Raw genomic sequence first — 72,089 nt, 5'->3', positions numbered from 1 at the left:
TGTTTTTGGTTCTTGAAATGATGGTAGCAGATGCTGTTGTGTATGCATGGAGAAAAATCAAGAGAATGCCTTTGTGGGTCTTGTTCCAGGACACAAGGTATCATGCTTTTGCTACAAAAGTTAGGATTTTTCAATTGGGGTTTATGAATTTTGTATTTTTTTGGTACAAAAGTTAGGATTTTTCAATTGGGGTTTATGAATTTTTTTTTTTTTTTTTGGGTACAAAAGTTAGGATTTTTCAATTGGGGTTTATAAATTTTGGTTTAAAATGTTTTCTTTCAGGAGTATTTTTAGCAAAGATGAGTTGAATTCGGAGATCGCGAAGATCGCAATCCCTGCAACATTTGGTTTGATGGCAGACCCTATTGCTTCTTTGGTTGACACAGCCTTCATTGGCCATTTGGGTTAGGAGCTATAATTAGTTAATTACTATGTTTAATATATCAACTTTGGCTAATGTAAGAGTAATGGGCTGTTTGTTTAGCTCTTAATGGTTGAGACCTCTTACTGGTTCAGCACTTAATGGTTAAGACCTCTTATCTGAATTGGTCAGACATTTGCCACTGAACGGTTAAGCATTATACTGACTCTTAATTGTTCAGACCTCTTACCGGTTCAGCACTTAATGGTTCAAACTGTTTGTTTCGCGAGCAGATATCTGTCTGAATGATTCAGACATTTGCCTCTGAATGGTTAAGACCTCTTATCTGAACTGGTCAGACATTTGCCACTGAACGGTTAAGCATTATACTGGCTCTTAACGGTTCAGGCCTCTTACTGGTTCAGCACTTATCCATTCAGAAGTTGCAAAACAGCCCCGGCAATAAAGCTTTGTGATTTTTTGTTGGTTTAAAACACCATAGGACCAGTGGAGCTTGCTGCTGTTGGGGTTGCTATAGCTGTTTTCAACCAGGCATCAAAGATTGCGATATTTCCACTTGTGAGTGTCACAACTTCGTTTGTAGCCGAAGAAGATAGCGCCACAAGTTCAAGTTCAATTCTTGATGATATTGAGTTACAACCGAGGTCAAAATCAGATAATGAGAAAATGTTATTGCTACCAAAACATGGTATGATTTGTTTCTAAACTTTGACTTTTTTTAAATCGTTGTATTTCGTAGCCCTTTCTTACTTAAACGGGCACTTGAATGATGATTTGTCTGTAAGGCTGGAGGGCATGTGGTATAAAGCCCCTAGGGGCTTTATCACGCCACCTCAGCGCCACGTCAACGCCATGTCACACCACACAGGGGGCTTTTTCCTTTAACTTGCAGGGTGTGGTATAAAGCCCCCCTTTACACTATAGCGCCCCCCCCCCCCCTTTAAAGACCATCAACTTCGAAAATGCCAAAATTGCTTCGTTAACGTGCTGGTGAGAGGAGGATGCCCCCCCCCCCCCCCCTCTTTCAATCCAGCGGTGTGGACGATGGCGCCCCGGGGGCGCTATGGAGGGTGAGGTGGCGGGGTGGTGTTAAGCCACACCCACCGGCCTAACTAAACACCAAGTATGCTGACTCAGAAGTATGTTTTTAAATTTATATGAATTATTTACTTAAAAAATGTTTTTTGGGATAGGACCAGAGAATACGAACAAGAGAAGACATGTCTCGTCGGCTTCTTCGGCTTTGTTGATAGGTGCCATGCTTGGACTAATCCAAGCTTTTTTGCTCATTGTCTCTGCAAAACCATTGTTAAGTTATATGGGTATTAAATCTGTAAGTTTTAGGTTTATTCAAAGTCAAAATTATTTAATTGCCCCTTTATGATATCATTGATTTAAGATATTTGACTGATATTGATGGGTCCAAATGTTCATCTAATGAAGCAAATTAGTTATGCAAACGAGCCAAGCCGAGCCCGTGCTCGATTAACTTATGAGAGCTCGAGCTCGGCTCATTGGTAGTTTCTCAAGATCGGGCTCGGTTCGTTTATTATCTATTAATTAATATATTAAATAAAAATAATATAAATAATAGACTCGTTTAGGCTCGCACGCTCAATAAGTGAAGCTCAGGCTCGTTTACAAAACAAGCTTATTTTTTGGTTTGGGCTCGGCTCGTAAACAAGTTTAAATACGCCCGGCTCGGTTCGTTTACTAGACAACTTTTAATAAGGGTAAATGTTACTAAATATTAATCATCATCATCATCATACTCAGTAAATCCCACCAATAGCAAAGCTAAGGTAGGGTCTGAGGAGGGTAGATGTAGACAGTCTTACCTTTACCCCGTAGGAATAGAGAGGCTGCTTCCAGTGAGACCCCCAGCTCGATTGTAGTTTTGTATCAAGCCTTGGATCTAAGACAAATAACACTCAAACAATCGGGACCAAGACTGATTGGTGCATGTACCCCCGTGTCTTTCAGCTATCAACGTCATCACATGATGCATGATTAACCATCCGCCGCTTTTAACGTTATTTTCACGAAATTAGTAAAATAACGTTAAAGTTAGTACCATTTCACTTTTGCTCCCCGAGCGCCCACACATATATACATTACTAAATATTAATAAAAACTAATATTACACTAAGGCTCGGCGAACCTGACGAGCTTCACATGCGGTATGCCAGGCTCGAGCTCGGGCTCGATGAATAAAAGAGCTTTATTTTAGGCTCAAGCTCGGCTCGGGCTTGAAAAGGCTCGACTCGTTTCCAATTTTTTATTGAGCCGATCTCGAGCAGCTCGCGAGCTGCTGGGCTCGTTTGCACCCCTAGTTATATTCATGCTGCGAATTAATTTTATTTATTGTTCAGGATTCTCCAATGCTAAGCCCAGCCTACAAATATCTGACCCTAAGATCCCTTGGTGCGCCAGCTGTTCTACTGTCATTGGCTATGCAAGGAGTTTTTCGAGGGTTTAAGGATACAAAAACTCCGTTGTATGCGATCGGTATGCTTGCATGGGAAAATGGGCGGGTCAAGTTGGGCAATGAGTTAAAAAGATTGAACTTTATATAATTGATTAGCGTGTCAAATATGGTTATGGAAGTTATATGATTTCAGTCATAATATGTTATTTTGAATAGGCAAATTGGAAAATAATAATCCCAGCATTTTGAAATTGGCCAATAATAATCCCAAGTCAGGAAATAGCCAATAATAATCCCACCTCGTCCATTTTTGGAAAATAATACTCCAAATGCTGACGTGGCACTTTTGTCGTTTAGTGACTGTGGAGTATTATTTTCCAAAAATGGACGAGGTGGGATTATTATTGGTTATTTCCTGACTTGGGATTATTATTGGCCAATTTCAAAATGCTGGGATTATTATTTTCCAAGAGTTAATTACTGTTTACGTCCCTGTGGTTTGTCAAAAATCACTATTTCAGTCCATTAGTTTAAAAATTGCGAATTCAGTCCCTGTGGTTTCACTTTTGTAACCATTTCAGTCCACCTCGTAACCATTTCAGTCCCTGTACTAACAGAATAAATGGATTGAAATGGTTACGAAAGTGAAACCACAGGGACTGAAATGGTTACGAAAGTGAAACCACAGGGACTGAAATCGCAATTTTTAAACTAATGGACTGAAATAGTGATTTTTGACAAACCACGGGGACGTAAACAGTAATTAACTCATTTTCCAATTTACCTGCATTACTTTTGAGTTTAGACCCGTTTGACCTACCATGTTTTGAGCTATCTTTTTCTTAAATTTACCTGTTTGATCTATTAGAAGTAGGACATAACCCGAAACTACCATTCATAAGTAAAACGGTCAATGATAGGAGACCCAGAGAAACCTGGGTTGGATCCTTGAGCCAAACGGGCTTTACCAGTAATTTCACCGTCGTGCCTACGGGCGGGTGGGTTACCGGGTTTTCCCCGGAATTGGTGGTGGACTCGGGTTACCCTCGGAGTACTCCGTTTGTCCAGTAGGTGCCCCGAGAGTGCTCAGGATTGATTCTGTTGGCCGTTCAAAAAAAAAAAAAAAGTAAAACGGTCAAAATATGATCATGGGTAATATTCATGAGACGTTTAATGCTTCAAATATGTATATTGCGTAATGAAGTAAACCATTTTTGCATTTAGTGATGGGAGGCGTAGTGAATATCGTCTTGGACCCGATATTGATATTTGTATTCAAGATGAGGGTTACGGGTGCAGCCATTGCTCATGTTTGCTCTCAGTAAGCTTTATACTTTTAGTTGATCTATCATATATGATTTTGCATTATTTTTGTGCTCTCTGTTTTGTTTCTTACATATCGTATTTGAAGGTACTTGATCTCGGTGGTTCTCCTTTGGAAACTAATAGAACAGGTTGACCTGTTACCACCTAATATCAACGATTTGCAGCTTGGTCGGTTTTTGAAAAATGGTAATTCAACAACTTTTGATAATCCCATTTGTTCCATTATAAATACATACATTTTGACTTTTGAAGTCAACCTTGTTAGATTGATTTTCAAATTCTGGTGATGCTTTGGGTTTCTTGAATTCAGGATTTCTTTTACTAGTTAGAGTGATTGCCGCCACATTTTGTGTGACCTTGGCGGCATCGTTGTCAGCGAGGCTAGGATCAACCGAAATGGCCGCCTTCCAAGTATGCTTGCAGGTTTGGTTAGCAGCCTCTTTGCTCACTGATGGTTTGGCTGTAGCTGGTCAGGTAACGTAAACGTTGACTTTTGAAGTCAAACTTTGTATTTGTCAAATTCTGAAATTTTGAGGTTCTTTGATTACTTTTAGGGCTGCAAACGAACCAAACAGTCAGCAAATAGTTCGTGAACCGTTTGGCGGGAAGTTCGTTTGTGTTGGTTCGTTTATTAAACAAACGAGAACACGAACAAAAAATTCCGTTCTTTTAAATGAACGAACATGAACAGAGGTTGCGTTCGTTCATTTATATTCGTGAACGTTCGGTAACGTGTTCCTTTATGTTCGACAATTCATTGGTGTTTTTAATTTATATATTTATATTGAAGTACTTCAAAATTCCGAAAAATAAAATATTTTATAAGTATGAACGTTTGTTTGTGTTCGTTTGTTTCCGTTTGTGTTCATCAACGTTCGTTGCCTAAAATTAACAAACGAACACTAACACGTTCATTACCTTAACAAACAAACACGAACATAAAATCTTGTTCGGTAAGTGTTCATGAACAGTTCGTGAAAACATATATTTCTTAACAAACAAACACGAACAGAGAGAACTATAGTTCATGCAGTTTCAAGCTCTAGCTTATGATTTTGTGTCATTTATGCAGGCAATTCTTGCAGGAGCGTTTGCAAGACAAGATTATGAGAGCGCCAAGGAAACTGCCGGGCGTGTACTTCAAGTGAGTTTGACTTTGACTTTGACCCGACTCACCTTACCTTTGCTCGTTTTAGCCTTTTTGTAGTAAACGTTCTTTTATTTCTCACATTAGCGTTCTGTTTTCACTTTCTGCAGCTAAGTTTGGCTCTGGGACTCGTTCTCGCATTTATCGTTGGTGTCGGACTAACTTTTTCATCAGGACTGTTCACAAAAGACGTTAAAGTTTTGCAGATTTTGAGTTTAGGCATCCCGGTATCTTTATATCCACCCTTTTTCTATTAGTTTTCATGTAACTTATAATTTTCCAACTTATATTTATGAGTAAAATGCACGGATAGTCCCTGTGGTTTGGTGAAATTTCACCTTTAGTCCCCAACTTTTTAAAATTACACTCTTAGTCCCTGTGGTTTGACAAGTTGTTACTCGGATAGTCCCCAAAGCGGATGGAGGTTAGTTTTTCTGGTTAAGTGGGTGTGAAATGACAAGGACTATCCGAGTAACAACTTGTCAAACCACAGGGACTATCCGAGTAACAACTTGTCAAACCACAGGGACGATCCGAGTAACCTTCATCCGCTTTGGGGACTATCTGAGTAACAACTTGTCAAACCACAGGGACTAAGAGTGTAATTTTAAAAAGTTGGGGACTAAAGGTGAAATTTCACCAAACCACAGGGACTATCCGTGCATTTTACTCTATATTTATTTAACAAAATTTGGCTCGTTAGTTTGTTGCAGCAACTCAACCGATAAATTCATTAGCATTTGTTTTTGATGGAATCAATTATGGCGCGTCTGATTTTCGTTACTCCGCCTTCTCAATGGCAAGTGTGTGTGTGTGTGTTTTTTTTTTTTTTTTTCTGGCGGGTCTACGAGTCTACCTAACAACTTGCATCTCATTTCCAAATATGTAAATAAAATAAAGAGTTAAATGTCATTTTTGTCCCTGTGGTTTGGACCATTTTGCCAGTTTAGTCCAAAGGTTCCATTTTTAACCTGTGGGTCCAAAAAAGTTTCACAGTCGCCATTTTAGTCCACTGTGTTAACTTCATCAATTTTTTCTGTTAACGAGAAGGCCAATTCGGTCATTTTATATGGCTGAATTGCCCTTTTAGTTAACAGAATTACATACAAAATGACCAAATTGGCCTTCTCGTTAACAGAAAAAATGGATGAAGTTAACCAAGTGGACTAAAATGGCAACTGTGAAACCTTTTTGGACCCACAGGTTAAAAATGAAACCTTTGGACTAAACTGGCAAAATGACCCAAACTACAGGGACTAAAATGGCATTTAACTCTAAAATAAAATATTTATTTGTTTTTCAGGTTTTGGTAGCTTTTGCTAGTGTCGCGTGCTTGTTGTTGCTGTCTTCCTATTATGGGTTTGTGGGCATATGGGTTGCATTATCTATTTTCATGAGTTTACGAGCGATTGCCGGTGTTTGGAGGTAACCATTTGATATGAAATGATTATAACACAGTCTTGGTTTACATTTTTCATAAGTTGAAGCTATATACTTGGTTTATGATTTGCAGGATCGGAACTGCGAGCGGACCATGGAGTTTTCTTAACATATATTAGGTTCTTTACATCATATAAAAGAAATAAATTGTTTTGAGATTTATGCAAAGTTATGTTTTTGTATGTATATATAGGAACAATTGGTTTCATTCAGGGGCGAAGTATAGAAGGGGCAGCAGGGGGCGCCTGACCCCCCGAACTTTTCGCTCAGTAGTGTTATATATGTAGCTTTCGTATATAAATTTTTGGGTATGTACGTTTTCGACCCCCCGGTTCTATAGAAATTTTTGGGTATATACGTTTTCAATCCCCCCCCGGGTCATTCGGGTCAAGCTTCGCCACTGGTTTCATTTGTTAAGAAAATATCAAATACAAGTTTTATATTATGTTGTTTTTGCGATTGTAAAGTAACAAATATTTCCATTCTATAAGTGGGGAACCATCACAATCTTTAGTTGAAGCAACATAATGTTTTGTGAAAGAGTGTATCAGTTGGCAGTTATTTCGGTTAGTGACGGTAGGAACTCTATTAGTAGGACCCGCCAACGGTAACTTAGTTATTGAAGATGGTTGGCTTATGCTAGTATACATTAGGTATTGCTCGCCATGTTACTAAGTTACTATGATCGCTCGATTGCTTCTGATTACCTAGTTGCTAGTGATCCTCCAATTGTTGTTTATCGCTCAGTTGTTAGTTACATGTTACTGTGAATCATGCAATTACTATTGGTAATTGGTGGGTAAAAAGTAGAAACTGATAAATCATTGCCTATTAAAGGACCCTGCCCATTGGCAGTGTTGTCTTGGACCACTGGCCAAGATTGGGCAGGGTGTCTCCATCAGGGGCTCAACCCCTTGGACCCTCCCATGGGCGCTGCCAAAATCCATAAAACATCAGTTTGTAATTTGGAAAAAAAAAGAAACTTATCTCCGTTAAGTTATTTTTAATGGCGGACTATTATCGGCCAAAAGTGGACCAGTTCGGATTATTATCGGCCAATAACTTAGTTGGGATTATTATTGGCCAAATTGAGAAAACTGAGATTATTTAAATCCAATTTGCCTAAGAATTATTAAAAAGCCCAATTTATTGTACAATTAGATTTTCTGTCTATTCTTAATTTTAATTTATCTTTTAAATATTATCTTCTTCTTTGATTTAATTCCATTCCATTGCCCCTCATCTTTCTTTTAATATATTAATTTTAATAAGTAGATTTGGATGTCTTTATGTTTGAGAAAGTCGATTCACATCCTTATGCAATCATCTCAATTTTCCTAAAAGATGATGTATAGCTTAAATCATTTTGAAGCATGCAATCCTCTACTTATAATATGGAGTATCTTTAATGGTGCTTTTCATTTAGATATCTTTTATGTTTATTTCTTGGCTTTCTAGTTTGGACGAGGCGTCCGAGGCAGAGGCGTCTCTTAGAATTCACGTACACTGTTCGATCTTGAAAAAATGTGTCCTTCCGTTATGTTTTGTTATTATTTAAAAAAATCAAATCAGTATTGGTCTCAATAAACCTAACTCCAAGTGGGCTAAATTCTAAACCATAAAAATGATTTGTAAATGGGCCTATATTGGAAGTGGTATGTGTTTACTATTTAAAAAATAATAACATATACGTATCGGATTTTTTTAAATCGCATGCCCCTCAGAATCACGGGCCTTGTGCGGATGTTCTCCACGCACACCATCAAAGCCTCCCATGGTCCGAGGGATGAAGTTGTGGGTTCACCCGAGCGGGTACCACAGGAACACCGCTGCAACCATCATGGGTTCGGCCAGTGGGATCAATTACGGGTTCGTAAATCTGTGCTAGATAGACGGTGGGTTTCAAGATGGTGTGTATTAGATGTTTGTAGAGTTATTAAAGTGTTAAAAAGTTTTTAACAATTGTACAACAATCATATGATCCAGTATCCAAAATATAGGTTAAACGTGTTGAATTTGTGAAATCGTGTAGAAAATAAGTATTGATATAATATTAAGGTTTTTTTTTTTTTTTTTTTTTTGAAGCCACTTTTTAAAAAGGAAGTACAAATACAATACAATACAAATTTATATATGCTTCACAAACTTTAGAAAAATTATTTTGTAAGAATGGGTGACAAATGCATTGAATCAAATGCCAAGGGGTTTATGATTTAGATCTAAGCTTTATGCAACCCTAATGAGAGAACCAATTCACAAACCCAAATATCTAAAGAAAAAATTCCACACACCAAAAGCATGGGTGGCCATGAGGGTATACGGTGTGGTTGAGAGATGGGGGCGGCAAAGCCGTTTGCCGCGCGGCAAACACCGCCGCCGACCAAGTTTGGTCGCGGCAAAACAACGACATCGGTGACCCTATGCCGACTCGAGAAGAAGAAAGGGAAAAGGGGGGGGGGGGGGGCACTCCAACGGTTATATGACCGTTTGAAATAAAAAAAAAATTATTTTTTTTTAAAATTAAACTCTATATATATATCACAAACCATTTAACCATTTAACCAATTCCTTCTAAAAGTTTATCTTACAAAATGGCGGATGAACTCCCCCCGTTATGGTTCCCACCCATGAGTAGCGACGATTCATCCGATAGTAGCATTCTTTTTTTTCAAAATCTCATCGAAGAAGCCGAACTTCAAGATACCGGCACATCTAACCGAAGGAGATATATTGAACGTCAACGTGAGGAGGGGCATGAGACACTCATGGCGGATTATTTTGTCGAAGACCCGAAGTACAACGAAGATATCTTTCGGCATAGGTTCCGTATGTCGAAACGTTTGTTTCTACAAATTGTGTCCGATGTGGAAGAGAACGACCCGTGGTTTGTAGAGGCCCCCGATGCGCGAGGTAGGAAGGGCTTTACGCCCTTGCAAAAGGTGACATCGGCTATTAAACAGCTCGCAACTGGAAACACTCCAGACGAGAACGACGAGTACTTGCATATGGCCGAAAGAACTTCCCGCGAGTGCCTAGAATATTTTTGTGACACGGTTTGCAAAATATATGGTCCAGAGTTCTTACGTAGACCGACAAGCCACGACATGGCACTTTTATACCAAGCTCATGAGGAAAAACATCACCTTCCAGGTATGTTCGGTAGCCTTGATTGCACACATTTTGTTTGGCGTTTTTGTCCGACAGAGTATCGAGGCCAATACATGCGAGGAGATCATAGATACCCGACTATTATGCTCGAAGCGGTTGCTTCTCAAGACTTATGGTTTTGGCATGCTTTTGCCGGTCCACCGGGTTCTCAAAACGATATCAATGTTCTACAACAATCTCCGTTATTTTTAACGGAACGAAATGGAACCGCGCCAAAATGTCCATTTTACGTTAACAACCATTTATACAAACGTGGTTATTTGCTCGTGGATGGAATCTACCCTTCGTGGTCCGTGTTTGTGAAGTCGATCCCTTACCCTCACGAAGTAAACGAAAAGAAATTCAAGAGGCAACATGAGGCGGCAAGAAAAGACGTCGAACGGGCTTTTGGTGTTTTGAAGGGGAAATGGGGTGTGTTGAGTCGACAGATGCGAGCAAGATCGGTTAAAAAAATTAGGAATGTCGTGTACACGTGTATTATTTTACACAACATGATTTTGAAAGACGATGGAAAGGCGATAGCACCGGTGCACATTCGGGATCCTCCGGTCGAGCCGGCTCTAGACGATACGGTGTTGGGCGAGTTGTTGAATGAAGACACCCATTGGAGACTCAAACACGATCTCATAGATCATCTCGCAAGTCAAGATTTACCCCATCTTTTGGCCGATTCCGACGAAGACTAGTTTAAATTGTTTCATGCTAATGTAATTTTATTGTTTTTTAATTTAGTGTAACTTTGATGTTTTTAATTTAATTTATGAAAGTTTATTGTTTTTAATTTATTTATATTAAATTAATTATTGCAAAAAAAAATAATCATAAAAGTTTACCACTTCAGCAAGTGTTTAAACCAATGCCAACACTTTTCAGCAAAGTTTAAACACTTTTGCCAAATTGACATGGCGCGCTCTGATTGGTCAGTTTTTTCTTTTGCCACTTTATAGTGTTTAACCACTCCTTATACCCTGATAATTAACAGGGAAGGCGAGGGGCCCAATGGTAATTATGCTTTCTCACGGTTTAAAAGCTCAATGTTATTATTTTTTGTTACAAGACGAAAAATAATAAATTAAAATATTTTTTATAACAAATTCTTACTCACCATGATCTAATGGTCTAGTGGTATGTTGTTCCCCCTTACAAATATAAGGTTATGGGTTCAAATCTTTATCGTTTATCCATTGAGACTCGAACTATTTCTTGACAAATATCCTAAATTCATGTATATTGCGTATGCATGTATTTATACGTATAGTATTAAAGCTAAGAATGTGTTAATGAGTACAATCAGATTGAAGGATGTGGACTGGGATGGAAACGCCGAAGCGGCATGGATGAGGTGGCGTTGTGATACCGGTGAAACACCCCTTACCCACATGGTACGGCCCAAAAAGATCCCGATTTAAGGTGTGAGTGCCGAAGATGATGCCCAAAGCTGTGGGGTGAACTTTTGTTTTTTTTATTATTTGCAATATAATTTGATTGTACAATATTAAGATAGACAATAATGTGAACGGTGATGATTCAATTATGTATACTATTCTTTGATCATAGACTTTTGATTACAAAAAAATAAAAAGATAATATGATGTAAGTAACATGATTGAAAAAACCTTATAAACTTAAAAGTAGGTAGGTTCGATTATTAATTTATCTGAAGAGAAATCTAAAGCATTTGGTTTATTAATCTATAATCACTTGCAAACCCATTTGTAGATGAAATGCTATTTTAATTACTATTTATACACACACATATATTATTTTTATATGTTTAATTTTATTTTATATTTTTTATTTATAAAAAAAGTTATTGTATAACAGACTCACAACACCACTAAATCAACGTCTAAATTTTACACAAATGTCCAACACAAAACTAAAATCCGCACCACTTTACGGACAACACTTTACTACACTCATTATTACCACTAGGCATGTTCGTCTCAAGCTTTTTAGGAGCTCAAAGCAGATAATAAAATTTGGGCCATTTTCGTAAAAGAAATTGTTGCGGATCATATGATTTTTATATCATCTACGATTATGCATAATTTTAGATCACAAACTCAGTTGTTAACAATTTTGAAGACTAACTTATCTCCATATAATCTCTTTTTCAATTTTAGAGGCATTTTATTTCACTCCTACTTGAGCCTTCTCTACCACCAGGGGCGCAACATAGTGGGGGTGGGAAGGGGCATCTGACCCCCCGAATTTTTCGCTCAGTAGTGGTGATTATGTAGTTTTCGTATAGAAATTTTTGGGTATATACGTTTTCGCCCCCCGGTTTTATATAAATTTTTGGGTATATACGTTTTCGTCCCCCCGTTTTATAGAAATTTTTGGGTACATACGTTTTCGACTCTCCGGTCAGAAATCTCAAGCTTAGGCACTGTCTACCACCGCCCACCAGGCTAGAAGCCCTAAATCAACTCACAAAGTTTTTATTCATTGTTACAATTTGGAAAAAAAAATGGTTCAACTAATCTATTTTGGATATCTATCATCGAAAATTTATAACTACAAACAAAAATAAAAGCAAATATTCTTTAAAATTTAAATACTTGGTGGTCCTAAAAGACATTCAAAGGTTGCCTCCCAAATCATTTGAATGTGAAGTAACCAAGGATCCAAAGTCACTTTACATATGTATATTTTTTTGACATATATACAATTAAACCGAATTTTAGTTTTCTTTTTCGACACCCACTCCAACGGTTTACTCGATCTTTTCCCGTTTTTCTTTTAATATTCTCGTTTATATTAATGTTAAATAGTTACTTTTCAATAATCATATTTCTATTTTTTGCAAGTGTGGAACTAACTCTGTGTTCCCGAGTTAAGTTAAGGGGAGAAAAGAAATGATTTTCTCATTTTCTTTTCTCTTCTCTCCGTTTCTTTCCAAATTGGAAAGATTAAATTTAGGCAAAAAATCTCTCATTTTCTCTTCTCTTCTCTCCTTTAATGAAACTCTGGAACACAACTAAAAATTATTTCCTTCTAAATCTTTTCTTTTCTCCCATTTAATGAAACTCGGGAACACAGTGTAAGTGTAGAGGTCTAAAGTTATAAAACTAAAGTCAATTGCATGAATGATTTAATTCTTTATCACATCAGGTAGTTTTCTAGTTTTGACTTTATACTAAAAAAACACAGTTTGATCTTTACTAGTCGTCAAACTGTTATGAGTTTCGATCTAATCACTAAAATAAGTTTCAAAAAATTGACAACTAATAACATGTCATTTTTATTCTTATACTTGAAATTTGTTTTATTTATATAAAAAAACCTCGAAGCCTTCCTTTTAATTACTTTGTGTTAGGGATGTGCATTTGAGATTTGGTACTGGTATCGGTACCAAATTTCTCATACCGAATTTTTTCGGTATCGATTACTTTTTGGCGTTTTCGGTACGGTACCGGTATGTTATCGAATTTTACACACAAATACCGGTATCATACTGTACCGAATGTTTTCAGTACCGGTACTCATATTTGGTGAATTTCGATACCGGTATTCTTGAAACCGATCAATATAAGTACCTAGCTCATACCTACATTGTGCCCCCACTCATATCTAAACTCCAACGTATAAATATTATATAGAAAAATATGACACTCGTATTTCATAACACTTGTTTATAATATAAAACAAGTAATAATCTAAATGAATTCCCTAAAAATAGTCCTAATTTTTTTCAAATATTACATTGAGGAAGATCGTAAAATATTTCACGATAACAATTAACAATTAAGACTTATTGCTTCTTTTATCGTGGTATTTTTCAAAGGCAAAGCTTACTCCTATCCTATTACACTAATTATTAAATAACCTTCTTGCTTAGATTTGAACCTAGGATCTTTCCTCTAAGACCATGTGTAGTGGTAAGTTGGTATAATGCCCCCACCATGGGGCATTATCCGACACGTGTCATCCTAGTCAGCGTTGGGGCATTATAGAAAAAGTGGCGTAGTAGGGCATTATGCCAATAACCACATTCAATCAATAAATAATTATTATTTTTTATAAAAAAAAAGAGTTAAAAAAAAAGTAAACTATGTATGTCAGTAGTCAAAGATAGATGGCAGATTCCCATTGGTCTTCATGTGATTACAATCAAACACACCGGCGTTTTAAAAATCACGCCTCATTCCTTTTTCTTTTAAAATAACGCCTTAAAACGCCCCCTGTAATGGGGGGTTGGGCGTTTTCGGGCAATTTTTTTTAAAAAAAACGCCCCACTACGGACGGTCTAACAGAATGGGCCTCTACCAAATGAGATAGCCATACATTAGTTTTTGTTAGCTCATATTCTATATTTTTATCATAAAGTTACTCATGTAACATACGAATACTTAAATTATCTATATATATTAATAAATGAGATGATTTGGGCTATGTGTCATTGAATGGTGGAGCCATTTTGCTGATGTGGCATCCATTGGTTTAGTGAACCTTGATTTTGGGAGGGAATTCATGTAATTCTCTATAAACAAACCAACTTTCACAAAACACAAACCTAAAACCAAAGAAATACGCGGGATCCGAAAAAGTTTCGGCCGGGTTTCGGGTTTTCCAGATTACCCATTTTGAATATGGGTCCTTTAAATTATTTTTACTCAATTATTGTGCATACCAATTCTTAACCGGTGATCTTCATTCTCTCTGTTCTCTCTCTTCTACCTACCTTCTCCGATCACAAGCTTAAATCAAGAAATCCTTCACAAATCAAAGCTAAACTACATGATCCAAGCGAAATAGTCTTTGTTTATGTTCTCCGATCACAATCTTCAACCAAGAATCCGGTTCAAATCAAAGGTAAATAGACCAAATCGAACCAAGATCTGCGTTATTTATGTTATTCGACTTTATACAAAGTTGATTTTATAAAGATTGTTTCGATTGCTAAAAACCATTTTTTTCTGATTTCTGTAGATCCGATCAAAAAAATTAAAGGTATGTTGTTATTTATGTTATTCGATTGTATACAAAGTTGATTTTATAAAAATTGTTTCGATTGCTAATAACGTTTTCTTTGTTCTTATTTATGTAGATTCGATCAAAAATTAAAGTTGATTTTATAAAAATTAAAGGTATGTTGTCATTTCTGTAATTTTTTTGTTGTTGATGATGATTTTAATTCTCCGATTCAAATCTTATGAGTGGATCTATTCTTGATGTCTTCAAAGAGTGATGTTGTTAGTGATTTTTTTATTTTGGTTTTTATTTTTTCTTGATAAACCCTAAATTTTATGCAACTGCCGGACTCTAAATCTTCGTTGAACTGAAGAGGTAAGTTTAATTTTATGGTTGTTTTGGTGTTTTTTGATCCGATAATTGTTATAGGTTAAATCGTTTATGCTAATCTGTATAATTTTTTTAGTTATTTTTATTATTTTTTTATTTTTGAAAATCTAACTATGATATTTTTTAAAATTTGAATGTCTTTGTTTCCTTAGTAACAAATTTTGTATTGTATTAATTGTCAATCCATTAAAGATTTTGTTATTTCCTTTTTTTAGTACGATAATTTTCTGGAATTAAGGATTCTATTTCTATAAATAAATGGTGATTTATTTTTAGTATGATAATTTACGGGATTGGATGTTAGTTATTTAATTTTCAGAACTCAAATTTTAAATTTTAAAATTTGAGGTTTCTATTTTAAATTTTAAATTTAAAATTTTGAGCAATTTTAAATTTCGTTAGTGATTTATTTTTAGTATGATAATTTCCGGAATAAAGGTTTCTATTTCTATAAATAAATGGTGTTACGTTTTTTGAAACTTCAAATTTAAAATTTTAAAGTTTCTATTTCTATTTCCGAAATTCAAATTTTAAATTTAAAATTTTGAGCAATTTTAAATTTCGTTAGTGATTTATTTTTAGTATGATAATTTCCGGAATTAAGGTTTCTATTTCTATTTCTGGAATTCAAAGTTTTAATTTAAAATTTTGAGCAATTTTAAATTTCGTTGTTGATTTATTTTTGAAACCTCAAATTTAAATTTTAGTGATTTATTTTTAGTATGATAATTTTCCGAAATTAAGGTTTCTATTTCTATAAATAAATGGTGATTTATATTTAGTATGATAACTTTTAGTATGATCATTTACGGCATTGGATGTTAGTGATTTAATTTTCAGAATTCAATTTTTAAATTTTAAATTTTGAGGTTTCTATTCTAAATTTTAAATTTTTAAGCAATTTTAAATTTCGTTAGTGATTTATTTTTAGTATGATAATTTTCCGGAATTAAGGTTTCTATATCTATAAATAAATGCTGTTACGTTTTTTAAAACCTCAAATTTAAAATTTTAAGGTTTCTATTTTTATTTCCCGAATTCAAATTTTAAATTCAAATTTTAAATTCAAAATTTCGAGCAATTTTAAATTTCATTAGTGATTTATTTTTAGTATGATAATTTTCGAGAATTAAGGTTTCTATTTCTATTTGAGGAATTCAAATTTTAAATTTAAAATTTTGGGCAATTTTAAATTTCGTTAGTTATTTACTTTTGAAACCTCAAATTTAAATATTCATGATTTATTTTTAGTATGATAGTTTTCCGGAATTAAGGTTTCTATTTCTACAAATAAATGGTGATTTATTTTTAGTATGATAATTTTTAGTATGATAATTTACGGGATTGGATGTTAGTGATTTAATTTTCCGAATTCAAATATTAAATTTTAAATTTTAAATTTTGAGGTTTCTATTTTAAATTTAAAATTTAAAATTTTGAGCAATTTTAAATTTCGTTAGTGATTTATTTTTAGTATGATAATTTTCCGGAATTAAGGTTTCTATTTCTATAAATAAATGGTGTTACGTTTTCTGAAACCTCAAATTTAAAATTTTAAGATTTATATTTCTATTTCCGGAATTCAAATTTTAAATTGAAAATTTTTAGCAATTTTAAATTTCGTTAGTGATTTATTTTTGAAACCACAAATTTAAATTTTAGTGACTTATTTTTAGTATGATAATTTTCTGGAATTAAGGTTTCTATTTCTGTAAATAAATAGTGATTTATTTTTAGCATGATAATTTTTATTATGATAATTTATGGGATTGGATGTTAGTGATTTAATTTTCAGAATTCCAATTTTAAATTTTAAATTTTGAGGTTTCTATTTTAAATTTAAAATTTTGAGCAATTTTAAATTTCGTTAGTGATTTATTTTTAATATGATAATTTTATGGAATTAAGGATTCTATTTCTATAAATAAATGGTGTTACGTTTTCTGAAACCTCAAATTTAAAATTTTAAGGTTTCTATTTCTATTTCCGGAATTCAAATTTTAAATTTAAAATTTCAAGCAATTTTAAATTTTGTTAGTGATTTATTTTTAGTATGATAATTTTCCGGAATTAAGGTTTCTATTTCTATTTCCGGTATTCAAATTTTAAATTTAAAATTTTGAGCAATTTTAAATTTCGTTAGTGATTTAATTTTGAAACCTCAAATGTAAATTTTAGTGATTTATTTTTAGCATGATAATTTTTCGGGATTAAGGTTTCTATTTCTATTTCTATTTCCGGAATCAAATTTTAAATTTAAAATTTTGAGCAATTTTAAATTTCGTTAGTGATTAATTTTTAGTATGATAATTTTCTGGAATTAAGGTTTCTATTTCTATAAATAAATGGTGTTACGTTTTTTGAAACCTTTTTTTGTTTGTTTCGGTTTTATATGTTTTATCGCTATTATGAGTTTATTTCTATAAATAATTTATCGTTCTTACGTGTTTAAAACCGTTCACATTTAATTTGCAGGTATAGATTTGAGTAACAACAGTCCTTGATTGAGGACGGTGATCCTATTTTTTTTTGCTATGTTTATTGGTTTTATGATTACTAAACATATTGTATTTAGACTTATGTATTTAATTTTTTATTTATTTTTTTGTTTTCACTGATAGAAAATACCTAATGAATTTGCTTCATTAATGTGGGGAGAACAACCACCTTACAAGGAATCTAACTATGATTCATTGTTTACTAGGAATTTGCTTTATTTAATTATTTATTTATTTTTTTCGGTATAATTTTAGGTTTCATTGTTTATGCTGATGTGTATAATTTTGTAAAATATTTTTTTTTTGCAAATCTAACTATGATATTTTTTTAAATTTGAATATTTAGGTTGTTTCTAATAAATTTTGTACTGTTTTAATATGTATTAATTATAATCCATCAAAGATTTCGTTATTTCCTTAAATTTTAGTATTATATGGTTTTCCTAAATTAAGGTATCTCTTTCTATAAATAAATGTTGGAGCAATTTTGCTTGGCAAGGTTAGACTTTCCTAATAAGTTTGTTTAGTTTACGGTATTGGATGTTAGTGATTTAATTTTTAGAATTCAAATTTTAAATTTTAAATTTTGAAGTCAATCATTATTTTAAATTTAAATTTTGAAGTCAATCATTATTGTAAATCTTCAATTTTTTTGTTGTTCAAGATGTTTAATTCGGTTAGAATTAAAAGGGTTTGGAAATAAAAGGTTTGGAGTTTAGGTTTTTAGTTTAGATGTACGTTAATTAAAACATTCTACCTTTTTTTTTGCAATAGGTGTTTTGCTTTCTTTAAAGTATGGTTTAAATCAAGATGATAGAACCTACCATAAAGATAAAAAAAAATATAAATACCTCCTCGCGTTTGTGATGCGTGCGTGTTCACCTCTGTTCTCCGTCTCTCGCCTCGGTTCCAAGGACCCTATTTCAGTATGCAGTTTTCTGATCTGATCGGAGGTGCAATTACCGACCAGATCGAGTGTCCATGTAAGCAGTCTCCATCTTAGCTCATTAACTCCATTTGATCTGAAATTTTAGGATTTTGGTGATGTTTAACGATTTAATGTGTATTATTTCTTTGCTCTTTATTTGCCAAGTTTGATTCATGTTTTGAGGATTTTGTGTTTTGATAGCTGCTGACAGCATACGTTGATCTATTTTAGGTATGGGAATGGATCATAACATGTTGAGAGTTCGTCTTTGTCAAGCATGATTTGATGAAGAATCGATTAAACGAAGGGATAATGGTTCATTAATCGCTCATATTGCTAAACTTGAAGCTCATGTTGTTATTCTTTTCCACGTTGTTGACAACTGTATGGTTTTGTTAATTGGATTCAGTTGTTAGGACTCATGATCATTTTTTTCACTTGCTAAAGATTTTATTTTTAAGTAACATACTGACTAAGTAGCTCCTAAAAATGTTGACTGGAGATGGAGATAGAGATGGTCAAATGAATAATTTAGTTTGCTGCTATTATCATTGGAACCGCGATTGGTTTAAACGTGGTAAGTGGAGTTAGTTGAGCCAGTCCTCAGAGTGTTGTCATAACCGAAAGGTAACCTCAAACAGGTACGTTTTATAATCTTTTATGATATTTTTTTGTTGTGAATGTTTCAAATTTTGAAGAAATTGATCGGTAGAATTGATTGATTTACTTCAAATGCTACTCAATTAAGAGCATTAAAAGTCTGACCCAAATTAAGCAGACAACTAATTCTTTTTTTGTTTTTTTTTTTTTTTTTTTGCAGATTACTTCTTTGGTTGTGAAGATCGTGTGATTTTGGAATAAGAAGTCTGGGCTGAGATTCGTTTCGTTTGAGTCTCTCGACTGCGGCTTCTTCTGAGGTTCGTTTCGATTGTAATGGTTACATGCTAATGATGAATTTATGATAAAATTGTTAGGGTTCTATGATGTTTGGTTGAGAGTTTGGATTTGTGCGCACAAATATTTTTATCAAGAAGATTTTACTGTTTTATACCTTCATGGTGTCCCTTTGTTTAGGATATTTTATGTAGTATGATATTTTAGAATAAAAAAGAAATTACAAACAACAAATAGTGGATGAATGCAACTTGGTCGATTTCATTTGGGTTTGATTAAGTTTTTGTCTTGACCTACTTCAATGGTATTCATTCTTGATTTATTTCTGAGTTTCTTTATTTGTTGATAAAATGTTAATCTTCTTCATGAAACAAATTGATAAGGTTCTACTAAATCCAAACATGTATTTTTTGGTTGATGTTTTTTGTTGTAGCTGCTGTGGGTGGGGCAAGGTTCCGTGGCTTGGTTGTAACTCCGTCATTCCATCGCGTCAAGAGGTAGTCGTTTTTACGCGGTCACGGATTTGCAAATGAGTGGGATTTGCCATCTCCGGCGTTAGTTGCAGATCCGTCACACACGTACATACACTGCGTTTCTCCCTGTTATTTTGATCTTAATCGCCGCCTCCCTGTTATTTTGCTCTTAATCGCAAAGGTATGTTTAGAACCATTAAACCTTTTCTGTTATTTTGGATATTTAGACTTTTGATGTGGGCGTGAATGTGTACATTATGTAGGTAGCTCTAATCGATGAGCAGCATGCCAAAATAATCTTTGCAACTCTCCTTTTCCTCATCAGATTTAGCATATTATAGATTTGATTATGTTCTATCAATAGTTATGCTAAAAAAATGAGAGTGGCTAACCACAACATAAATTTTTAAAAAATAATCCATTATTGTCTATACGTGTATATAAATTTTTAAAAAATAATCCGTTATACTAAAAAAAATATACATGATTAATATACATTCTTGCTTTTGTATGTTTTTATGGCTCTTTACAACAAGAAAAAGTTTAAGAAACCTAATTAAAAATTTATGGTGGAGAAAATGGAAAGATAATACTTTAGATGTTAAAAGTGTTATTTTTATACTTTTATTTGTTGTAAATTAAATTTTACTACCCGAAAAATTTCCGGGTTATAACCTAGTTCTCTATATATAATATAACTCCAACTCACTAAATCGTAAAGTTAGGATTAAGAATACGTCTATGTTCTAATATTAAAATGCTCACCCTACCAAGTTAAAGTCCATACAAACAAACACATTTCAATCGAATACATATGAATATACGTAATCAATCTATGGCGTTAGATACACAATAACGATCAATGGTATGCTCCCTAGTCCATGGATCCAGCCTTTAATCCGGAATACGATGTCATTTTGGAGAGTATTAGAGTAATATCTAACAACCAATCACCACCACACAAACGACGGGGCCAAATCCATAGTTTACCAAAGATAGTCTCTGTGTTTTTCCAAAATTTTGGATTTGATCCATAATTTTTCAAAAGTACACGGATGATCCATATGATTTGCACTTCGTAACGCATTTAGTCCCCCAGCCAACAAATCTTAAGGTTTTCAGGAGGTCCAAGTTATTGACTAAATGCGTTACAAAACGCAAACCATAGGGACCATCCATGTTATTTTTAGCAAAAATTGAGGACTAAATGCGTTACAAAGTGCAAACAACATAAACCATCTGTGTACGTTTTAAAAAGTAGGGATTAAATCCATAATTTTGGAAAATCATATGCTGTATCCATGTACCTTACTAAAGAAAAAAATGATGAATTATGCTTATACCACAGAAGTATATAACCATTTATGTCACTAACTTTCTGAAACTATTAATAAAATTGTTGATTTTATATATGGATACGGGGAGACCCCAACCAATCTCTTGTACAACTTTAAACTAATCGTAACATACTTATTTGTTTATGTAGTAAAAAATGTTTTTTTTTTTTTTTTTTTTTTTTTTTTTTTTTGTTTTGTAGTTTATATATCAAATCTTACCATACAATGTTATATATATGATTCATGATTGTGTAGATGCAATATATATTAGAAAAATATGTAGTAATGATGCGTATTTGATTTGTTTTGATCTATAACTATAAGTCCCTTATATTTTACATTTCTAATACTATATGCCCCCGTTAAACAAACTTTGTAGACATGCCATTGTTTATAATTCAAACAATATACTTGTTGGAAAAAAGGTGTTCAAAATAAATGATTTTAACTCTTATATATATGTTTTATTCAAAGCTAGATAAATCAAGAGTTAGTTACTTTTTCAATAACATATATCATTGAGTTTCAGCAAATTCATATATACAATTATATTATATTAACTAACATAAAAAGTCAGAAGATCTTTGACTTCCATTTGCAAAAATGAACTTTAAGACTTTTTTTATTTAATAAAGAGTAAATTACGTTTTTGGCCCCTGTGGTTATATCACTTTTACTATATTAGCCTAAAATAAAGATTTTTTTCATATCTGCCCCCATGGTCTCTATAACTAACCATTTTGGCCCCCATGATCTCTAGACTTAGGAGCCAAAATGGTTAGTTATAGAGACCATGAGGGCAAATATTAAAAATTCTTATTTTGGACTAATATAGTAAAAGTGATATAACCACAGGGGCCAAAAACGTAATTTACTCTCTAATAAATAATTAAACCGATTCTAATAGATAACATCTCAAAATAAATCTTAATTAATCTATACATATAATAAAAGAAACCATGTTAGGGACACATGACGTTCTATGAGGTAGTCTTAATTATTTTTTTAAATATTTATTATGGAAAGTCAATTATTGATTATATTCATTTTAAAATTTGTAGAACATATTTTAATTATAAAGACAAAGATAACTGATAATAATATGTTAATTGTTATAATCATATATTAATTATTAAGGGAAAAGATCAAATAGGAAGTTAATTTTCGCTAGGAATGATAGGAAGCCATAGGATTATGACATGTGGCAAATTTTAAAATAAAGAGAAAGAGTATTTTAGTCAATCCAACTCCTTCTTCTTCCTTTTTCAAAACCCAGTAACTTCAAAACCCACCATTTTCAAAACCTACCATCTTCAACTATTTCTTCACTTTCTATCTCAATAATCACTACATTATAGTGCGATTTTCATCACCAATCAATGATTCAAAACCCGATCAACGTGTTCTTCAGCTTTTTTTTGAAGAAAACCCAGTTTAATTTCATAAAAAAATATCGTTTTTTACGGTGATTTTGGAGATAATCACTCGATTCGTTCGATTCGAGCGTTGATAAGTGTTTTTATCATTCAAATTTCGTCAATTGATGAAGAAATCGGCTTCGATCCATGTAAGAAATTCTTTAATTTCATTTTCACGATCTGGGTTTTTGATTTAGTCATTGCGTTTTACGATCTTTGCGGGGGTCCGGGGGCGGCAGCCCCTGGTAGCGAGGTCCCAGGGGCGGCAGCCCCTGGCGGGGTCCAAGGGGCAGAGCCCCTGGCTGGGGTTGATTTTCCAGAAATTGGCTCATTTCGAAGACAGTAATTCGTAGACAATTCAGACAGTTCACAGTGACAGACAGTTTTATGTGTCCATTGCGTTTTAGAAATAAGAGAGTTTTATGTGGTTTCTAGCTATTGCGTTTTAGAAAAAAACACATTTTTAAGTGTTTTTAGTCATTGCGTTTTAGGTAAAACACATTTTTTAGGTGTTTTCAGTCCATTGCGTTTTAGAATGAGTCATTTTTAAGTGTTTTCTGGCCATTGCGTTTTACATATAAGACATTTCTTTGTGTTTTTTGTGCATTGCGTTTTAGGTAAAACACTTTTTTATGTGTTTTCAGTCCATTGCGTTTTAGAAAACAGACATTTTAAGTGTTTTCTGGCCATTACGTTTTACAAATAAAACATATCTTTGTGTTTTTTGTGCATTGCGTTTTAGGTAAAACACATTTTTATGTGTTTTCTGACTATTGCGTTTAACAAATAAGACATTTCTGTGTGTTTTTTGGCTATTGCGTTTTACAAATAAGTCATTTCTTTGTGTTTTTGGTGCATTGCGTTTTAGAAAAATGTCATTTTTTAGGTTTTTTTTCATTGCGTTTTACGTAACTGGTGGTTTTTCTATTGCGTTTTACGCAACTGGGTTTTAATTTTTTTTTTTAAATACAGCAATAGTATACACGTTTTAAAGATAAAAAACGCTTGTTTTTTTGGTGCAATTTTTATAAAAAAATAATGTCGTATGAAAGAGATATTAACGTTTAAAAAATGGGGGGGAATTGGAGGAGAGAGAAACTATTGGCTTGGATTGACTAGAATGCTCTTGAACAAACTCACGCGCCTCTTTTCTTTCTTTCAATTTCCCTGATTTAATCTTAGCCCTTGATTAACTTAATGGATGGTCAAGATCACTTCCTAGCGAAATAAACTTCCTATTGTATCTACACTCTAATTATAAAAATCTAAAAAAATATGGATAAAGATTTTATTTAATTGGTAGTTATAATTGTTTTTATATTTTGATGATAAGGACAAGGATAACTGATAATCACATATTAAAATAAAAATATTTATTTTAATCTACTGTTTCGTTAAAAGGATTTATTCAATATATGTAGAGCATATATATTTTTTATACATGGTATATTTAGAATCCTATTTCTAATAAAGGAGTCCATTATCCCGTTTTACACTCCAATGAAATAATAATATTAAATCATAATATCGAGCTTATCTCTTGTATATTTAATATTTTTACTAAAATATTTCTTTTCTTTTTTTTCTGCTGATTATCCAACATCAGGTAATACGTAAGTTTCTAACCTAATATGAAATTAAAAAAACAAAGTAAAATGTTATAAACCATGTAATACACAACTCTCTAACCTAATAAAAAATAAAGTGAGATGTTACAATAAGTAAATAGTATTTCAAAGTTCCTTTTGTTAGAAAACACATCTTGATGACTAAATGTTTTAACGGATTACATTATTCGTGTAAGACATGTGTTTTTTCAAATCGTGCAATACACGAGTTTTTAAAAGATATAACTATTTTATTACTTAGTATATAAAATTACATTTATTCAACCCGTGTAATACACGGGGTTCTAACCTAGTAATATATATATTTTATTTAGAATTCTAATAGATAACCACTCAAAATAAATCTTAATTAATAATATATTAGTAACCTATAATCAACTACTTTAAGCATAAGGTGGTTGTAACTTTGGCTTTGGGAGAGTTTAAAAAAAAATGGAATTTTTCATTTTAACCTTCAAGTTTTAATCCTTGACAATTTAAGCTTAAAGTTTTAATCTTTGTTTCCTTTTTAACCCTAGAGTTTTAATCTTTGATAATTTAAGTTTAAAGTTTAATCTTTGGTAATTTAACCCCTTTAACTAATTTGATTTTTCACTTCTAATTCAAAAATTTCAATCTTTTGCGATTTAACCACTTTGATTTTTTTTACTTATGTGTTGTAATCTTGGCTTTTGGGGGGTTTTCAAAGAAAAAATGGTTATTCATATGGTTGTTCCGTTGTTGTAACCTTGACTTTGGGGATTTTTCAAATTTTTTCGCTTTATAGCTCATTCGAAATTTTGTGACTTAACACACGCAACGTGCGTCTTTGGTTTAACGTTTTTACATTTCGTTCTAACGCGAGTTAACATGACACAACGTGCGTGTGTGGGTAAACGTTTTTACATCGTCTATTTTTCCCGTTTGACAGGTTTAATATAACGTGCGTATCCTAAATCGACTTAGTTATAACTAAAGAATTCCCGCCGCATTGCGGCGGGTCGTAATTCTAGTTATATTTTATTTAGAAAACAAATGATAAAATTAAGAAGAAAAAATTCCTTACATTCTAGCAACGGGTACGATGGATTGCCGTCCGTCTAGTGGACTATATGTCTGGTTTTTTGGCACGTGGCAATATACAAGCATGTCGAAATCACATAAAACGAGTTCTTTCAGTTAGGTTATGTCACTTAGGTTATGGGGTGTGGGATAAAGCCTCTAGGGGCTCTATCACGTCACGTCAATTTCACGTCAGATCCACGTCAGTCAGGGGGCTTTATCACGCCTTCTCCTAACTTGCAGGGTGTGAGATAACGCCCCCTATTAAACAAAAGAAAAAAATGTAGGCCTCACCTGCAACTCACCTTCTTCCTCGTGATAATGGTGAAGCCCCATCAATGGCGCCCCTCCTTAAACTCGCCAGTGTGGGTGGTGGCGCCCTCCACACCCTCCGGCCTTATAGTTATTTTCAAAATTATTATCTACAATTGTATATCTTTTAAGAAGGTGACGAGTACAAGAAAAGTAGTATACTTTTTATATTTTAAAATAATCTTCGACTCTTCGTGTAATCGTGTTGCCGGTTAAATAATATAAAGAGTTAATTACTGTTTTCGTCCCCGTGATTTGTCAAAAATCACTATTTCAGTCCATTAGTTTAAAATTTGCGATTTCAGTCCCTGTGGTTTCACTTTCGTAACCATTTTAGTCGATGTGGTTTTACTTTCGTAACCATTTCAATCCATTTATTTTGTTAGTACAGGGACTGAAATGGTTACGAGGTGGACTGAAATGGTTACGAAAGTGAAACCACAGGGACTGAAATCGCAACTTTTAAACTAATGGACTGAAATAGTAATTTTTGACAAACTACAAGGACGAAAACAGTAATTAACTCTAATATAAATCTACTCAAGTTTGCAAAATATTTACAGAAAAAGTTGTAACATTCTAAATTTTAAATAATAATATTAAGAACTTTTAGCAAGGCTGTTTAGCTCTTGGTTAGTTTTTAGCAAGGTTGTTTAGCTCCTCATATGCTGACTTACGACTGAATGCGCGTGTCAAGTCACCCATAAGACGGAGGTCTAAAGGGGCGTACCCACCCTAAGCCAAGGGTGGGCGGGCGTACCCTATGAAAAAATATTTTTTAGTGTTATTTTTCGTCGGAAATCTCGACCGCACCCCTTGGAATTTTTCACCCGCACCCCTTGAAAATTTTCAACCGCCCCACTTAGAAAAAAATATTTAATCACCACTTATTCACTTAATTATTTAATCCAATCAAAGCCCAATCTGCAATCAATTTTTATTAACACAAGCCCAAACCCAACCTAAAGAAATTTGAACTAAATAAAATAACCCAAACCCATCCACCCATTCCATTTCCAAATCCCGTCCAAAAAAAAACTCCCAATGACTTGATGCCACTGTTCACGACCTGGTGTCTTTTTTACCGGAAAACCAAAATTCCGGTTTGACCGACCCATATTACGTCAGAATTCCAATATAGAACTAGTATGGTTTATTTATTTATTTATTTTGTTTTATGTGATGATTATGAGAAAATATAGATGTGTAAGGGTTTAATTTTTTTATAATTTTATTTGATTTTTTTTTTTTTTTGTTGTTCTAGACTTGTAGTAAAAAATTTTGTTGTTTTATTTGTAGCTTTTTTTGTTTCAATGATTAGTTACAAGTAATCAACATTTAATATTAGGGCTTGAATGTTTAAAAATATAATTGAAAGTTATGGGCTATGGTTGAACATGATTGTTCATTTTGTTTAAGTGTTTAGTGTTGTTTTATGAACTTATGGAGCAAATTATATGTGTTAGGAATAATGAGTAAGAATGTAATGAACTTATGGCGTGTTTAGTATCTTCAGATGATATTTTGGATATATTTCAAAAAAAAAAAAAAAACTGTAAGGCACAATTTTAAATACGTTTGTAATTTGTAATGACGTTTGACGTGTTTTTGATGATTTATAAATTTTAGTTTGATGTTCTTTTGTCTTACATGATCCGACCGACCCGTTATGAACTGATATTTTAATACAGATAGGGGCCTAAAATCTTTGAAAATATTCTGCACCCCCAGGAAAAATTTCCTGGGTCCGCCACCGGGTCTAATAACACCTGATGAGTCATTGTATAATACGACGAGTCATTGTATAATACATGCCTCAGTGGATGTCTTCGATGGAGGGTTTGATGCTTTGATCAACAAGTCTTTTTCTTCTTTCTTCATTCTTCACCATACATGTATGTATCAATTTTTTTACATGTGAAATTAAAACACATCAAACTATCATACGTGATCAAGACAGTGGTGTACGATTGTTTCTAGTAAGATCAGTTGTACGTACATATAATATTATTTTTAACAAACTCGTACTTCTTGCCGTTTGATGTAACATCATATTGGTTTTATCATCTAAACCATCACACTAATTTTTTTAAGAATGAGTAAACTGTCATTTTGGTCCCTATGGGTCATTTTTCCACTTTTGTCCAAAACTCAAACCTTTTGCATCTGGATCCCTGTGGTTTCAGTTTCATTGCCATTTTGGTCCAAAAATGAAATCATGTCATATTTGTCTTATAAAATCCTGCTATTTTGTGCTTTTCCTCAGGGGCAAAATGGTCATTTTTTTATAAATAAATACCAGATTTTATAAGACAAATATAACCTGATTTGCCCTTGAGGAAAAGGACAAATTGCAGGATTTTATAAGACAAATATGTCCTGATTTATTTTTGGACCAAAATGGCAATAAAACTGAAACCACAGGGACCCAGATGCAAAATGTTTGAGTTTTGGACTAAAGTGACAAAAATACCAAACCACAGGGACCAAAATGGTAGTTTACTCTTTAAGAATTGTAGGAGTTCTTTTTATCAAATTATATAATATTTCGTTTTCTTTGCGTACCTTCCAATTCTTCCCGAAATCCCTAACTTTTTCCATACTTCCAAAATCAATACACACAACAAACCATAGACCGTCACCTATCCTCCCTGCTCATGCTACCGTCACACCACTTGTATTATGACTTGGTCGCTATAGTTGAGCATTATCATCTCTTTGTGCACATCATCCTTACACCCAGGATGGCTTAACCTTTTCGAGGCCCAAAGCGAACTCTAAAATTAGACTCTTTTGTTAAGTATTAAAGCTTCAAGTCTCATAATTACTTTTTAACTTTTTAGAGCGACCAGATTCATACTTTGAATTTCGAAGTGTCATCAAATTATAATTGTATAACAAACATTAAAAACTGTAAAGATGCCAAAATATAGTTTAAACTTTTCATATAAACTAGTAACACCTGAATATATAACCAACAATTATCACTTACTAGAATTGCTTAATGCACAAACAGTTAACAAGATGCCAAAATAGAGTTAATCAACCATATGGTTAGTTATGTCTTATGGCCGGGTTTAGTTACGATTAGATTAGTTCGATGACTATAAAACATGATTACGAGTTGTTGTTATCACTCTTTTACCATCGATGGGTAATGGTTTTCTTTTTATAAAGCGTGAATAATACGCATAACATTAAGTTAACCTAACTTATCATATACATGTATAATTGCTTATCACTTATAAAATGGGGGGGGGGGGTGTTGAAAATATCACGCCTCCTCATTCCACCTAGCATCTTTAACAAGTTAACACCCACATCACCTATAATTTCTTTCACGCCCCTAAAAGAAATGCCCCCCCTCCACTAATGCCCCTCAAAAATCTAATACTAATAAAAGAATACTTTTAATGCCACATGATATTTTCTCCTTTAATATCACTTCTAAATTATGCCACATGGCATTTTCATATTTAATTCATTAATAATATATAATAATTAATATTTGATTCTAATTTATGATAATTCATTAATAATATATAATAATTAATATCTATTTCTAATTTATGATTAAAAATATACATATATGACCTATAATTTTTAAAACTATGATTTTAGTCCTCTGATTAGGTACTCATATATGTAAAACTCATATATTTATTTTATAGATAATCTCAGATAAGGATAATAATTTTTGTTTTTTTTTCTTTTGTAATTTAAACTTTTTTATTTTAAGCACTAAAATCATAGTTTTAAAAAATTTTAAAACCTATGATTTTATTGTTTCTTAAAATGGATAAGCATATGGTTTAGTTTACGTTATCTGTTTTGCGTAAATCAAGTTTCAGAAAAAATAATTGCTATTATCTAAGAAACATGGTGTTATGTTATTAAAATGTTAATCTTTTATATTGTTACGTTATTAAAAATGTTATTTTTTAAATTATATGCATCAATATTTCATATCAACCCCACAAGAAATATGTAAACAGTGGTGGATCTAGGATTCCGACCAAGCGGGAACGTTTTATAAATAGGCGGTAACGAAATCGAAGAAACGTCAAATTTTTCCAAAATTTACACTAAAAACGTCAAAAATTTTCCGACCAAGCGGTAGCGGAGGCTACCCCTTGGTCCTCTATATGTCCGCCCCTGTATGTAAAGTAATAACACTCGGATTTGAGTTTAGATATTAGAAATAATGTAGTGAAGTGATTATTTCAACTAAATATTTTGTGATGAATTTATCTATTAATTAAAACAAAAATTAATTAATTAATAATATTATTAATGAATTGAAAGAGAGAATATTATATGCTTTATTAGTATTAGATTATTACGTTATTAAAAATGTTATTTTTTTAAATTATATGCATCAGTATTTCATATCAACACCACGAGAAATATGTAAAATAATAACACTCGGATTTGAGTTTAGATATTAGAAATAATGTAGTGAAGTGATTATTTCAACTAAATATTTTGTGATGAATTTATCTATTAATTCAAACAAAAATTAATTAATTAATAATATTATTAATGAATTGAAAGAGAGAATATTATATGCTTTATTAGAATTAGATATACCATTACCCATCACAATCCATCTCCATCACCACCATTTTCAACCACCAACTCTATCTCAATTAACATTTAAGAGCATCATCCCAAAATTTTAAAGAAACCTTTATGTGTTCATCGGTTTTTTTCTACTTCGTCTCATTCCCCAAGATAAGGATAAGATTTAAGAATTTTCTTCACATTCTTTACATATCGTATCATAGCATAATATAGTATCATAACATAATATAGAAATTTATTATTATGTAAATATATATTTTATGTATATCTAATTATGATTACTAAAGTAACAACTAAATATAAAGTATTTGCTTAAGCGCGTCATTTATTGTGAGTAATGTTATATTGTCTTTAACTTGGTATGGATAGTTCATGTTAGGGTAATATGTGTTTATGTCAAAACTTATTTTTAACATGTGTAATATCAAGAATAATACAAATTTTGTAATTTTTATTTTCTTCGAATACAAACAATCTTATCATTCAATCCGTGTAAGACACGGGACTATAAACTAGTAAATAATAAATTGATTATGTGTGCACAGGGACCCACCCAAGTTTCCTTCACGCTTGTTAACCTATAACGAATGGCAACTTTAACTCCCTTAACGACTGGGGAGCTGAGTGGTATTAAACTCTGTTCACGTGTCCATGTCATTGTTGACGCATGAGAAAATATTTTATTCTTATAAAGTAGCTTGATATATATTTGAATGCGTGTCTTTAGCCCGAAGCAATACTAAATGATATCTTGATATGCGTCTAACTAGCCAGACATACTAGCTTTAAAGGTGTGTAATGTATCTATTGTATGAGGAATGGTGACTTTCTGTTGTCTATGATTGTGCCAAGATACAAACACTTTATCGTAGATGCCTATATAATTCTTCCAGGGTCGTCTCCGAAAATTTTCAAAAATCTGTGGGCCCTGTACGAAGATAAAATATGAGCCCCTAAAATATACACTTTTTAAAAAGAATATACAAAAAAGTTTCAAATATATGAAAATGAATTAAAAATTTTTGGAATCACCCGCATGTTGCGGCGGACTACTTTTTTTACATGGAAACGTAGATAAAAAACACATCACACACGTATCTAGACAACGAAACGTAGAAAGAAAACACTTTGTAAGGGTAAATTAAAAAAAAAAACAGAATAGTTACGTCGTGACTTTAAAAATCGTTATTTACAATCATATAAAACATCGTAACATATCCAAATTTATTTAGAAAATACACAGAGTTGAAAGAGAAAAAAAAACAGAATAAGACTTTTTTCATAAAATAAATGGAACAAATAAAATTAATTATAGATTGAATAATATTTTGAGAAATTAACATAAATAATCATTTTTAAACTAGATTTGGGGAGTAACTATGATTCCCATTTTGATTTAATGTAATACAAAATTAGTCAATTAATGTCATTTGAATTTAATGCATAAGTAACAACCATAAAGGAAAAAAACAACTAAAAATGAAGGTACCAAGATTAGAACCCAATGTTTGCTTGCTAATAAAGTGACATGGGAACCACCAAACCATACGTCTCATCATGTCATTTTCCAACTCAGTAAATGTATATTCTAAATTCTACAACGCAACTTTATAAAAAAAAATAAAATTTTAGGCCCCCAGAGGGTTTGGGCCTTGAGTTGTCGCCCACCCCGCACCCGCACCCCCTCCGGGCCGGCCCCGAATCCTTCCAAAGAGACGGTGCTTACCTTCTCCAAGTTATGTGGATAGTCAAGGATTTAAGACACATGTCCAAATAAGTTATGTGGAGAGTTAATGATTATGGAATGTTATTGCGTCGTGGCTAGATCCAGATTAGCTATCCGATCGATCCCATTGCGCTACCATGGATTGGGTTTTCGCCTCCCCCCTTCGAGCCGATAAGAAAATCACATGGGGATATTTGTGTTTGTCACTTGGTGGGTTATTTGGCAATATTGAAACAAGCGGCTTTTCAACGGTGATCATAATCGATCCATTTTTTAAAGAGGTTCTTCATTTTTTTTTGTTAGTACTCGCTTAAAAATAAAAAAATGCGTGTCTAGTTGGGTCGACTAGATAAGGAACCTCATCAGGGGCGGACCTAATGTAGGTTGGGGCGTAGCACGGGCTACGGCTCAACTTTTTCCGGTAGTGTAAAATTTTATTTTTTTTTCGATTTTTATACTAAGGACACCCCTCAACAAGTACTAGGACACCCTTGAAAAAAAAAATTTACAAACTGAAATCAAGCCCAAATAATACTGATTATATTAGCCCAAAAAAACAAATGATAGCTCAATAGTAATTAGCCCAAATAACCAAATAATAACCCAATAGTGTATTAGATTGTTGTGCTAATTGTGATTGTGAGTATTCTTTATTTCTTTTCTTCTTGAGTTCTTATATTGTTTAATTTCGATCTAAAAATTAAAAATAAACCTAGCCCAATCTAATATCTAAAAACTTATTGCCAATATTAATTCATAAAGCCTAGCCCAAATGTGATATGCTCAATATTGATTCGTTAACCTAAATACTAATAACTTAGAAAAAACTACTTTATAAAATTTAATTCGGTAAGACCACCCGTAGTGGGGCATTATTTTTGAAAAAAATCCAAAAAAACGCCCCCTCCCCATTACATAGGGCGTTATGGGGCAGTTTTTTTGGAAAAAAAATTGCTTGGCGTTTTTAAAACCACGCCTAAAAGAGATTGTGATGGGTTGACTGGCCAATGAGAAACTAGCTCGGTTTTTTTTTAATAAAAAAACGCCTAAAAGGGATTATTGGGCATTATTCCCACTACGTCACTTTTGCAGTAACGCCCCATGCTGACTGGACTGCCACGTGTCGGATAATGCCTCATGGTGGAGGCATTATTTTTCTTAACCACCACACATGGTCTAAGGCCTAAAGGCCTTTTTTTGGCTCACCCAGGGCACTTAAATTTTCAGGATCGGTCCCGCCCCGTAATGCAGGTAAAAAAAATTATGTTCTATAAATATATCGTAAAAAAATTTAGGATACCCCTGAATATTTCTTCTAGTTCCGCCACTGAACCTCATTATGTAATTTTGATTTTCTTTTGCCACGTCTAGTTACTTGCTAGACATTTTTTTATTAATAATATGCCGCCCTTAAAAAAATTACTTAAAGTACATTAATTATGTTTCAAAGTATCTAGGCCTTAACATAATAATTTAAAAATAAGAGTCCCTCAACAATTGATGTTACAAACCAATTCATTAACCAATTGATCCAAACTAAATAACTACCCATGTATCCACAACTAAATAACTTCAACACACAAAAATAGAACCCACTACTAATAACTTAACTAAACAATGGCTACGTGGGTATTATGCACGTACACATCACAAATATAACAACCCCTCCCCCCCCCCCCCCCCCACACACACACACACACAAATCAAAATATGTTTATTAATTAATCACTATCTATTTTTGTCAAAGATGAATAATAAATCTAAAAAAAAAAATAGACTCCTCTTTTTCTCTTCTACAACGGTTCCCTTCCCTCTCCTTCAAATATATTCACTCACTTTCCACTTTCTCTTTCACCAAACCATTAAATGAGACTTCATACCTGAATCTGAATCGGTTAAATCCGTTATTCAATTCACTTCAATTCCAAACACGAGCATCTCGTTTCACCTCCCAATTCCTATCCTCACACAATCAAAACTTCAATTCTCAACACTCTCAATTAATCTTCCATTAAAAGTTCCAACTGTTCAGGTGAGGCGTTAACCGAAGAATCGGATCTAATTCAGTATCACTTCTACATTGCCGTTAGAAGATTCTGGTAAGAATATTGTTGAATTTTATTTAGTTATGATATTGTTTAGGTCGGTTTTACTGAATTGATATTCTTCGTTTGTTTCAGCTTCTTGCTGGCCGGTTAAAAAAAATATATATATAATGCCACAGGAAACCGATCATCGTTCGAATTCTGTGATATTAAACACACCTAGCAAGAATTTCAGAGGACTCAAAGCTCTAAATTCATTGACAAATAATGGCAATGAAGAGTTCATTGATGATCGTGAATTAGCACAGCGAAAAGCCGAAGCAGCAGGTACGTTTTTTTTTTTTTTAATTTTTTCTACTTTTTTTTTTATTTTTTTTCATTTACATCTGAAATGCCATTGCCGAAATTAAAATTATGCAGAGCCTGACGAAATGTATTTGTTTATTTATTCGGTAATATTTTAAATCGATGATAACAGGAAACGTATTATTACTATTTTTCTATTTTTTTATCGTTGGTGACGCATCAAATATTAAATTAAATATTAGCCGGTGTTGTTGTTTATATAAAACAAAAATATTGTGGCGGACACAAGGAAATAAATAAAATATATGTATATGTGCAGAAAACATAAATCTTGTCATGTATGAGATTTATTTGTCCTTTTATAAATATGGACAGGAATATATTTATATAGCTATACAAACAATTAAAATTTTACGATTGTTCCGATTTGGATGAAAATTATGATAGGAAATTATGATTTTCTTGACTATATTCATAGTTTTATTAAAAATTATGCAATAATTATTTGTATATTTTTTCCAACAGACGTGACAATAAGGATGAGCAAATGGTACCGGTACGGGTTTGGAACCAGTACCGTTTTTGATACCGGCATTTAGCGTTTTTTGTACCAGTTTTTGGTTTCATATACCGGTCTGTATCACTACTGAACCGGTACCTTACCATACCATGTATTTTCGGTACCGGTACCCATTTTTAGGGATTTTCGATACGGTGACTAGCTCATCTCTGCGTGACAATTCAACCTTTTTTTGGATGTTGTTTAAATAAAAAATTTAATTCGCTTTCATAACTTTTGATGTATAATTTTATATATATATATATATATATATATATTCAAATACATTGTTATAATATGCTTAATTTTATCTATAATTTGGTTTATATAAAAATTTGAACCATATATTAATCCCAATGTAAAATATAAAATTCATATAACAATGGTAAAAGAATAGGGACACATGATGAGTTAGAAGGTGCACTAAGCCCATATTCTTAGTAGTGGGCCCGACCCAGGCCCATCACTAAACACACTTTGTATTAAAGTAACAAAACACACTTGATTAGATGATGCTTAACAGGACCATTTCAGTAATGATCATTGCTTTAATAAAGCCAAAAATTAACATTTAGAGGAAAACACCCGTTAGACCCGGTCTAGAATAAATCTAAAAGAAAAAGTTTGTGGCTCTTTTAATGGACAACCTAATCATTATGATATTAGGTATATATATGTTTAACGTAAATATTTTCAAAAATATATCATAGACAATTTTTTTTTCTGAGTTATATATGTATGTGAATTATTGATTAGATTAAAATTGTGTTCTAATAGAAATTAAGATAGGAAACTTATAATTTGAAAACATAATTTTTATGTTATGAATGTATTTTATATACAACAAAAGATGAAACGTCCAAGCAAGGGCCAGGGGCGGACCTAGGTGAAGCACTGAGTAGGCGGACACGCCCTTTGAAAAAATAAAGTTATTGTATTTTTTAGGCAAAAAAACCGACCGCACCCCGTGAAAATACGCTTGAACTACTCATCTGCACCCCCAGCAAATAATTTCTAGGTACGCCACTAGCAAGGGCGTAGAATAGTGGGGGCGGTTGGGGACGGCCGACCCCCCGAACTTTTCGCTCAGTAGTTGAGAGTATGTAGTTTTTGTATAGAAATTTTTGGGTATGTACGTTTTCGACTCCCCGTTTTATAGAAATTTTGGGTGTGTACGTTTTTGACCCTCGGTCGGAAATCTCAAGTTTCGCCACTGCGTCCAAGAGTTCATGCATGTTTAAATAACTATAATTTTTTTAATGAATCTCGTTTTTAAGATCACATTATTATATTTTGAACTATATTTTCAATGTTTTTCTAGGTATGTTTTATTCATAGATGTTTTAATATCTGACGAACATGACTTATTCAAAACGAGCATGATTTTGAATCAACTTATTGAGAACAATCGTTACGGAGGGTCTGCTACATACATGTGTGTGATGTGAACTCTTGACCATATCATAATAATCCTTGTTGTTAAGTAGAAAATTGTAACAGTGTAACATTGGCTTGTGTTGTAAATGCATCTTATTTTATTTGAAATATAATTTATGGATAAAAATAGTTAAATTAAAAAAAAAACAATTTATAGACATTATTTACAGAAAAAAGTGTCTTTGATAGCGTCACATTCCACTATTTATTTATTTTTTCTCAAAATTTGTGAGCACAACACCACCCATTTTATTGATTTGATTGCTTCTTTAAACAACTTTTGCTGTACAATAACCCAATTATATACAGTAGTAAATTACACCCATGCAATTAACTATTTAATAAATACATTTAAAACTATTTTGATAAATCATGGAATTAACGCAATTAAGTTTTTGACTAAATAATTGATAATTATAAATGACTAAACAGTTTTAGGCCTCCTCAAGACATAAATGATCATCAAATTACAAATACTTATTCTTTTTTTTTTTGGTTCACAATTTCTTTGGAATTATTTTTTTTTTTTTGGTTCACAATTTCTTTGGAAAATCATAGAAGCATAAAGTATGATTGTGGGCCAGGCCCATTTTGTCAACGTAGGGTTTTTGCTATTTAAAAAGTCTTGAATTATTTGTTGCGCTCCCGACACCCCCGCGAGGCCTGGCCCGTTTGATATTTCCATTATCAAGAGGCCCAATACTAGGGTTATCAATCGTAATCAATATTTGCCACTTATTTTGTAATTATATTTTATTAACACTGTAATTTTAAATCGATGAATAATGATATATATTGCAAAAATATTCAAAGTGAGCTAAACAAAAATTGTTTAATGGTAAATTTAGATTAGATTATAAATGTGATTATGTGCAAGAATTTATTAAATGGCAACTTAGTTTATAAATGTTTTATTATTCAGACCATTTAATTTAATGTTTTGAAAAATCAAGATAATAACACAACAATACTAAAATTAAAACTTTATTAAAAAATGAGTTATCTCATTGAACGATTATTATTATTTGATTTTATCTAAGGCTATAAGGTTATATGGACGATTCATACACCTGACATTGTCAGCCAGATCTAAATTTCTCACATCCCCTACACGTCCTACTCCTCCGTCCCTTCACATGTTATCAATCTAATGCCAGCCTCTTCACGCCCCTCCAGCCCCCACCAACATGGTGGCATACCCTAAAAACGCCAACATAGGGATGACAGTGGGGAACTCGAACCTGATGGGTAAACCCGAAACACAACACATTTTGGGCTCGGATAATTGGGTTATGGGAATGGGCTCGGATAAAATTGTCATTTTAGTCCCTGAGTTTTGCTCCAAATTGCCAATTTAGTTCAAATAGTTTTTTTTTCTCCTCTGGGTCACTGACTTTTTCATTTTCTTGTCATTTTGATCACGTTGACTAACTCAGTTTAAAAACCATGTTATAACCAGGGGTATTTTGGCATAACTGTTATGTAGTGATAATCAGGGTAGTTTATAACATAATTTATAAACCTCATAATAATTTAATGCCAAAAATACCCCTGATAATAACCTGGTTTTTAGACTAAGTTAGGCAATGTGATCAAAATGACAATAAAAAGAAAAAGTCAGGGACCCAAAGGAGAAAAAAAAAACTATTTGGACTAAAATGACAACTTGAAAAAAAAAATCAGGGACTAAAATGTCAATTTACCAATTTAATTATATTCGGACCACCAACGGAAATCTCAGTATAGTGCCAAAAACAAGAATCTTGAAATTAACTAACTGTAAATAACTGTTATTGTTACAGCGGCAAGGAGGAACGAGGCGGCGGAATGGCTAAGACAAATGGACCATGGTGCGGCGGAGGCTTTGCCGACCGAACCCTCCGAGGAACATTTCTGTCAGTCCCTTCGCAACGGCCTCATCCTCTGCAATGTTCTCAACAAAGTCAACCCTGGTGCAATCCCAAAGGTACTTTTTTCTCCCCTTATTCTTCACAACAGTAACTTAACATTTATATATAATAATAATATTATTGGAGACATAACTGATGATTTGGAGGGATTTGTTAAGGTGGTGGAAATTCCGATTATTGAGACGGAGGGGGCGGCGCAAACAGCAATTCAGTATTTTGAAAACATGCGGAATTTTTTAGTTGCTGTTGGGCGAATGAAGCTTCTTACGTTTGAGGTTTCTGATCTTGAAAAGGTGGGTTTCTCTTTTAACTCCTTTTTATTTCTGTGTTTATTATTTTTTTGAGTTGTCAAGGACAGAAACTATGTAATTTTAGAGGGTTAATTACACCAAAAAAATGTAATTAAATTTCATATTTTTATCCAACTGCTGAATAGTGGTAAAAAGTTGAGTGTTTGTTAGTTCCTTTTGATGGGTTAAGTTCACTCTACAAAGACATTTTCCAAAATTACCGAAGTCAAAATTACTCTACTAGAGTAATTTGATAATTACCCTACATTTCCCAAAATTACTCTAGATGCTCAAAATTACTCTACTAGAGTAATTTTTGAAGTTGCTGATAATTACCAGATTGCCACCGCCACTTTTTGCCTTTTCCCCAGTAATTTTGAAGTTGCTGATAATTACCAGATTGCCACCGCCACTTTTTGCTTTTTCCCCAGTAATTTTAAAGTTGCTTATAATTACCAGATTGCCACCGCCACTTTTTGCTTTTTCCCCCAATTCGTACGTTTCGTACGTTTATTTTATTTTTATTTGATCTTTAGCCTACTTTTGATATAGGAAAACAACATTTTTTTAAGTATAAAAGATGGAAGTGAGTTATATTTTGGTGTAATTAACTCTTTCTCAAGATATACATCCCAAACAACATTTGATGGTTGAATTATTACTTCTGTATCTTGATATTATTGTATTCTTGGTTACGGATGCATGCATGGGGCGCAGCTTAAGTAGGGCGGGAGGGGGCAGCCGACCCCCCGAACTTTTCGCTCAGTAGTGGAGAGTATGTAGTTTTCGTATAGAAATTTTAGGGTATATACGTTTTCGACCCCCGTTCTATAAACATTTTTGGGTATATACGTTTTCGACCCTCCGTCGGAAATCTCAAGCTTCGCCACTGTGGGTAGTCATTAGTCATAGTAAGTAGTAAGTCGCAGACAATTTATGTAACTTTCAAGTTATGGATGCATGGATAGTCAATAGTCATAGAAATACACGCGGATACTACAACTAATGCTATCAAGTAGTCGTACCCTACAGTCACATACCTGCAACTAAAGGTGGCAATATGGGTTGGTTAATGGGTCAAAATAGGGGTAGAGATAAGGCTACACAGTGTGGGGGTCGTCCAGGCCCGACGACGCCCCCCAACACCATTTCCATAGGGCCCCAAACCCTTTTTGTCCATTTCCCAATATTTTAAAAAATTATTAAAGCTAGATGGCATAAATAGGTCGTCACCATAGTTTTCTATTTGATTTAAGTATTTAACTAACTTTTTTTTTTCTTAATATTTTTAAGGTAACTAACTTTTAGTTTTCATGTTTTGTAAGGTAACCAGCTTTTGAAATAAACTACCCAAAATGGTAAAAATGAATAAAAATAAATGTTGGTCAAAATCAAAATCTTTGTAAAAATATAATTTAGGAGACTGTATGCATTAAATATAAACTTTGGGTGACTTTCAAACAATTCCAACATATTTTCTCTCGGATGCGAACATAGTTGTCAATAGCGAATAGCGGACGATAGCGACAAGCTACCTAAATGCTACGTAGCGATAGCGATCAAATATCGGGCGCTATTTCATGTTTAGCGATACACTAGACGAAATTTTCAGAAAAATTTTGTATGTATATTTTACCAAAAAAAATACAAATAAGCTAAAAATTTTACAAAAATCTCGCTATTTACCGCTATTTGTCGCTACCAGCTATATAGCGACACATGAACGCAACGCTACGCTATTCGCTATATAGCGGGCGCTATGCTCGCTATTAATAACTATGGATACGAAATTTGTTTATTTTTGACCCATTTGAGATATCTTTGTAACTAAATTAACTAACTTTGGTGGTGTTTGCAGGGTGGATCATCCGGCAAAGTCGTAGATTGCATACTATGTTTAAAAGGTTATCACGAGTGGCGGCAATCAGGCGGGGTTGGCGTATGGAAATACGGTGGGACCGTGAGAATCACATCCTTCCCAAAAGGATCACCTTCTTCGTTAATCGGCAGTGAAAGTGCCGATGAATCTTTAGATGAGTCCGAGTCGTCACAATTCGAAGAATTACTAGAGTATTTACATCTATCAAGTGAAGTAGCTCTTGAGGAATCAAAAGCGTTGACTGCACTCACTTTCCTCTTTGACCATTTCGCTATCGGGCTTTTACAAGCTTATCTCACCGAGACTAACGAACTTGATGATTTTCCTTTGAATACAATGGTAGGTAAGCTTCATTATGTATTTGTTTATTCTATGTCTGGCAAATGGGTCGGGTCGGGTGGGTTTGGTTGCGGGTCAGAATGGGTTCGGGTCCAAACAGGTTAGGGTCAAATGGGTCAATTCAAAAAAGAGTTATTTTGGGTTGGATCGGGACTGGTTTGGGTTGACACGGGTTTGGGTCAAAATGGGTTTCGGGCTGGAGCGGGTTCATGTCAGAACAGGTTTCGGGTCAAAACGGGGTGGTTTAAAAAAAACGGTTATTTGACTTTCTGGTTTTCAGCACTAGTTACGCGCGATCTTTTGTCGGTTTTCGCATGTTTAAATGCCGATTACGCGTGCGGAGCCGGTTACAGTGTTACACGTACTGGGGTTCGGAAACGTGCATTGGCGCCACGTTACACGGCCCTGGCACACACTTAACCAAGCGCTCGACACGTAACTAGCGCCACTACGCGTCCAATAACCTGTTACACGTGTACCAACGTTGGGTTACGCGTCCGATTTTGCGTTACGCGCGTACTGACGCTGGGTTATGAGTTTGTTTACGCGTTTCACTCGTACAAACGCAAGGTTACGCGTCCGATTATGCGTTTCATGCGTACCGTCGTTTAAATGTTTCTGTATCTCAAGGATAATGTTTGGTAATCTATGATAGGTTATCGATATAGTACTCAGGAAGGCGGTTAAAGATCTTTCGGGACTGCTGATCTCTCAAGGAAATCAGGTAATATTTAACTAAAACAGCTGATTTGCGATTAATCCAAAATGTTAATTATCAGACATTAATCAGTCACTAAATGAACCATCTTCTATTTTTTCAGCTCGGTATCTTTTTGAAGAACATGTTAAAGGGCAATGGCAAACCGTTACTGAAGCATGAATTCGTACAATCCATTTCAAAATATATAGACCAAAGATCCGGTTTTGTATCGAATGATTTCTCGAAGTTTTGCGTATGTGGTGGCAAGGGTAAAAGCATGTGGAATAATATTAATTACTCATGCGAGAAAACAAATGTGTTCGATTTTCAACAAAAACAACTTGAGGTAAACTTAAACACCAGTCTTTGTATTATTTCCTCAATAGTTTTTCGAGTAAACTTCCGTTTTGCTCCCTGTGGTTTGGTCATTTTAACGGTTTTGCTCCAAACCTTTAAAAATAGCCATTTTACTCCCTGATGTTTCGGTTTTTTTGCCAGTTTGCTCCCCGCCTCTAACTCCATCCAAATTGTTTGTTTTTCCATTTTGCTCCCCGCAGGGAGCAAACTGGCAACAAAACCAAAACATCAGGGAGTAAAATGGCTATTTTTAAAGGTTTGGGGTAAAACCGTTAAAGTGACCAAACCACAGGGATACAATTAAAACTTGTCAGCATTTAATATTTCCTGATTTTCGGTTTTTTTTTCTCCTTTTCTTTTTTAAAGAAACTTTTCTTCAAGAACATGAAAATGACGATGACGAAAATGCCCTTCATTTTAAACACGTTCAATTCGTTAAGCGTACCTAAAATAGTAATAGAATCGTTAATATTAACGAAGGAGGGACTTCATGGTGCGAATGTGCGATCGAAAATATTTTGGGCTAAGATTGTGCAGTTGAAACTAGTTTGGATGAAATTTGTAATTTTCATGTAAGCTCAGGGACTAAAATTGTAATTTGAATTTTGATATGATTTTATGGCATTAAACTTATGACTTGAATGTTTCACAGGAGTTAAAAGCTAGCTTTCATTTAACAAAACTGGAAGTCCAACAAGCTCATTTAGCCTGGGAACAAGAACTTAAGAAAATTGGTGCCTTCTTCAACTAATTCCTACTTTCTACATAGAGTTAATTACTGTTTTCGTCCCTGTGGTTTGTCAAAAATCACTATTTCAGTCCATTAGTTTAAAATTTGTGATTTCAGTCCCTGTGGTTTCACTTTCGTAACCATTTCAGTCCCTGCGGTTTCACTTTCGTAACCATTTCAATCCATTTATTTCGTTAAGTACAGGGACTGAAATGGTTACGAGGTGGACTGAAATGGTTACGAAAGTAAAACCACAGGGACTGAAATCGCAATTTTTAAACTAATGGACTGAAATAATGATTTTTGACAAACCACAGGGACGAAAACAGTAATTAACTCTTCTACATATTATTATTATTATTATTATTAGAGTTAATTACTGTTTTCGTCCGTGTGGTTTGTCAAAAATCACTATTCCAGTCCATTAGTTTAAAAATTGCGATTTCAGTCCCTGTGGTTTCACTTTCGTAACCATTTTAGTCCCTGTGGTTTCACTTTCGTAACCATTTCAATCCATTTATTCTGTTAGTACAGGGACTGAAATGGTTACGAGGTGGACTGAAATGGTTACGAAAGTGAAACCACAGGGACTGAAATCGCAATTTTTAAACTAATGGACTGAAATAGTGATTTTTGACAAACCACAGGGACGAAAAAAGTAATTAACTCTTATTATTATTATTATTATTATTATTATTATTATTATTATTCTTGTTCTTATTACTATTATAGTTATTTTGAATCACATCTTTTATTGTTTAAAATAGAAAAAAAACTAACTTTTTATCTTTCTCAGTGCATCACACTAAGGATCTTGAAGTAGCATCTTCTTCATACCACAAGGTTTTGGAAGAAAACCGACAACTTTACAATCAAGTTCAAGATCTAAAAGGTCAGTATGTTGGTTACAGGTCAAGTAAAATAATAGCTATTTAAGGGACGGGTCAAACGGGTCGAAATTCACCTAAAGTCTTTTGTTAATGCAAACCACTTCTTAAATCAGTTTTCATCAAATATTTAGATTATTATTATTATTATTATTATTATAATAATGTTATAAGCACGTGTTTGTCCCATTCGCTTTCGATACCTTTTGGCGCTCTCGCCCCTGACGCGGTGCGGTTCCTCAAGCGGGTTCAGCAGGTGGTAAGCAGTAACACCGCACATGTTAAGGGGCAGAATTTTGTGTTTAGCAGGGTAGGGTTTGCTATTCAGAAGGGGGTAGCGGCGCAACTTGTTGCTCGTCTACCTGCCATTAGTCTGTAATCAGGGGCGGACCTAGGTGAAGCCCAGGGTAGGCGGGCACACCCCTTGAAAAATAAAATTTAGTGTATTTTTTAGGCAAAAAACCCGATCGCACCCTCTGAAAATATGTTTGAACCATTCATCCGCACCCCCAACAAATAATTCCTGGGTTCGCCACTGTCTGTAATCGTCTCTGTTTTAAATAATTTGAATAAATGTTATTTTTTTCTTTAATATTATTTGATACATTCATGGAGTATTTTTTTTTTTACAGGAGCAATAAGAGTATACTGTAGAGTGAAACCCTTATCGCATGAGCAAACCGATGAACAATCAACGGTTGATTATATAGGAGAAAATGGAAATATTATGATTGTTAATCGTCATAAGCAGGGCAAAGATGCTAGGAAAATGTTCACTTTCAATAAGGTTTTTGGAGGGAACACAACTCAAGGTAAGTTAATCATCATATCCTAATTCCGACGCCCCCCCTTCTCTAATAGTTTGGTTGTAGTTTCAACCCGTTTACTTGTGAATGAGCCGATTTAGGTTGTCTTACCTCTATTGCCATGTTAGAACAAATTCACATGTGACTTTGTAGTCGCATATCTACTTTTACTCGCATGTCATTTTTTTAGTTTGATATTATTTAAAAGAAGATTAGATTATTAATTAAAAAACAGTTTTCTAATTACATTTGGCACACCTAGTTGTTTCTTAAAAGAGTAAACTGCCATTTTGGTCCCTGTGGTTTGGTCATTTTTGCCACTTTAGTCCAAAACTCAAACTTTTTGCATCTGGGTCCTGTGGTTTCAGTTTTATTGCCATTTTGGTCCAAAAATGAAATCAGGTCATATTTGTCTTATAATATCCTGCTATTTTGTCATTTTCCGCAGGTGCAAAATGATCATTTCTTTTTTATAAATAAATACCATATTTTATAAGACAAATATGACCTGATTTGCCCCTGAGGAAAATGACAAAATTGCAGGATTTTATAAGACAAATATGACCTGGTTTCATTTTTGGACCAAAATGGCAATAAAACTAAAACCACAGGGACCCAGATGCAAAAAGTTTTGAGTTTTGGACTAAAGTGGCAAAAGTGACCAAACCATAGGGACCAAAATGGCAGTTTACTCTTCTTAAAATTTAATAATCTTGAATAAAGAGTGTTTTGGGACAACCCGCCTAACCCGTTTTGATCCGTAACCTCCGCCTATTTTACTACTCTTTTTAGTTAGAGTAAATTACGATTTTGGCCCCTGTGGTTATATCACTTTTACCCTTTTAGCCCAAAAGGGAATCTTTTAACATCTGAGCCCTCAACGTCTTTTTTTCAAACCCTTTTGGCCCCTAACACTAACCCCATCCATTTACTTTTAAGGGCCAAAAGGGTTAGAAAAAAGACGTTGGGGGCCAAAATGGTTAGAAAAAAAGACGTTGGGGGCTCAGATGTTAAAAGATTCCTTTTTGGGCTAAAAGGGTAAAAGTGATATAACCACAGGGGCCAAAATCGTAATTTACACTTTTAGTTATTATTCGGGTTCTAGATGGTACCAGTAATGTTATTCTAGTCTCATAACAACAACTTAAATTTTGATAAGAGTTGTATAATGTGCTTGTTCGATTATTCACAAATTTATATAAAATTGTCAAAACATAACTTTTAATATATTTCCGACTTACTCGCAGAGCAAATATATGTAGATACACAGCCATTGATTAGATCTGTGCTTGATGGTTATAATGTTTGTATCTTTGCTTATGGCCAGACTGGATCAGGGAAGACATACACAATGGTAAGATAATAATAATAATAATAATAATAATAATAATAATAATAATAATAATAATAATAATAATTATTTAGTTTTTGTTATCATATTTGAGACACTAATTGTTGATGAAAAAGTTTCAAAAAAATGAACAAAAACTGCTTTGGTTCAACCCAACTTGACCTGTTCCAAACGACCCAAACCCTGTTTTGCGACCAGTGGCAGATCTTGCCCGTTGAACGTGCCAGGGCCGAAAGAAACGGGCACTAAAAAAAGCCCGGGCAAGCCCAGGCCAAACATAGTATATATAAAAAATTTCGATCGAAATGCGAAAAATTAGCACTACAGCCGAAAAACTTGCCCGGGCCATGGCCCTGCATAGCCCTTCTAAGAACCGCCCCTGTTTGCGACCTCAACTTGTTATATCGTCTTATTTTACATTTACACGAGAATGCCACTAACGTATTATCTTTATCATATGTGTAGAGTGGCCCTGACATAACAACAAAGGAAACATGGGGTGTGAACTACCGGGCCCTACGAGATCTATTTCAGTTAACCGAAACAAGGAAGGATTTTATAAAATATGAAGTTGGGGTTCAAATGATTGAAATATATAATGAACAAGTGAGAGATCTCTTGGTAGTTGATGGTTCCCAAAGAAGATATCCTTATAATTCTTTTTTCTACTCACGATAGGTGCTGGGTTTTAAAAAGCGCGCCTGAGGCGCACTAAGGCGCAGCCTCTGGGGCTTTTTCGCTCAGCGCATTGTGTAATTACAAGAAGCGCCCAAAAAGCACAAATTTTAGGGTTTTTTGGGGGCTTTTTGGGCTGAGGCGCGCGCCTCATGTATCTGAGGCGTTTTACTGCAGAAAAATGTTGTACCTTGGGTTTTTTGACTTGTACATGTAAGTAAAATGGTATAAAAGCCTTATTTATAGCTATATTTTGGTTAAAGGAAGCTAAAAACCTATGGGATATGTATGGGATATATATAAAAAAAAATTATATAAACATCTTGCGCCTCGGGTACGAAAAGCACACCGCTTTTGTGCTTTGCGCTTCGCGCCTCAATTTTAGACCTCGTCGCTTTTGTGCGCCTCGAGATTTTTTAAACCAAGGATAGGTGGAATATTCAACCCGTATACTTATAATGTGTCGATTCGTTATGTTTCTTCTCTAACGGGTCAAATGGGTTGCAAGTCGTCCAAAGCGTTTTTTAATTTTTATAAAACACAAACATCCTAAATCATTTTGCTCAAATCGTTAGTTTAGTACTTCAAAATATCTCGTGTAATCGTAATCAACACACTGATTATTCATAGAGTTTTAAGTATTTTGGACATAAAGTAACTCAATATGACCCGTCATCCACATTTATATCTCATAATGCATCTCCGTATGAATTTACTTAATTGCCCCTTGTTATGCCTTGACAACCAACACGTTGGATATACGAAATAATTCGCAACTGAATGGTCTCAATGTTCCTGATGCATCTTTAGTGTCTGTTAAATGCACTCAAGATGTTCTCGATTTAATGAAAATTGGGCAAAGAAATCGTGCGGTTGGTGCTACTGCTTTAAATGAACGAAGTAGCCGTTCACACAGGTAAACAGTTTTTTCTTCTATTTTTTACATCATCGCGGGAGGTCTTTTTATGGGTCAATTAGCTGAAAGGGCAACATGTTGAAGTTGTTTTATTCAGTGGCGAAGCTTGAAAATTTCCATCCCGGGGGGGGGGGGGGGGGTCGGAAGTCACCGGACCTAAAAGTATATACCTAATTTTTTTTTATAAAACCGGAGGGTCGAAAACGTATATACCTACAAAATTCTATACGGAACGTACATACATAACGCTACTGAGCGAAAAGTTCGGGGGTCGGGCGCCTAAGTAGAAGTTGGTTGCTAAATTGGCGATTCTATTTCGCCTTTACTAAAAATGACCCGTTTCAACTCAAACCACTTTTGACCCGTTATGTGTCTTGTCCTGTTTACCGTCGTCTACTCTTTCTTGCAAGAAAAATACGCGGTTTAATAACTTTCCTAATTTCCTCACAGTGTTCTAACCGTTCACATCCGAGGAAAAGAGCTAGTTTCCGGATCTACCTTAAAGGGTTGCCTTCATTTAGTAGATCTAGCGGGAAGTGAACGTGTGGACAAATCAGAGGCCACCGGGGACCGCCTAAAAGAAGCTCAACATATTAATAAATCTCTCTCCGCACTCGGAGATGTCATTTCTGCTCTTGCACAAAAGAGCACACACATTCCTTACCGAAATAGCAAACTTACTCAAGTATTACAAGATTCTTTGGGTAAGAATTTACTTTTATTCCACTTCTTTAATTAGTAAGAAAGTATACGTTGTAGTTTCGGCCCGTTTACTTGTGAATGAGTAGATTTGTTGAGTTAAATGCCATTTTAGTCCCTGTGGTTTGGGTCATTTTGCCAGTTTAGTCCAAAGGTTTCATTTTTAACCTGTGGGTCCAAAAACGTTTCACAGTTGCCATTTTAGTCCACTGGGTTAACTTTATCCTTTTTTTCTGTTAACGAGAAGGCCAATTCGGTCATTTTATATGGCTGAATTGCCGTTTTAGTTAACAGAATTACATACAAAATGACCGAATTGGCCTTCTCGTTAACAAAAAAAAGGATGAAGTTAACCAAGTGGACTAAAATGGCAACTGTGAAACCTTTTTGGACCCACAGGTTAAAAATGAAACCTTTGGACTAAACTGGCAAAATGGCCCAAACCACAGGGACTAAAATGGCATTTAACTCAGATTTGTTTGTGTTTTGTTTTAAAGAGGCTAAATGTTTTGTCTCAAATTTTTGTGCTCTTTGCAGGCGGGCATGCGAAAACGCTTATGTTTGTGCATATAAATCCCGAGAGTAATGCGCTTGGAGAGACAATTAGCACCCTAAAATTTGCTGAAAGGGTTGCCTCAATTGAATTAGGCGCTGCTAAATCTAACAAAGAAACCGGTGAAATCAGAGAGATGAAAGAAGAGGTTTAACATTCACTTTTATCTACCTTTTAGAAGGCTAGTTTCATTGAATAAGTATAATTATCAAGTCAGGACATTGAGTATAAGGCTGGAGGGTGTGGTATAAAGCCCCTAGGGGCTTTATCACGCCACGTCAGCGCCACGTCACACAGGGGGCTTTAAAGCCCCTTCCTTTAACTTGCAGGGTGTGGTATAAAGCCCCCCTATTAAACAAAATTAAAAAAAAAATTATTGGTTGAAAAGAGGTGGGCCCCACCTGCACCCCCCCTTTTCTTCCGTTAACACAATGGCGAGGAGAAGGATGGCGCCCCCCTTTCATTTGCTCGGTGTGGATGATGGCGCCCCAGGGGCGCTATGGAGGCTGAGGTGGCGGGTGGCGGGTGGCGCTAAGCCACACCCACCGGTCTAATTATGGTATTTTGACATGCTAAGTGGTGTTTTAACAACCCGTTACGTTTGTTGACTCAGATATCCAATATGAAGCTGTTGTTGGAGAAAAAAGAGGCCGAGTTAGAGCAATTAAGGAACGGGAATGCAAGACGTGCAATTTCACCCGTTCACATGCCAAAATTTAATCTTACAAACAGTTTGCGGCAAGATAATAATAATCAGAGCTATGTTGATGACAATAAGCTTCCCGAGGTTAGTCCTAGAGCTCACAATGTGGCACTGTTGTCGATAGCGAATAGCGGACAATAGCGACAAGCTACCTATATGCTACGTAGGGGTATGCAAATGACGGTTCGGTTATTACCTGTAACCATATCCGTAACCGAAATTCGGTTCGGTGAATCGGTTATGAGACTCGATTATGGTTTGGTTTTGGTTAATTAACCGATTTAAGTCTGAACTAAGATTTAAACTAAATGAACATAATAGACAATTATTGTCTCAACTACAATCGTTTTTAGAAAAAAATTACAAGTTTTGTCCTTTATCTTTATACCACTTTTCAGGCGGTGTCCTTTTTAATGAATGTTGACAGGCGGTGTCCTTTACTAGGTATTTTGTTGCAAGTTTAGTCCTTTACACCCAACCCAGTTAAAAAACCTTGTTAATTGTTGGGTATAAAGGACGAAACTTGCAACAAAATACCTAGGTAAAGAACTAAACTTGCAACAAAATACCTAGTAAAGGACACCGCCTGTCAACAATTAACAAGGTTTTTTAACTGGGTTAAGTGTAAAGGACTAAATTTGCAACAAAATACCTAGTAAAGGACACTGTCTGTCAACATTCATTAAAAAAGACACCGCCTGAAAAAGTGGTATAAAGATAAAGGACAAAACTTGTAATTTTTCCTCGTTTTTATAAATAAAAAAATTAACATACACATGCATAAAATGAGTCAAATTTTATACCATAATTATTTTTAAACATTATAAAACTAATTATATAACATAAAAAACTTTCGTATATGTTTTTTATGTATATAGAGTTTGATTCCTTGAACATGTATATTTTAAATATAGATATATTTTAAAAACATGTCTTAATTCATTTCAGTTCGGTTCAGTTAACCATTCGGTTATGGGATACCTTTAACCATACACATATGACATAACTGACTTATCGGTCAATGATAATAACATTATCCATAACCGTCGGTTAATTCGGTTCGGTTATCGGTTAATTTCGGTTAACAGTTAAGGTTTGCTCACCCCTAACGATAGCGATGAAATTGTCATGTTTTAGTTGTATTGGTATAAGATCAAAATTTATCTTTTCTGTTTCATAGCAGGTTAGAAGTTGTTCATCAGGTAAGCAAAGGAGGGCCCGTTTCCCCTCGAAGTTCACCGACAAAGATTATATTCCCAAAATGCCCCTTCTAGCCGAAGAAAGATCCCCATCTCCTCCCTTGAGAAGATCGATATCCACCGATAGAGGGGCCCGCATAAAAACCAAGATTAAGCCCGACACAACTGTTAATCCTCCAATCACAAAAACACAATATCCTACACGCGCTTTCATCAACCGATCTCTAGCCACATTACCGATTTTACCCTCCACTGATACTAAAAGAGATAACTTTTCTGAGGCGTTACTTAATCTTCCTAGAATTAATTCTAGGAAAGCTAATCATCAAGAGCAAGAAGACGAGCAATTTAAGCAAATGCTTAAGGTCAAGAATAATCAGGTCAAAGCGAAAGGTCAACACCATGTTAAGCAGATAGTGTTTTCTGATATGGATGTTGGTCAAACTGTTGAAGAAGGTCAAAGAAGCGATTTTTCAGAGCCGGAAAATGAGCATGGTTCGACTAGGTTGCATGTTCCAGTTGGGGCTAAAAAGCTTCAACGAAGCTCATCGAGAAACTTGCATAATGTGGAAGTCAGGTACTGAAATCTTTGAGTTATGTATGCAAGTATATTTAGAGGCCGGTTAACGTACAAGTTCACCTTATCGTGCGAAGCGTACGCGAGCATCTCAACCGCACATCTGACCTACCCTAGACCTTCAATTGAATGCGGTGGCACAATAGTAATTAACTTGACATAAATCATAATTACGCATGTTATTGCATAATTACGTACGTTATATTGCATAATTACGCACGTTATTGCATAATTACGCATGTGTTGGGTTAAACCCTAATTACGCACATTATTTGCAAAATTACGCACGTTATAATGCATAATTACGCATGTTATTGCATAATTATGCATGGGTTGTGTTAAACCCTAATTACGCACATTATTTGCATAATTACGCACGTTATAATGCATAATTTACGCATGGGTTGGGTTAAACCCTAATTACGCACATTATTTGCATAATTACGCACGTTAAAATGCATAATTACGCATGGGTTGGGTTAAACCCTAATTTCGCACATTATTTGCATAATTACGCACATTATAAAAAATCAAAACCCGCAGGCCACCAAATATGAAAACTACGCATGTTAAACTCAAAATTACGCATGGGTTGTTTCAACCCTAACTTTGCATTATATATGCATAATTACACACATTATTGGGTGGTCGCGTACGTTTAGGGACTTTTGTATTCTAAACTTTCTGGTATATTTAATAATTTAGTTATAGTTATAGGGAAGGTTCAAATGAAAACCACTAGTTAATGCGAGAACTCGAGAACTAACTAAAAAAAGCCTAAAAAACATACCAATTTTTTTTTTGTTTACCAATTTTCGCTAGTTTTTGTGTATAAAAAAAAATTTGTAGTGCACATGTGTATTATATTACACATGTGCATTTCAAATTTTTTTTTTCTTTGAAATTTTTTTTATATATAAAAAATAGCGATTTTTAATAAAAAAAATTGTAAAAAAAATGGTATGTTTTTTAGGCTTTGTTAGTTAGTTCTCGCGATAAAAGGAGTTTTCATTTGAACCTTCCCCATTTAGTTATAATTGTCGTATTTTTAACACTCTAGTCTTATGTTTGAAACCACTGCAGGGAAACCGGAAGAAGTGAAAATAAATCCTCAAATGGTGCTAATAAGAATGGAAATGAAGGCAGCAACGCCTCGGTTCCTAAATTTATGAGGAGCCGTTCTACGCCTCGAGGAAAATCCGTGGTTCAACCTTGATCTATCAAACGCGCGGTATACACTTGTTTATTTTTACATTCATTTTCGTTATTGTTTTTAGTTTTTTGTATAGCATAGTGCTTGATTTTTTTGGCCAACCACCGCGGATTCCGCCACGAGAAGATTTGGAGCATGGGAATCTCTCTAATTGTTTGTTTTATGAAACACATTAAATATTTAATTGATTTCTCTATATTATTACACAAGTCCAGCTTAAGCTTTAGCTTTATAAATTGTTTTTTTTTTTTTTTTTGTTGGATAAAAAAACACAGCAGCCTAGCCCAGTAAGTTAAGCCCACACTTTTTTTTTGGGCCTTATAACCTAACTGCTGTTTCTTTCTTTTGGGCCTTAAAAATGAAGCAGATCCTCGGCCGGATTATGTTTATAAAATCCTGGTTTTAGACGGGGGACCGAAGGACTGGCTTTTAGCAAAACTTAAGATCGATGACCGGACTGAGTGGTTCTAGTTAAGGTCTTAAGCATAGTTATCGATAGCGGACGATAGCGACAAACTACCTATAAGCTACATAGCGATAGTAATGAAATAATGGGTGCTATTTCATGTTTAGCGATACACTAGAAGAAATATTTAGAAATATTTCACATGTATATTTTATAAAAAATCCGGTAAATATGGAAGAATATACGCTTCTATTTTCAATCCTGTAACAAAAAAAAAACATACAAATACACTTATTTTTTCATTTGCTACTTGCATTTATTAAAAATAAAACTATTTTCCCGTTATTTCCTCGCTTTTTAGGTGCTAACAATAAGATAGTGACATAGTATCGCATTGCTACGCTATTTGCTATAGCGGGTGCTATGTTCGTTTTCGTTGTCGATAACTATGGTTTTAGGGAGACACAATCGGTATAAAGTTCTATATTTTTTTATGTAGTTCATACGAGTGAAAATTATAAATAATATAAGGCTGGAGGGTGTGGTTGGAGCCCTCTAGGGGCTTTATCAGTCCACCTAAGCGTCACGTAGGAGCCATGTCTGCCTGGGGGCTTTATCAAGCCCCCCTTTAATTTGGAGGGTGTGGATGGAGCCCTATAGCGCCCCTCCTTAATTCAGTGGGTGTAGTCAAATGCAATAACTCTCCTCGATCCACGCGCTGGTTGCTCGTTATCACCATGGCGGACACCCTATAGCGCCCCTCCTTAATTCGGTGGGTGTGGTCGTATAGCGCCCCGGGGCACCATAGAGGGTGAGCTGGTGGGGGTGGCGGCCCCACACCCTCCGGCCTAACAATGTTCAAATACTTTTTCATTCAAGTCACATACTCACATATTTCTATTATTCAGTGACATGTTTTTTTAGGCAAAATCTTTAAAAAATTACCATTACCAAACATTATTAAAACTCATAATTTTACCGTTGAAAATGAAGCTGGGTGAATTTAACGGAATGTTGATTAGAATATTTTTTTACTAAAAAGTAGTTAAAAAAATTAAGAGATATATTAATTTAATCTACCCATCATTCATTTACATTTAATTGGTTGAATATTTAAATGAATACTTATATCCGTTTTATGTTTTATATATTGGATCTCTAGCATCAACCTTTATTTATGAATGTCATCAAAGCATAGTTTAGTGTAGGTGGGATCCATATATATATATAATACCTAATTGTTTTGAAAAGAAATATCACTTACTATATCATTAAACTATTATTTAATGCCTGGGTTTCTTGTTGTTGCTCAGATCTTTGTCATCCAATCATTAATTAACTTTGTCATTCAAATTTAAACCTTGATCTAAACAGTTTACCTGTTTATACAGTTCAACAACAGTCAACTGTAAATCTGATAAAATTAGAATTAATAATAAAAATATATTTTATAGTTCATCTGTTGGCTCAGGCAGTTCAAACAATCATATCAAACACGTACACGAGATATTTTGGGGAGACAAATCCGCTACTCTTTCTATTCAATCAAACGAACTTACAAGGAAAAAGGACAAATAAAAGAGTAACCTAAGGCTAAGACCCCTATTTATACTAAAATACCTATACTAATCCTTCTCAAATACTTCTGTCAATTATAATCTTATACTAACTCACATCATTATCTCTACTAAATAAATCAATGCAGATTATTTTTAACATTCAAATATTTAATTAAATAAAACTTTCACTTCCGTCCTTCAACTTTCAACTCATACGAGTTTTAGGATTAACTTTTAACATCGTCAACCTGTTTACGACATGTTTAGTTCAATTACAACCCTTTTACGGCCAACTTACAACTAGTTTGTAACCAAATTACAACACTAAGTTTTGACTCGTCGACCTGTTTAAATAAATGTGTTAAAGTGTGTTGGTGCATAAATGTCTGTTAACTTTGTCTTGTATCGAGTCTTGTATTCGTTTAGATAGATCAGGGCACGAAAAACGAGAAATCAGTGTTTGAGGGTATTTCGCATGAAATGTCATTTATGTTATTTCATACGAAATTAGGTATTTCACATGAAATTAGTGATTTCGCATGAAAAGTAATTTCGCTTGGTAATTTCGTGCGAAATTACCTGCCCTATAAATACTAGGTGTGCTAGTTCATTTGTAACGGTCTTGATTTCAGAGCCGAGGTGCTGCCAGTTTGTCAAACGATCAGAATTGCTTTGAAATCGTTAATAAAAGAATAATTAAGAGGAATCAAGTTGTTTCACGTCTATATCACTGATTTCGCCTTTGATATAGATCATAATCTCTTCTGATTGACTCGTTCGGGTCACACGACGATCCAACAAAGTGTGTCTAGGATAGACGGATAGTACTGATTTGTTTAACACAAGTCGTCGTCGTCATCATCATCATCATACTCAGTAAATCCCACCAATAGCAAAACAAAGGTAGAGTCTGAGGAGGGTAAGATGTAGACAACATTACCTCTACCCCGTAGGAATAGAGAGGCTGCTTCTAGTGATACCCCCGGCTCGATAGTAGTAGCAAAACAGCTTGATCAAGCCTTGGACATGAGACAAATAACACTAAGCAATCGGGACAAAGACCGATTAGTGCATGTACCTTTTTGTCTTTCAGCTATCAACGTCACCACATGATGCATGATTAACCGTCCTCAGTTTTTAACGTTATTTTCACGAAATTAGTAAAATAACGTTAAAATTAGTGCACTTTCACTTTTGCCCCCCGATGGCCCACACATATATACATTGATGCATGTTTAACACAAGTAAATACATATATGGCTTTTTGGTTCATCAATTTCTACCTTCCAACCTAACATGATTGGATTCCCTAGTCTATATCTAGTTTGCTAGTTGTTTTATCTATTTAAATGCCATTAAGATGATGACACCCAATTTCTTTTGATGACTTATTTCTCCAAGTGATGACAACAAAATACTGAAAATAGGACATAATGTAGGTTTACAATTTATTGTGTTTTGAAGAATCAAAACTATATATATTTTTTCATTAATAAATTCTAATTCCAAAGTCAAACACAATAATAATCATATTTAAATTATTAGCCACTTAAGTTATAATGAGAATTGATGTTATGGTCTATCCTCAACCCATTTCAGTATGGCTAAAGAATATATGATCTTCTTTGATTTGAAACAAATAATACAATTAGTAGATTTTTAAATGAATAACCATAACTTTTGATCCGGTTTGCGTTATGAAACCGAAAACTAGTCTACAAAAGGTCTACACGGGCCTCACGACTAGGCGAACGTCTTTTAACAGTTTGATCAAAAAATTCCATCATTTCGTGCACCTATGTCCGGCCGGATCCCCTGAATTTTTTGATTTTCCAGTCTTCATTTTTATGTAATTTTAATGTAAACCGCGTGATCAGTGGCGGATCTAGGATTCGCGCCAAGCAGTAACGTTTTATAAATAAGCGGTAACGAGATAGAAAAACGGCAAATTTTTCCAAAATTTACACTAATTTTACACTACCGCCGGAGCGCCAAGGGGTAGCGGGCATTACCCCTTGTTATACACTAGATGTAACAACTGCCACTAAAATCCATAATTAGGATGATAATTAGCTAGTAAGGAAACCCTAATTAAGAAACCCAAGTAATTCTGCACTAACCCTAAAATTTCCAGAATAATCGGAATCAGGATCAGGGCCCCTAAAACTCAGGGGGGGGGGGCAAAACCCTAGCTACGATTATCATCATAACTCTCTGTCGAAATAGAATTTTAAAAATCTATCGACTCAGCAAGCCTACACACACAAAAACCTAGTCTATGAAAGTAGGGTGGTCACTCGCGTAGCGCGACGCCTAAAGGGGTACCCCCTCGCGCTACGCGACGGTGTCAAATTTTCAGTATAAATAGCAGGGGTTGGGACTTGAAATCTGGCACTTGAACGACGTTAAAATTCATAATATACGTCGAGTTATAAGCAAAACAGTCCAACACACACACAATTATCGAAACACTGCCGCAATCAGGGTAATAACTCGATCGCTATTACGATTCAACGTCCGATCGATTATAACTATCCAACGATAGTCCGGGTGCTGCTCAATTGAGCTTGTACTTTGATTATTCGTCGTGATTTCGACTTGAATATTAGAGTGCTGTTCGAATTCGGACTATGCTCTGTTATTCGTTGTGAATCCGATTGAATTATCGAGTATTGCACTGATTAATCGTTGTGAAGGTTTAATCTCGTGAATTGACGTAACTGCTGTATTAGTTACTAACCTGTGTGTGTGCATTGTGTTAAATTAGGTTTAAGCAAGGCTAATCAGTAGGCTTATATCTATTGCTCGTTAAACTGCAATGTGAGTCATTCTTCTTTTTAAATTGTTTTCTCACAGTTTGTGAGTAAGTATTACAATACCTCAAATTATTTTCAAGGTTATAATTACAGGGATTAAGTCTTTGTAATCACCAAATTACAGCTGGTATGTGGGGTATTGTGCACATTACTATTTTTATCACTCTATGTGAGTGAATATTACTCTATGTGAGTTATTATTACTCTGTGTGAGTACACCGTCACTATTTGGGCAACGGGACCCAATAGTGGTATGACCACAGTCACAGAAATGAATCGAGTGACAAATACCCATTCTTGATAATTGGTTGATAGAAACATTGTAATCGCTCTTAATACTGTAAATTATAACTAACGGATCGTTTTAGAAAACAGAATGATTCACTCAGTATTTCCCCGCTGACAAAACCTTTTTCAAACATGTTTCAGGTGATCTGTGTGATCCAGGAAAAGTGCAGTAAAGCACTATCAAGCTCAGAGAAGTGGCTCAGTGTAAATAAACCAATAAAACGTGTTTTGAAAAATAAAGATTTCTGTGTGAAATCAACTATTGTACATTATGGGATTTATCCCTTAAACTTTGTGTAATATATTAAACGAGCATTTTACGGATAAAAGATCCTGTTATAAAAAAACTTCCGCTGCCGTATAAATTAAATACCACGGGAACTGCCTCGCGGTCCCCCGACTCCGTCCAGGGTGGGTCGAGGGGCCGTGACACTAGATCCGCCCCTACGCGTGATATCATGTAGTTATGTCAAGTACACATAAGTTAAGATAGGAAGTTCGAGTTATTTTAGGGTAACTTTTAGAATTTTGACAAAAACGCATAAAGTAGTTAAATCACACAGTTCTGTCACTTCTCTTCTTAGTGCATAAAACATATAAAAAAGTTATAGACATGAGATATAAAGTAGTTAAACCAATCGTTTTCATCAGTGGCGAAGGTTGACCCGAATGACGGGGGGTTCGAAAACGTATATACCTGAAGGGGTATGGTCCCAGATCTCGCGTCAGCATCGACCGCGAGTGACCATTACCCTTATCAAAACCCCCACCAGCCAACAACCTACTTGTGCCCATGCGAGAACGCGTCGACACAAGGGTTGAATCCAATCTATCTAGTAATAAAGGAGGACTTACCTGGAACATGAGAACGGTAGAGTGATGCGACATAGCATCACATCTGATGTATGAAAATGGAAGTATTCACAGCGATGCGGCCTCGCACCGCGTCCAGTGAACACTTCTATCAATATAAGGAAGCTGGATAACAGCAACAGTCACCACAGGCGACGATGCGGCCAGCACCGCATCTCGCGTATCTCTTGATCACAAGCAAGAGACGCGATAACATTAGATGTTACCGCAGGCAGCGATGCGGCTCGCACCGCATCCTATACGCTCAAACAAGTGGGACTGACACCACAGTGCAAGTGGAACCAATGGCATTCACCTGTCAGGTCTACGTAAGCGACAGACTGACGTGGCGTCGTCTCCCCGGCCGACATGTCTGACACACCTGCAAAGGTGCAGCATGCCGTCAGTCTATCCATCCACCTCCTCCTTCACTCCTCGGCTATAAATACCAACCCCAAACCAGGTTTGAGGTATCTCTTCACAACCCTCTCACTACTACTACTATCTTACTTTGCTTCCCAAGGAAATTACTGATTCTCACGCCGGAGAGTGGTAACAAGGAGCACCCCCCACCCCATCCTCCTTGTTACGAGTCACGGTTTGTTTCCTTGTGCAGGAGATCAACCCACCGGTGATCCAGCCAGCGATCCTCGAGAGGAAGGGATTAACCCTTCTTGACGAGACCAGTGAGTTAACCTTGCCCGGTTAACCATTGTTTCATCAATACCCAAAAATTTCTATGGAATCGGGGGGTCGAAAACGTACATACCAAAAAATTTCTATACGAAAATTGCGTATATAACACTATTAAGCGAAAAGTTCGGGGGGTTGGGCGCCCCCTCCCGCCCCTTTATACTTCACCCCTGGTTTTCATGTTTAGTACTTGTGTTAATCGCATCGTCTCTCACTTGTTTAACACGATTAGATCCGTTTTACCTGTCGTAGGCTTAATTTTCCACATTCAACCAGAAAGAGGAAGTATTTACTGATTGTGTATATGATAGTACAGTTGAATACTAACTATAAAGCAATCTTGAAAGTCCAACATGTCTTTAACGGAATCAAGCTATACATACATGCATATGCATACCTACATACCTACATATGCATTACATATGTATGTATATAATTTTAGTTTGAAGTCTTTCGGAACAGTTATTGCATTGCTGTAAGCCTGTAAAGCTCACATGGGCACGTGATAGGAGATTGGGCCCATGTGCCAATATGCCTTGTAGCCTGACTGATGTGGATTTCCAGATCATTTTGCATTAACTTGTAATTATATTATAGGGTAAATTACCTTTTGAGTCCCTGTGTTTTAGTGGTTTTAACTAGTTGAGTCCAAAAGCAAAAAGTTTAACGACCTGAGTCCCTATAAGCAATTTCTTTAACCATTTGAGTCCTTTTGAGTCCAAATTTTAACCTTTTGAGTCCAATTTTTTGGACTCAAATCGTTATAAAATGAACAAAATTGGACTCAAAACGTTATAAAATAAATGGCTAAGGACTCAGGGCGTTAAACTTTTTGATTTTGGACTCAAGTGGTTAAAACCACTAAAACACAGGGACTCAAAAAGTAATTTACTCTATATTATATGATTTTTTTTGTATTTTTTTTATCATATAATTCCAAACCATTTCCCTCCACCAGAAAGAAACATACACTTGTTAGTTGTTAACATCCCAAGATAAAGACATTTGGCTCTTCTCATTTCATTCACACTTCTAAAAATCCTATATTTAGTACAACATTTCTACACTACATACATATGTGCTTATTATTATAAAAAAATATAAACTACTAAAATCATAGTACATATGTTTTTTTTCTCTTTATGAAACTTCTAACTTGGTTATCTAAAATAGACATCTAGACATAACATAAGTTAAGTGGATTCATCCGAGAACGCGTACGAGCAATTCGAAGAGCCTTGTAAAACCATCTTTCTAGTGGGAGGCGAGGACGGAGGATCAGCCAAAAGTTTTCCTTTCATATCGTTATCGGATGTTAGAGCATCCTCGTGTCGGATCTCCTTGAGCATTGCAACCACGTCGTTCATGGTTGGGCGGTCATTGGGCCGTGGACTCACGCAAAGAAATGAAACCGCGAGTGTTTGGAGCATTTCGTGCATTTGTGGATCGGCTCTTCCTCTAAGTTGGTGATCAAGAACGTCGGTTGGGTCTTTCTTGTCGTGAAGGTTGTCTCGTACCCATTGAACTAAGTGTGCGCCACCTGGCAGAGTTGGGTCTAGTGGATGTCTCCCTGTTAATACCTCTAATAGGACCACTCCAAAACTGTATACATCGCTCTTTTCAGTGATACGCTGAGCCGACCCATGTTCTGATTTACGTATTAAACAATTATATCCGATCAGTAAAAGTGATTAAAACAACTAAAGGCGGCATGTATAAGTAACGGGTTGAAACTGACACGGAAAGACACTCATATTCGCAGGTTGACACAAACACGTCTGAATTTTTGTTTTTATCTTACGCCCTATAAAATTACAAATGTATATAAAAAATTACTTTTAACTTATAAAGTTGATGTAAATAAAAGAACATGAAAACACATTCTAATTTTTTTAAAGTTAAACGGGTCAACCCGTGAACCCGCCAGGCCAACCCATACCAGCCCGTTTAGCTAAACATGTTTATGGTTTTGACCCAAAACTGATCCGGACCGGTTTAGATTAAACCAAAACATGCGATATTTGTCTTAGATTTGTATATCATGTCAAAAGAAAGGGTAAGGGGTTTGTTACCGGGTGCCATATATCCGTAAGAACCCGCTAACTGCGGTCTCTGGGTTTGGTTCAACCCATCATATTGATCCCTTGTAACAAGTCTAGCAAGCCCAAAATCACCAAGAAAGGGTTGCAAGTTTGGACCCAACAACACATTCATAGCTTTCACATCTCCATGCAAAATCGCCGGCACACAATCATGGTGTAGATATGCAAGCGCATGAGCGACACCTAGTACAACCTCGTGCCTCGTCTCCCAATCCGCTCCTCGTTTCCCAGCACCGTGGAGTAACGAACTCAAACTTCCATTCGGATAATAATCATAAAACAAAAGTTTAATGTTCTGGTTCGACCCCCACCCTAACAACCTAACAATATTCTTGTGTCGAATAGAACCCAACGTCTCGATTTCAGACCTAAATGACCCCGATTCTTCCACGGACCACATTTTCTTCACCGCGAACGTTTCTCCATTCGACGTTGTCACTTTGTACACCACACCCGAGCTCCCGGTCCCAATCACATTCGCCGAAGTCAAATAATGCACGATTTCGTCAACATAAACTTCCATTTTTTGATAAAATGTAACTTCCCATTTTTCATTTATTATCTCTTTTTTCTCCAAACGGGTTCGGATCAAAATGTAAGTCCCTAGTAACACCAGCACCGCGCTAATGCTGACTAGGATTGACATCGCCAACTTGGCCGATGACCTGGCATGGCCGGTGGACCCCATTTTGTCGGCCGGAGTCACCACCGCTCCGTCAACATAAAGATTCCGGTTTCCAGCAATGTTGGAAGCCGGAATGTTTTTGAAAAACGGAGTGTTCGGTAACTTTCCGGTGAAGTCGTTATACGACACGTTAAGTGACACAAGGTTTTGAAGACTTGTAAGAATGCTCAACTCGCCGGATAACTTATTCCGGGATAAGTCTAAGCTTGCCAATTTGCTCAGACCGGCAAACTCAGCCGGAATCTCGCCGGAAAACTGATTACAACTCAAATTTAACGAGATTCCGAGTGACGGAATTTGCCCCAATTGCTTCGGAATCTCACCGGAAAACCCATTATTCCCAACATCCAACAACTGCAGCTTACTACAATACCGGATCTCCGCCGGAAACTCACCGGAAAACCTATTCTTCCCCAAATTAAGCTTCGTCAACTCCGTCAACGACCCAATACTCGAACCCAACGAACCCGAAAGCCCATTATCCGACATGTCAACAAACTGTAAACTCGTCGGAAACATCTCCGGCAACCCACCGGAAAACCCATTTGAATGAAGATCAAGAAACTCAAGGTTCCGGCAACCCGATATCGATCTCGGAATCATTCCAACAAACTTATTGTTACTCATATCAAGAAAATTCAAACTCTTTAAACTCCCAATTTCTAATGGAACAGTACCCGAAAGCCGGTTATTGTTGACTCTAAACCGGTACAAATTTGAACATTTTCCGATCTCCGGCGGGATAAAACCGGTCAAATTGTTGGAAAGTAATAACAATTTTGTAAGATTTTGGAGGGAAAATAACTGTGCCGGAATTGTACCGAACAATTGGTTATATGAGAGATCAAGAGCTTGAAGATTCTGACAGTTAGATAAAGACGCCGGAATGTTGCCGGAGATATTATTATTCCATGCAAAAAACAGAGTCATACTCTGTAAATTTCCGATGGTCGCCGGAATCTCGCCGGTGAGTTGATTGTTATCAACTTCTAAATGAGTTATATAAACACAGTTAGTAATCGAATTCGGGATGTTACCGGATAACAGATTAACGGATAACTGAAGCTCTTGAAGCTTTCGTAAATCTCCGAAGCTCGCCGGAATGTTTCCGGTTAACGAATTCTCCGATAAATCGATGGTAACGAGCTCGGTACATGTCCCGAGCTCGATCGGAATTGTTCCGACTAAACTGTTTTGCCATAGCAACAGGCTTTCGAGTTTTCGGAGGTTTCCGATCGAGCTCGGGATTGACCCGGAAATCGAGTTCTGGTACAGGTAAAGATTCCTTAACTCTGTACAGTTCCCGATTTCTTCGGGAATTGGTCCAGACAATAGCGCTGTATACAGCGCTATTGTCTGGACCTTTTTCAGCCTTCCGAGACTCCTCGGAAGGCTCCCGGAAACACTCGTTTCCGCAATCCCCAACATTACTAAATTCCCACAATCTCCAATTTCTTCAGGCAATTCACCTTTTAAATTCCTATTCCCACCAGCCCTAATCACTTCAAGATTCTTCAACATCCCTATACTCTTAGGAATCTCACCACTGAACTCATTATCAAACAACAACAAGTTTTTCAAACTCGAAAGGTTCCCGATCTCGTTCGGGATCGGGCCTTCGAGCATGTTGGTGTTAACCGCAAGCGTTTCGAGCTTCTCGAGCGCGCAAATCTCCGGGGGGATACTCCCGGTGATCGAATTATCCGAAATATCAAGAACCGTAAGCTCGCGATAGTCGCCGAACTCTTTCGGGATCGCTCCGGTGAGATTTGTAGATGAGAGAATTAATACATTCAACCATTTCAACTCTTGAAAGTTTGAAGGCAATGGACCTTGAATATCCACATAATTTAGCTCTATACTAATAACATGAGAATAGTTATTGCATTGAACTCCAACCCATTTGCATGGGGTTGAGTCTGAAGGGTTCCATGATTGTAATGCATTGGTGGAGCTGTTTAACTGGCTTTTCCAATGAAGAAGAGCTTGACCTTGAACATCAATGGAGAAAGAGATGTGTGGGAGTGAGAAGATGAGAATAAGAAGAAGAGGAAGATGAATGGGGTTTCTTAAGGGTGCAGGCATTGCTGCTGCTGGTGGTGGTGTTGGTGGTGGTGTTGGATTGAAGAGATGTGTTTTATGGGGATTGTTGAGGGGGGAACCCCATGTTTTGTTTATACAAGAATTGTAGAAGAAGAGATCTGGATCACATTGAAGTATTGCACTTTGGTTTTTATTATTGTTTACTACTTTCTTTATCATCCCATTTTAATACTCCCATTTACAATCCTTTTGAGGTTTATAATTTTATATTATAAGCAATGTTATCGTTAGGCGCTAGTTAGCAGTTGAAATATCCACTAGCGATTTATCATCATTGAATTGCATTGATATTTTATATATAATTTTTAGTTTTATATGTATGTACACACATTTTTATATGTAATTTTTCTAAGTGAACATGTTTTAATATTTTATTCGACTCATATTTTGAAGCAGATAGGATTAATGGTCAGAATTTACAGGTTTTGGCCGGAATCTAGCTTGAATTTACAGGTTTTTGTCGGAATTTGAACGGAATCGCTTGACGGCCACCGATTTTTGGCCGATTAGGACCAGATTTGACCACAGTTGACCGTCTAGCGATTAATTAGACGATTAGATGAAAATTACTCGGTGAACCCGGGACTAGCGACTAAACAGAGGCTAGGCGGGGTCTTTCAACCATGAATATAACATGTCCAACACTCACTCAATGTTAGTATGTAACTTTGAGAAACGGATAAACACCATACAAAGCGTATTAGATTGTCTAAATGTCACACCCCCAAAATCCACACGCGGAGTACCACCGCTTGGGAGCGTGACTGACCAGGATCAAGCCATCAATCATATCAAACCATAGCAATTAATAATAAAAGTAGTTAACGTAAGTCATCATGACATGATTGATGTTTCAAAACCAACATTTGTTATAAGTAGCGGAAGCATAGTAAAGTAAATCCAAAACGAGATATAAGTTCAATATCATTAACGATCCATCTGCCCACAACGACCTGCTCCTCCCTTGTGCAAGCTCCATAATGTACCTAAGGTCCTGCAAGGCATGCAGCAAATAATCAACAAACTAGTTGAGCGAGTTCACAGAAAGTAAGTTCATAACATAGCGCGTGAGTTAACTAGTGGGGGCTTCCCATACTAGTGTGTACTAAAGGTGGGGGCTTCCCATGTTCATCTTGGCTAATGAGGGCTTCTCATTAACGGTACTTACTAGACTAACTTCCGACCATGTGTTCTTCTTTACCGAGAACAGGAATACGTACAGGGTCACGTAGGCTTTACGTGACGTGCCCTTCCCCGAGGACATGGTACGCGTGGGGGCTACGTAGGCTTTACGCAGCGTGGCCTTCCGACCCGGAAGCCAGTGAATGGTATTGGGTTACGTAGGCTTTACGTAACGTGTCCTCCCGACCCGGGAGACAAATGGCGAATACTGGGTTACGTAGGCTTTACGTAACGTGTCCTGACTAACCTGAGGACGATGGTCTATAGTCTGATAAATGCGTAAGTACGAGTAAATCATTCCAACATATCCAACGTATCCAACCCAATTCCCAACCCGGGAATCCCATGCCTTGGCTGTGTGAACTCACCTTGGTTTGCTCGGCAGAGAATTTATTCGTCAATAAACTTTATTCAATCAAGTCCTATCATAGGCATTATGTCTAATTAGATTCGCATACAATTATTCACGTATTCAGGTAGCACATAGGTCACGTTTCATATAACCACACATACTTGATCAAATTACATGAAGGGTATCATATCGTAGTCACTACATATTCCAGTTCGACACACACAACAAACATCGGTTCAATCAAGTTAAGTGATAATTCGGCCCAGATACACTCGGCTGGATCCTCGGCCCAGTTGCACTCCAGGCCCGCCAGGGGTGTGCCGTGTGCGGCCTGGTCCACGGCTGCCGTACAACACATGTGAGAGGCCCACTAAAAATGTCTAACCTATATTCAGTAATTGAATTAACATGCCCCTAAAAAAAAACACAATCCCCTTTAATTATTGAATATTATCATTGCTTTCTGCCATGACCACATGGACTACTCAATGTGTCTATTTGATTGGACCGTTTGTGAGTGGGTTTGATTAAACACTGCTGACACATGTTTGTTATATTACAAGCGATTTGACCAAGAATAAGGCAAGAACTCACATGGCAGGATCATAAATTCATTAACTAAATCATATAATGGGCGGCAACCAGAATCTAATCCCCACCCTATTGGGCCGCCATTAACCATGAGATCACATGCAAGTATTATTTTGTCACAATAACCAATACACTACACATATATTCAATCTTCTATTTCCTGATAAGGCACATGTAAGTAAAGAAAATAGTGGCCGCCAATTTACATGAGTACAATATGCAATCTCATGGAATTAAAACACAGTGGCCGACATTGTTAACTATGGCCATGTTGTGATTGGACCAAAATATGCAATCATGTGAATTATCAAATCCCTAACACACATCATCCGCACAATCAAATCATTATACTCAATTCAATGCATCAATTACTCAATCATGAATATACATAGCATCATCATTCAGATATAACTTCTGCCATTCTCATGCAAATAAGAACCTTATGGCCGACATTTATTTATTTATTTTTTTAGAGTGCACGTGGTTTGATGAGAACACATGGCCGCCGTTTACATATTACAATTAACAAACAACAATCATCCAAAATTATTAACTCACGTACCGAATAAATGCAAGGACACAAGAGAGGGTGCCTTGAAAGTAGAAAAGCTTCGATGGGGAAAGGGGTTACTGCCGTCACTATTTTGAGGGAGTATGGAACAAGTAGGGTTTTGGATATGATAGTGCTAATCGATACACATAACCTATGGGTAATTATAAGCCAAGTTAATGACGGGCCCCTAAATCAATGCCCACTTGAGCTCTACTAGGCCCAAATGTATATTCAGATCATAAGCTGAGTCCGGATTGGGCTTTGGTTTAGAAATTGAACTCGTGCAACATCAGCATAGAATACTTAGTGTGTGTGTGTGGCCCGGATTGGTGAACAAACAAGTGCGGCCCGAGCATGTGAGCAACGATTATCGTATACTTATAGCTTTAACAAGTAAGAACTAGCAAACATTCACCGCCACATATAATAAAACATGATGTAAAAGAAGTAATACAAGATTTAAAAGTTACGAGGTTAGACGACACTAACCTTGAAAGTTCGGGTTGTCACATTATCCCCAACTAATTGGAAATTTCGTCCCGAAATTTGGTATGCACTCACTGAGGAAGCTAGGTAAATTATAACGTTCACTGGTTTTCCTGGGGTGTCACATCCTCCCCCCGTTGATCTGGAATTTCGTCCCGAAATTCCGAAGTAGTAGCTTCAGCCTCAGCAGTGGTAGCATTGGTTTCGAATAACTGGGGGTACTTTTCTGTCATCCTGTCTTCGCGTTCCCAGGTGTACTCTGGGCCACGTCGGGAGTTCCAACGAACTCGGACAAGAGGGATTCTCTTGTGTTTAAGGACCTTCACATCCCGGTCCGTGATTTCAACTGGTTCCTCGACGAACTGCAACCGCTCGTCAATAGTGAGTTCCTTAAAAGGAATGATGAGTGTTTCGTCTGATAAGCATTTCTTTAAGTTCGATATATGAAAGACATTGTGAACTGCCCCGAGTTCAGCTGGTAAGTTCAATCTGTAGGCTACTTTGCCGATCTTTTCTATGATTTCGAATGGTCCAACATATCGTGGATTGAGTTTGCCTCGTTTGCCAAAACGTACCACACCCTTACAGGGTGAGACTTTCAGTAATACCCGGTCCCCGACCTGAAATGCTAACGGCTTTCTACGCTTATCCGCGTAGGCTTTCTGACGGTCGCGTGCTGCCGCCATGCGTTGTCGTATCTGTGCAATCTTTTCCGTGGCGTCCACTACAAACTCTGGACCCGTGATCTGGCTATCCCCCACCTCTGCCCAACAGAGAGGTGACCGGCATTTACGCCCGTACAATGCCTCGAATGGAGCGGCTTGAATGCTGGTGTGATAACTGTTATTGTACGAAAACTCCACTAAAGGGAGGCGCTTTTTCCCAGCTGTTGCCGAAATCGATAACACACGCCCGAAGCATGTCTTCTAGAGTTTGAATCGTGCGCTCAGACTGCCCATCCGTCTGAGGATGACCCACTGTGCTCATGTCTAGTCGTGAGCCGAAAGATTTTGGCATCGCTCGCCATAGTTCTGACGTGAATCGTGCATCCCGATCCGAAATAATGGAGATGGGCACCCCATGCCTCGAAACAACTTCTTTCAAGTAGATGTCTGCTAAGGTAGAAAACTTATCCGTTTCTTTGATAGCCAAGAAGTGAGCAGACTTTGCAAGTCGATCGACGATTACCCATATTGTATCGTTCCCACGCTGAGATCTCGGTAGGCCTGTAACAAAGTCCATGGAAATTTCTTCCCATTTCCACTGTGGTATACTGGGTTGTTGTAGTAGCCCTGCTGGTTTCTGATATTCAACCTTGACCCTCGCACAGGTCAAGCACTTGCCAACATAGGTAGCGATGTGGGCTTTCATACTTGGCCACCAGTATGTTGTTTTGATGTCGTGGTACATTTTATCCGCCCCGGGATGTACCGAGTAGCGAGACTTGTGAGCTTCATCCATTACAAGTTCGCGTAGACCGCCATAAAGTGGGACCCAAATCCGCCCCGTTACATAGTAAGCGCCGTCTTCCTTTAGTTCCATTCGTTGTCGTGAGCCGCGTAAGGCTTCAGCCTTGACATTTTCGGGCTTTAGTGCTTCTATCTGAGCAGCTCGTATCTGAGCAGGAAGACTAGACTGTATCGTAAGCTGAAGCGCTCGCACGCGCTTTGGTAAGGTGTCCTTTCGACTGAGGGCATCAGCCACTACGTTGGCTTTGTCTGGATGATACTTGATAGCGCATTCATAATCGTTGAGCAACTCGACCCATCGTCGTTGACGCATATTCAGTTCCTTCTGCTTGGAAATATGCTCTAGACTCCTGTGATCGGTGTAAATCGTGCACCTGGTACCGTACAGGTAGTGTCGCCATATCTTAAGCGCGAAAATAACAGCTCCCAGCTCTAAATCGTGCGTCGTGTAGTTCCGTTCATGAATCTTGAGTTGCCGCGAAGCGTAAGCAATAACCTTATCCCGTTGCATCAATACGCAACCAAGGCCCTGTATCGATGCGTCACAATAAACCACGAGTCGCCTGTGCCCTCCGGCAGTGAGAGAATAGGTGCGCTGCAAAGCCTATCCTTTAGGTACTGAAAAGCGGTCTCTTAGAAATCTCCCCAACGGTAGGTGACACCTTTGTGTGTCAACATTGTGAGCGGCTGAGCTATCCTCGAGAAGTCTTTGATGAATCGCCTGTAGTAACCCGCCAAACTCAAGAATTTGCGTATTTCTGTCGGTGTACGCGGTGCAGGCCAGTTCTTGATCGAATCCTCCTTGGATGGATCGACGGGAATCCCATCCCTGTTCATCACATGGCCTAAGAAGTGGACTTCACGTAGCCAGAAGTCGCATTTTGAAAACTTTGCGTACAGTTGCTCCTTTCGAAGAAGTTCCAAAATAAGGCGTAGGTGCTGCTCGTGTTCCTCCTGGCTCTTGGAGTAAATCAGAATGTCGTCGATTGAAGACAATGACGAACTTGTCAAGATAAGGTTTTGCGCACCCTGTTCGTAAGGTCCATAAATACGGCAGGTGCGTTCAATAATATCAAACCATCCATCACATCAAACATAAAATATAGAAGGTAAAATAATTCATAAAACCCAATACGATTAACGTTCAAACCAAACTTTGTTCGAATAGCGGAAACATAATAATGAAAAAAAACCCAAAAAGAAGTTATAAGTTCAATTAGCGTTCATTGCGTCTCCTCCTCCTAACACGAAAACTCGACCTCTTGCCTCGTTGCCATTGTTGTTGTTGTTTCCCCCGTTGTTGTTATTATTCCCGTTGCCCTGATTGTTGTTGCGGTTCTGATTCTGGTTCAATTGAGGGCAATCACGCTTGAAATGACCCTCAGCCCCACACTGGAAACATCCCCGGTTTCCACGCTGTGGCTGCTGCTGCTGGTTCTGGTTCTGCGGAGTTGGTTGTTGAGGTTGCTGGTTCTGATTCGCAGGCCTTGGACTTCTACAGTCTTTGGCCTCATGGCCCATCTTGAGACACCGTTGACAACGACCTTTGTTACACGGGCCATTGTGATGTCTGTGGCAGTTGTGACACTTGGGTTGACTTCCCTGATATTTCCTCTGTCTGTGACCACCAGAGGATTGCTGACTGGGGCTCTGGTAGTGGTCAACCTTCTGTTGCTGAGCTTGTGACTGAACAGATGCCGAACCTTTACTGGAATCTCCATCCCACTTTCTTTTACTGTCGCTAGAAGTAGCAGGAGTAGCTGAAGGAGCGACTGTAGCAGTAGCGTTGACACGTTTAGGCAGCCTATTCTGATCCACTGCCTGATCGGTGATACGGTGAGCGAGGCGCTGAATTTCCTGGATGTTGTCGAGATTAGCCGAGGTAACGTGGCTCTGGATCTCTGGCGCCAATCCCTTGAGGTACATTCCAATACGCTTGTACGGAGGGTCCACCATAGTTGGACACAGCACGGCCAACTCATTCGACCGTTTAGTATACGCTTCAATCTCTGATCCAACCATTTTCAAATTATAGAGCTCGTCTTCCAACTTGTGAATATCCTCACGCGTGCAATACTCACGCTTGATGAGCTCCTTGAAATCGTTCCAGGGTGTGGCGTTAGCAGCTGCCAACCCTAAGATCTGGACTTGGGCGTTCCACCAAGTTAGTGCAATCCCTTCTAGGGTGCCTGTAGCAAACTTGACCTTGCGAGCCTCAGGGCACTCGCACATTTCGAATACTGATTCCAGCTTTTCAAACCAGTGGAGGAGTCCCACTGCCCCCTCTGTGCCGCTGAAAGAGTTTGGACGACAGTCCATGAAGTTCTTGAAGGTGCAGACAGGCTGCTGCGCGTGTTGACCTATTGTGTACGAATAGGACGATGTTAAATACGAGTGTCAATATAGGATCTAAAGATCCTAGTGTGTGCCTATACTGCAGGACATACTACCTGCTTGAGCTGCTGCAACTGCCGCAGCAACTTGTGCTTGAACGAAAGCCTCTAGCTGGGCTTGTGTCATGTTAACTCGTCCAGACATGATCTTCATTGTAAAAATGACATAGGTAAGAATGGTTCGCGAATAGGGCGATGACAGAAAAGTGTAGGCATATAGTTGTTCTCATATAACAAAGGCATGTGTATCTAAGCGTAATGCGAGCAATGTTCTAAGCAGTTCTAGCAAACAGGCAATAAATATAAACCTTATTACCTAAGATGTCGAGTCTTGCACGTGGAGCGAAGCGTCGTTGTGGATCGTTTGAGAGCACTGTTCTGGTTATAGTCTGGTTTTAATAAAAACGTTTTCCCATATTAAAACCAAGTTCTCTATAACCAATGGCTCTGATACCAATCTGTCACACCCCAAAAATCCACACGCGGAGTACCACCGCTTGGGAGCGTGACTGACCAGGATCAAGCCATCAATCATATCAAACCATAGCAATTAATAATAAAAGTAGTTAACGTAAGTCATCATGACATGATTGATGTTTCAAAACCAACATTTGTTATAAGTAGCGGAAGCATAGTAAAGTAAATCCAAAACGAGATATAAGTTCAATATCATTAACGATCCATCTGCCCACAACGACCTGCTCCTCCCTTGTGCAAGCTCCATAATGTACCTAAGGTCCTGCAAGGCATGCAGCAAATAATCAACAAACTAGTTGAGCGAGTTCACAGAAAGTAAGTTCATAACATAGCGCGTGAGTTAACTAGTGGGGGCTTCCCATACTAGTGTGTACTAAAGGTGGGGGCTTCCCATGTTCATCTTGGCTAATGAGGGCTTCTCATTAACGGTACTTACTAGACTAACTTCCGACCATGTGTTCTTCTTTACCGAGAACAGGAATACGTACAGGGTCACGTAGGCTTTACGTGACGTGCCCTTCCCCGAGGACATGGTACGCGTGGGGGCTACGTAGGCTTTACGCAGCGTGGCCTTCCGACCCGGAAGCCAGTGAATGGTATTGGGTTACGTAGGCTTTACGTAACGTGTCCTCCCGACCCGGGAGACAAATGGCGAATACTGGGTTACGTAGGCTTTACGTAACGTGTCCTGACTAACCTGAGGACGATGGTCTATAGTCTGATAAATGCGTAAGTACGAGTAAATCATTCCAACATATCCAACGTATCCAACCCAATTCCCAACCCGGGAATCCCATGCCTTGGCTGTGTGAACTCACCTTGGTTTGCTCGGCAGAGAATTTATTCGTCAATAAACTTTATTCAATCAAGTCCTATCATAGGCATTATGTCTAATTAGATTCGCATACAATTAT

At 36.1% G+C, this 72,089-nt stretch overlaps 4 protein-coding genes across 10 annotated transcripts in view; 3 read left to right on the top strand and 1 right to left on the bottom strand.

The window, feature by feature from the left end:
- LOC110942157 (protein DETOXIFICATION 42) overlaps positions 1-7,049 on the top strand; it is a 7,203-nt gene extending 154 nt beyond the window's left edge. Inside the window, exons 1-13 of one of the 6 annotated variants that reach the window (XR_004893611.1) lie at positions 1-97; positions 283-404; positions 864-1,070; positions 1,576-1,715; positions 2,755-2,890; positions 4,035-4,131; positions 4,222-4,322; positions 4,447-4,610; positions 5,209-5,280; positions 5,394-5,510; positions 5,997-6,082; positions 6,587-6,708; positions 6,797-7,049. The exon at positions 1-97 is cut by the window's left edge and continues 61 nt beyond it. Coding sequence is in view for 5 of the 6 variants with exons in the window: in XM_022183890.2 (XP_022039582.1) it covers positions 18-97; positions 283-404; positions 864-1,070; positions 1,576-1,715; positions 2,755-2,890; positions 4,035-4,131; positions 4,222-4,322; positions 4,447-4,610; positions 5,209-5,280; positions 5,394-5,510; positions 5,987-6,082; positions 6,587-6,708; positions 6,797-6,842 (1,500 nt within the window). In the remaining variant the exon portion in view is untranslated. Of the gene's footprint in view, positions 98-282; positions 405-863; positions 1,071-1,575; positions 1,716-2,754; positions 2,891-4,034; positions 4,132-4,221; positions 4,323-4,446; positions 4,611-5,208; positions 5,281-5,393; positions 5,511-5,986; positions 6,083-6,586; positions 6,709-6,796 lie in introns of all 6 variants that reach the window. The other 5 variants (XM_022183892.2, XM_022183891.2, XM_022183890.2 and 2 more) reach the window with 5 other exon arrangements.
- A 2,265-nt stretch (positions 7,050-9,314) lies between these two features.
- On the top strand, positions 9,315-10,577 carry LOC110944103. Its single transcript, XM_022185817.1, has 3 exons — positions 9,315-9,873; positions 9,928-10,055; positions 10,197-10,577. Exons 1-3 carry the CDS (start codon positions 9,315-9,317, stop codon positions 10,575-10,577), a joined length of 1,068 nt encoding a protein of 355 aa, XP_022041509.1.
- A 23,283-nt stretch (positions 10,578-33,860) lies between these two features.
- On the top strand, positions 33,861-52,388 carry LOC110942159 (kinesin-like protein KIN-14F). Of its 2 annotated transcripts, none has more exons than XM_022183895.2 (18): positions 33,861-34,136; positions 34,218-34,409; positions 38,187-38,350; positions 38,453-38,587; positions 40,443-40,802; positions 41,458-41,526; positions 41,624-41,848; positions 42,512-42,593; positions 43,386-43,481; positions 44,109-44,288; positions 45,530-45,636; positions 46,099-46,277; positions 47,060-47,224; positions 47,675-47,928; positions 48,461-48,624; positions 49,090-49,263; positions 50,363-50,955; positions 52,039-52,388. In XM_022183895.2, the coding sequence occupies exons 2-18, from the start codon at positions 34,253-34,255 to the stop codon at positions 52,169-52,171; spliced, it is 3,237 nt and encodes a 1,078-aa protein (XP_022039587.1). In that variant the 5' UTR covers positions 33,861-34,136; positions 34,218-34,252; the 3' UTR covers positions 52,172-52,388. The 2 variants fall into 2 exon arrangements, with proteins under 2 accessions (XP_022039587.1, XP_022039586.1); XM_022183894.2 differs by having other exon boundaries at positions 33,862-34,136; positions 50,360-50,955.
- A 7,390-nt stretch (positions 52,389-59,778) lies between these two features.
- LOC110942160 (LRR receptor-like serine/threonine-protein kinase) lies at positions 59,779-63,854 on the bottom strand. Its single transcript, XM_022183896.2, has 2 exons — positions 60,855-63,854; positions 59,779-60,430 (listed from the first exon to the last, which is right to left on the bottom strand). The coding sequence occupies exons 1-2, from the start codon at positions 63,829-63,831 to the stop codon at positions 59,976-59,978; spliced, it is 3,432 nt and encodes a 1,143-aa protein (XP_022039588.1). The 5' UTR covers positions 63,832-63,854; the 3' UTR covers positions 59,779-59,975.
- Positions 63,855-72,089: the final 8,235 nt, after the last annotated feature.

Source organism: Helianthus annuus, chromosome 5 (genome assembly GCF_002127325.2).
Source record: "Helianthus annuus cultivar XRQ/B chromosome 5, HanXRQr2.0-SUNRISE, whole genome shotgun sequence".
Lineage (NCBI taxonomy): Eukaryota > Viridiplantae > Streptophyta > Magnoliopsida > Asterales > Asteraceae > Helianthus > Helianthus annuus.
The sequence above is the reverse complement of the archived record's forward strand: the minus strand, read 5'-3'. Positions and strand labels throughout refer to the sequence as shown.

Excerpts from the sequence above, each read along its gene's own strand:
- LOC110944103 (XM_022185817.1), top strand. The coding sequence starts at position 9,315 with ATGGCGGATGAACTCCCCCCGTTATGGTTCCCACCCATGAGTAGCGAC. Across the intron at positions 9,874-9,927 it reads GGAAAAACATCACCTTCCAG|AGTATCGAGGCCAATACATG; the intron begins GTATGTTCGGTA and ends TTTGTCCGACAG. Across the intron at positions 10,056-10,196 it reads GTTCTCAAAACGATATCAAT|TCGATCCCTTACCCTCACGA; the intron begins GTTCTACAACAA and ends GTGTTTGTGAAG.
- LOC110942159 (XM_022183894.2), top strand. The coding sequence starts at position 34,253 with ATGCCACAGGAAACCGATCATCGTTCGAATTCTGTGATATTAAACACA. Across the intron at positions 44,289-45,529 it reads TGGAGGGAACACAACTCAAG|AGCAAATATATGTAGATACA; the intron begins GTAAGTTAATCA and ends ACTTACTCGCAG. Across the intron at positions 50,956-52,038 it reads TTGCATAATGTGGAAGTCAG|GGAAACCGGAAGAAGTGAAA; the intron begins GTACTGAAATCT and ends AAACCACTGCAG.
- LOC110942160 (XM_022183896.2), bottom strand. The coding sequence starts at position 63,831 with ATGATAAAGAAAGTAGTAAACAATAATAAAAACCAAAGTGCAATACTT. Across the intron at positions 60,431-60,854 it reads TTACGGATATATGGCACCCG|AACATGGGTCGGCTCAGCGT; the intron begins GTAACAAACCCC and ends TACGTAAATCAG.